The sequence below is a fragment of the Arvicanthis niloticus genome, chromosome 17 (assembly GCF_011762505.2).
Source record: "Arvicanthis niloticus isolate mArvNil1 chromosome 17, mArvNil1.pat.X, whole genome shotgun sequence".
NCBI lineage: Eukaryota > Metazoa > Chordata > Mammalia > Rodentia > Muridae > Arvicanthis > Arvicanthis niloticus.
The window spans coordinates 42,865,578-42,937,666 of record NC_047674.1 but is presented as its reverse complement, the minus strand read 5'-3'; positions in this window follow the sequence as shown (position 1 = coordinate 42,937,666).

Here is a 72,089-nt window from a genome sequence, read left to right as displayed (position 1 = left end):
AAAGGGGTCAGCATAAAAGCCATGCTTTTATCCTGTCCGTGCAATGTATTTGTGAAGTGTTTGCTTGTTGGATCAGGTGCTTTGACACAGTAGAAGAAAAGCAGGCTGATCCCCAACTCACAACCTTTGCATCCTTGAAAAGCAGACACACAGGAAAGCAAATTGGAAGTGACAAGGGCCACGGGAGATTCATAGTTTTCCTGGTGGTTCGCATTGCTTCCCGTGTTTCCTGCAATGAACATGCGTTATATTTATAATAAAAGTGTGTTTTAACATACAGATTTAAGTTTATCAAATTGGTTTGACACAACTGCTTTTCAAGAGAGATGCCTGCAGCAGATGACCTGTCTGGACAATCAGATGAAGTGGTGTCTGAACATCACATAACTGCAGTGAATACACTTTAGAGAGACAGGCACACGCACGCACGAGCACGTCTTGCTAAAGGAATTTTTTTTTTCAGGGAAACTTAAAACCTAAGTCTTCTAAAGTCTCTGAATCTGAGGCCTTTCTACTTCCTGGCAGAATCTGCAAATAACACAGCTCGAAGATCAAGATCAAGGCAAAAACTGCAATATTGTCAGGCGTGTGTGTGTGTGTGTGTGTGTGTGTGTGTGTGTGTGTGTGTGTGCCCTGCCCTCTTTTTTTTAATTCTCAGAGCTCCTCATCTATACATTTTTTACTTTTTATTTTAGTTTTTATTTCTTTTTAAAATAATTTTTACTCTTCTCTTATATACTACATCCCAAACGAAGTTTCCCCTCACTTCTTTTCTCCCAGCCTCCTCCCCTGTCCCACCTCCCTGCCCCCTTGTTCATTTCATGTGGTGGTTTGAATAGGTTTGGACCCCATAGAGTCATGTGTTTGAATGTTTGGCTCACAACCAATGGCATCATTAGGAGGTGTGGCTTTAATGGGGAGGGTGTGGCCTTGTTGTAGTAGATGTGTCATTGTGGGGATGGAGCCAAGATGTAGAACTCTTGACTCCTTCAATACCATGTCTATTTGCATGATGCCATGCTTCCCACCATGATGATAATGGAGTGAACCTTTGAGACTGTAAGCCAGCTCCAAATAAATGTTTGCCTTTATAAATGTTGCCTCGGTCAGGGTGTCTCTTCATAGCAATAAAACCTTAGGACACCTCCCCTCTCCCCCAGATCCATCCCTCTCTGCTTCTCAAAGAACAGGCCCCCCAGGGACATCAAGCAAACACAGCATAACAAGCTACAGCAAGATCAGCCACATACCATCACATCAAGGCTGGACAAGGCAATCCAGTCAGAGGAAAAAGATCCCATAAGTAGGCAAAAGAGTCAGAGACAGCCTTGCTCCCACTGTTAGGATTCCCACAAGAAGATCAAGCTATTTAGCCACAACACATATGCAGAGGACAGACCCCTACAGAGTCCCTGATCTCTGCAAGTGACCAGAGTCCTTCTCAGTTGATTTCATGGGCGCTGATCTTATGGTGTTCCTGACTACTTTGGTTAACTCTGATCCTTCCTCCCCATCCTCCAAAGGATTCTCCAAGGTCCCACTAATGTTTGGCTGTGAGACTCTGTGTCTGCTCCCATCAGTTGCTGGATGAAGTCTCTCTGGTCTCTTTGATGATGATTCGGCTAGGTTCCCATTCCAGAACACTCTCTAGGCAGGACAACCCATCGAAGGTTTTGTGGCTGGGTTGTTGTCCCAATCGCTGCACTTGAGGCCTTGCCTGGTTACAGAAGATGACCCTATGTCCACTAGGAGTACTTACTAGGAGTACTTGCTAGGGTTACTCTAGTAGATTCCATGGAGTTTCCGTTGAATTAGGTTAACCACCCCGCCCACCAAATGGTCCCCAATTCCAGTAATTTCTCCCAGTATTTTCTCCTTTCCTCCCCTCTTCATCTCATCCCTCCTGTTCCCAACTCCACCTGTTCCCATTCCACCTGCAAAATCTATTCTTTCTGATTATCTCACGATTATTTTTTTCTACTTCTATCCATTTGCCTACAAATTTTATGATGCCACTGTAGAGATACTCCGTTGTGGAAATATACCATATTTTCTTTTTCCATTCTTCATTTGAAGGACATCTTAGTTGTTTCCAGCTATTACACATAAAGCTGCTATGAACATAGTTGAGCAAGTATCCTTGTAGTAGGATGGAGCATTTTTTTAGGACTATGTCCATGTGTGGCATAGCTGGGTCTTGAGGTCAATCTATTCCCAACTCTTTGAGAAACTGCCAAATTGATTTCCAGAGTGGTTGGATAAGTTTGAACTCCCACCAGCAGTGAAGGAGTGTCCCTCTATATCCTCAACAGTGTAAGCTGACACTTGAGGTTTGATCTTACCCATTTGACAGGTATAAGATGGAATCTCAGAGTCATTTTTGATTTGCGTTTCCTAATCTGTGGGCTGTCATTTTGTCCTATTGATGGTGTTCCTTGACTTACAGAAGCTTTTGCGTTTTATGAGATCCCATTTATTAATTGTTGGTCTTAGTGCCTGAGCTATTGGTGCTCTGTTTAGGAAGTTGTCTTCTGTACCAATGAGTTCAAGGCTATTCCCCACTTTCTGTGCTATTAGACTTAGTATATCTGGTTTTACATTGAAGTCTTTTATCCACTTGGACTTGAATTTTGTGCATGGTGATAAATACAGATCTATTTGCATTTCTCTACATGCAGGCATCCAATTAGACCAGCACCATTTGTTAAAGATGTTCTCCATTTTTGGCTCCTTTCTCAAAAGTCAAATGTCTGTAGGTATACTTTAAATTTCTTTTCATTGAATTTGATGGTGTTTTAAGGCTTGCTTTAAATTGCCTTTATTTTGTTAAGCATGTCTTAGCATTCCTGTATATCTCCAAGACTTTTATCATGAAGATGTATTGGACCCAAAGGCTTTTGCAGCATCTAATAAGATGATCACATGGGATTTTTTTTTTTCAATTTGTTTATATGGTGGATTACACTGACAGATTTTCATATGTTGAACTACTCCTACATCTCTGGGATGAAGCCTACATGACTATGGTGCATAGTCTTTCTCATGTGTTGGATTTGGATTCTGAGTTTTATTGGGTATATTTGCATCAACGTTCATGATGAAAATTGATCTGTAATTACATTTCTTTGTTGAATCGTTGTGCGGCTTAGGTATCAGGGTGACTGTGCCTCATAAAATGACTTTGAGAATATTCCTTATTTATACTTTGTGGAATAATTTGGGGGTTATTGGTATTTATTAGGTCTCCTGTGAAGGTATAGTAGAATTCTGTACTAAAACCATCCAGTCCTGGGCTTTTGGTGGGGTTGAGAGACTTTAAGAACATATTCTAATTCCTTTGGAGTTATAAATTTATTTAAATTGTTTATTTGATCTTGATTTAACTTTGGTAAGTGGTATCTCTCAAGAAACTTGCCCAATTATTTTAGCTTTTCCAATTTTTTACAGTAGAAGTATTTGAAATGTGACCTAATGGTTCTTTGGATTTCCTTCATGTCTTCATTATGCCCTCATTTCCATTTCCCATTTGGTTAGTTTGGGTATTCTCTCTCTGTCTGCCTTTTAGTTAGTTTGGATAAGGGTTTGCTTACCTTATTGATTTTCTCAAAAAAAAAATTCTATTTTATTGATTTCAACCCTGAGTTTTGTTATTTTCTGCCTTCTACTCTTTTGGGTGTGTTTGCTTTTTGTTCTAGAACTTTCAAATATGCTGTTCAGTCACTAATATGTGATCTCACTAATTTCTCTGTTAAGGTTCCTAGTGCTATGATGTTTATTATTGTCACTGCTTTCATTCTGTCCCATAAGTTTGGGTATGTTGTGCATTCATTTTCATTGAATCCTAGGAAGTCTTTAATTTCTTATTTCTTCCGTGGCCCATTCAGTGGAGAGTTGTTCAGTTTCCATACATTTGTAAGCTTTTTGTTGTTTCTGTTGTTGTTTATATCCAGCTTTAATCCCTGGTGGTTTGATAGGATACAAAAAGTTTATTTCAATTTTCTTGTATCTTTTAGGACTTGCTTTGTGTCCAAGTGTGTGGTCAATTTTTGAGACTGTTCTGTGAGGTGCTTAGAAAAAAGTATATTCTTTTGTGTTTGGGTGAAATGTTCTGTAGGTACCTGTTTGATCCATTTGAGTCATAATGTCTGTTAGCTCCATTATTTCTCTGTTTAGTTTTTGTATGGATGAGTTATACATTAGTGAGAGTAGAATATTAAAGTCGGTTACTATTAATGTGTGACATTAAATGTGTGAGTTAAGCATTAGTAATGTTTAAGATATTGGTGCCTTTGTGTTTAGAGCATAAATGTTAAGAATTGAGATACCATCTTGATGGATTTTTTCTTTGATGAATATAAAATGTCCTTTTCTGTCCCTTTTGATTAATTTTGATTTGAAGCCTGTTTTGTTAGATATTAGAATAGGTACATCAGCTTGTTTCTTAGGTCCATTTGCGTGAAGAACCTTTTTACAACCCTTTACTTTGAGGTAATCTCTATATTTGATGTTTAGGTGTGTTTCTTGTATGCATTAGAAGAATGAATCCTATTTTTGTATCCATTCTGTTATCCTGTGGATTTTTTTCAAGTGAGAAATTGAGTCTATTGATATTGCGAGATATTAATGAACAATGATTGCTAATTCTAATGTTATTTAGTTGTAGCTGGTGGTGGTGGTGGTGTGTGTGTGTGTGTGTGTGTGTGTGTGTGTGTGTGTGTGTATGTGTGCGTGTGCATGTGTGCTTTCCTTCTTTTTGTTTTCCTGATGTGAGATTATTTACTGCCTGTATTTTCATGGATGTAGTTAATGTCCTTGGGTTGAAGTTTTCTTTCTTATACTTTCTGTGGGACTGAATTTGAGGAGAGATATTGTTTAAAGTTGACTTTGTCATGAAATATCTTGTTTTTTCCATCTATGCTGATTGAAAGTTTGGCTGAGTATAGTACATCCATGTTCTCTTAGACTGTAAGACATCTGACCAGGCTCTCTGGCTTTTAGATCTGATAAGAAATCAGGTGTAATTGTAATATGTTGGCCTTTATATTTTACTTGGCCTTTTCCCATTGTATATTTCAATATTCTTTCTTTGTTCCAGGTATATAGTGTTTTGATTATTATTGGAGAAAATTTCTTTCTGATCCAATCTATTTTATGTTTTGTAAGTTTCTTGTACCTTTACAGGTGTATCCTTCTTGTGGTTAGGAAAATTTTTCTTTATGATCTTGTTAAATATATTTTCTGGGTTCTTGAACTGAAATTCTTCTCCTTCTTCTATTCCTATTATTCTTGGGTTTAATCTTTTTATAATGTCTCAAATTTTCTACATGTTCTATCAAGAATTTTTTTTTACATGTAGCGTTTTCTTGGACTGATGAATCTATTTCTTCTATCACATCTTCAACCCTGAGATTCCCTCGTCCATCTCTTGTATCCTGTTGATGATGCTTGTATGTGTAGCTCCTGTTTGCTTACCTAGGTTTCCAGTCTCCAGAGTTACTTCAGGTTGTGTTGTCTTTATTGCTACTATTTCCATTTTCAGGTCTTGAACAGTTTCCTTCAACCGTTTTTGTTTTCTTGACTTTCTTGGCATTCTTTAAGGAACTTATTGACTTTCTCCAATTTTTTATTCTTTTCCCTGATTTCTTTAAAGTACGTTTTCATTTTTTTCTTTTAGGGTCCCTATCATCTTCATAAAGTTGTTTTTTTTTTTTACTTATTCATTCTACATCTGGCTCACTATCCCCCTCCAGGTTATCACCTCACACACACACACACCATCCCTCCTTTCCTCCTCTGAGCAGCTGGGTGCCCCCTGGATATCCTCCCTACACTGGAACATCAAGTCTTTGTAAGGCTAGGTGCTTCCTCTTCTATTGAGCCCAGACAAGGCAGCCCAGCTAGAAAAATATAGCTCATATGTAAGCAACAGCTTTTAGGATAGGCTATGCTCCAGTTGTTCAGAACCTACAATGATGATAACACTGTGCATCTGTTACATATGTGCAGGGAGGCCTAGGTCTAGTCTATGTATGTTCTTTGGTTAGTAATTCAGTCTCTGAGAGTCCCAAAGGTCCAGGTTAGTTGATTCTACTAGTCTTCCTGTGGAGTTCCTATCCCATTGGGGCTGCAATCCTTCTTCCTATTCTTCCATAAGAGTCCCCAAGCTTCATCCACTGTATGACTGTAAGTGTATGTCTTTGTCTGAGTAAGATGGTGTGTGGAAATTCTCAGAAGACAGCCATGCTAGACTACGGTCTGCAAGCATAACAGAGTATCATTAATAGCCTAAGGAATTGATGCTTGAACATGGGATGGATCTCAAGTTATGCCCATTCTGAGTGAGGTACCCCAGTCCCAAAAGGACATACATAGTACATATTCACTTATATGTGGATATCAGCATAAAAATACAGGATGCTCATGCTACACTCAGCAGACCCAAGGAGGCTGGACAGGAAGGAAGGCACAAGCAAGAATGCTTGAACCTCATTTGAAAGGGGGAATGGAATGGTTGTGGAAGACAGATGGAGGGAGGGAACTAGGTGGAAGGAGGGATAGGAAAGGGAGTGAAGGGGGTCAGGGTAAAGTGTAGGGAGGGGCAGGGAGGATGGCTGGATAGCCATGAGAATGAATGGAAATCTGCAATCTGTGATGTGGGGGAGGTAGAGGACATCTTCAGGAAGAGATGTAACCTAAGGTAGGGGAAGTAAGTGCCCAAGAATCAAAGGGGAGGTTCTTAGCTGTGAATCACAGCACTGGGGATATGGAGCCCATGGAGTCTGCCTCCTGTAGCCAGACAGGAACGCTGGTGAAGCAATAGGCACACCAACCCACCTACAAACTTTTGACCCAAAATGTATCCTGTCCTCAAGAAATTCAGGAATTGAGGATGGAGCAGAGACTGAAGGAATGGTCAACCATAAAGTTGGTTTTAAGGTCATTGTCTTGTGCTTTGACTGCTTTGAAATATTCAGGTTTTGTAGTCATAAGATCCCTGGACTCTGGTGGTACCATATTGCTCTGGTTGTTGTTGATTGTGCTTTTCCACTCGTATTTAGCCATCTGTGTTTCAGATGATTATGTAGCTAGGTGCAGATTTCTGAGTTTGTCTTTGTTGTATGGGTGTTTTGTTCCTTGGTTTCTGATTCCTCTTGACTTTGTGGGCTGGATTTTCTGGGGGGCTGCTTGACCTCTGATCTACTAGGGAGTCTCTTGCCAGGTTAGGGGCTTGACTTCTGGCAACTAGCTTGGCCTTTGGTGCAAGCAGGGTGGGGGTGTGGTCTCTGTTCTTCTGACTGCTGTGACTTGCATCTGAGCACATGGAGTCTGCCAGAATTGGTAGTAAGGGCCTCACCCCAAGGGTCAGGTGGTAAGAGAAGAGAAGGAAGCTGTGGAATGTGTTTTTTGGAACCTAGTTTAGGGTACAGAACAGTTTATCTGGCAAGCACGTCGCTTACCTGTTCTGACTGGTGTGGCCTGCAGCTGAGCAATTGAAGTCTGCTGGGATTGGGGCAGGGTCCTGGCCACTGGGTGGCTGGTGAGGTGGGTGGTAGAATGTGTCTTTGTATTTTCTATTTCTAAATAAAGACAAGTTCTTAAATTTTACTTGGAAAGTTTTTAAAATGAGAATATAACACAGATTCTATTATAAATTTCTATTATTAATTTTTAATTATTTTACCTTTTTTCCTTTGGGTTAGAAGCTTTTCTAGAATTATAATTACTCTACATATTCAGTTATAAGTGTTCTGTGGATTTCCATGGTAATTAGTCAAAACCAATATGAGATTTTTGGCTAACAATAAAAAAACAGTTCTAAGCTAAAAGTTTACTGAATAATAAAAGTTCTTAGATCAGCATTTCCTTAAATATCTGTCTATCATGGAACACTAGACTCATAAGATGCTTACTGAGAAAAGCAAGCAGTTGTCTTTAGGGACTATTTCACACTATCATCCTATTGTGGAGATTCTCTGTGGATTTTGCTGAAATTTTGAGAGAATCAGATCAGTGTTTAAGGGAAAACATGTTTAATTCCTTTTTAATCCCAGTATTTTCTCAATTTATTTGACTATAATATTTCTAAATATTTTATGTTTATTAATTATCATGCATAGAAACAAACTTTGGTCTCCATTACATTGAGATCCTTTCCAAAATTCTTGTCTCCTCTATGCTCAGTAGACATTGGGTAGCTATGGATAGAGATACTCATTACCTAGACTCCAGCCTTCAGGAATTGCAGGGTTTTATCAAATATTAGGGGAAGAGGTATTTTTATTAGCTCACAGATACAGGCTACAGTTCATTGTTTTGAAGAAGTCCCAGTGTTGGGAGTGTTACACAGCTGATTACATTGCCTCCATGATCAAAAAGTAAAGATGGATCTAGAGAAATGTCTCAGTACTTGTTATGATGTTCAATCATGTAGACCAGAGCTTGGATTCCCAACATCCAGGAAGGACAGATCACAAATGCCTATATCTCCTGCTTCAAGAGATCTAACTTCCTCTTTGACCTGTGCTTGTGTGTATTAATATACCTAGACACATACACACTTGAACATACACAAATAAAGCCATGTCTTTTTTTTTAATTTTAAAGCAGGAAGAAAGGAATTCCTGTGTTCAGCTTACTTTCTTTCTATCAGTTCAGGACCCAGCCCATGAAATGGTGCTTCCTATAGTCAGGATGGGTCTTTCTACCTCAAATAAGTCAATTAAGAAAATTCTCCACAGGCATGTTTTCTGGCCAGACTGATCTAAAAAATTCCTCATTTAGGTCACCTTTCCAAGTGATTCCAAACTATATTGAGTTGAATTAGCATTCACCATGACAGTGACTGCCAGCAATGAGCTGAGAAGTTCTCACATTTTCTAGGAGATCTCCTTTAGAAGCCAGGGGCTGTGCCCTTCGCCTTTGCTGCCCTTCTAGCATTTCTTTTGTACCTCTTTTAAAGCACATATCCAGATGTGTCTTGAGTTGGAATTATTTATGCATGTGTCTATTTTCTGCCTTGGGATGATGGACCCCTTTTGAGCAAGGCTCATATTTAATTCATTGATTCTCACCCACCTTGGGCAGGGGGCCTTGCACTGAGCACCCCTCCAAGCATAGACTGCTAGCAATTTAATGATTTGCATCCTATTCTCAACTACATTGCAGTCTCTGGGATCAGAAGTCATTGTCGTGCTTTTCCTAGAGAAGCATTTGTGAAGTTAGAAGTTAAATTTCCTTTCCATGATGAGACAATTATAGACAACAGAAATATGGGGTCCATGTGAATCTTCCTATGATTATCCCTGGGACAACACTACTTTCTTAAAGGTGGAATTCTTCTTATCCCTTAGTAGCAGACTAAGCAAATTCAAGTCACCTCTCCTAATGAGACATTTCCTTTCTCATGGTTTCTTACACAAAAACACGAATGCATAGAACGCCCCTTTATCTAAATAACTAGGGAAGGGAAGAAAAGGGGTGTATTGAAGAAAATATATGACAATGACCTCTTTTACAGCATTACTAAGAAGGACAAATGATGCCAGGCTGGCTATTTCTGTGGATGACCTCAGCACTAACTCAGCTCAAAATGATGTTCACACTTGAGGAAAATGAAGTGCAGAGATGTGAAGAAGCCTGTGGTGAGAGGAAACACCTCTGCTCTGAAATGGAATTTAGGTCAACCCAATGTGGAAAGCAGGGGGTCATGTTGAAACACTGCCAGAGCCTTCTAACTTTAGGTGTGGTAACTTTCTAGTCTCAAAGTTTATGTGCCCCTTGCTGTCAATACTTCTATAGAAGAGGCCAAGGTAAACAGAGGTGGAACTCAGCAGTGTTCAGCATTGCTCTTGGTGCCACTGAGGAAGCCAGGAAGACTTAAAACTAGAGACCACTGTGGAGAGGGCTCCACCGTTTTGTTTCATATCAACTTGGCATGAGCTAGAGTCATCTTCGAAGAGGGAACCTCAACGGAGAAAAATGCCTGCATCAGATCGGCCTTCGGGCAAGTCTGTGAGGGTATGATTGGTCTGGGAAGGTACAGCCCACTATGGGTAGTGCTATCAAACTAGGACAGAAGGTCACTGAAACCCAACTTTAAAGAGAATCATGTGTCTCGCTACACCACTGCTGTCTAATGGGACTCAGAACTAGTAATATCAACAGTGAGAAGTCAGCATCCCTGATTGTGCCCAAAGTTAACCTGAGGTGACAGATGCTATGAAATCACTTATTTTCAATGTCATCTTCATCACATGTTGCAACCCATACTCTGCCTCAACACTTTGGGGCTAAGTGCTCTGGTCAAGAGAGAGAGTGGGGCTGCAAGGGAAGAGACTCGAAGAATGGAGACAAGACAGGGTGTGTGGTCAGGTCTCAGGTCTCTAGTCTCAAGTCTCTCTCTGCCCCACTCTCTCTCTCTCTTGAGAGAGACGTGGGGCGCAACATTGTGGCGCCCCACGTTGGGCTCCACAATGTTTCGAACCTGCAGTCTCTTGGGTGCCAAAGTGTTGGGACCCATGCTCTGCCTCAACGCTTTGGGGCTAAGTGCTCTGGTCAAGATAGAGAGCCCTCAAGACATTGATTCCATCATACAGAAGCTCTCCCAATTATCTAATCCAACCTTATTTGTTGAGACCTGTACTCTGCCTCAATGCTTTGGGGCTAAGTGCTCTGGTCAAGAGAGAGAGTGGGGCAATCGACGCAAAGAATGGAGACAAGACAGAGGTTCTGATAAAGTCTCAAGTCTGTAGTCTCAAGTCTCTTTTATTGAAGGGAATTCTGAGGTATTTATATGCTTTTGCCACGTGCCTTGTAGGCGTGTGGATACCACATGCCTTACAGGTGTTGATATGACGTAAGCCTTACAGGCGTCTATAGCGTGGATAGCACATGCACCGCAATGCCTTGCAGGTGTGGATAGCACAAGTGCCTTATAAGCATGTATGGCATAGATAGCATGTGGACAGCACGTGAACTGCATGCCTGCGGCATGGCTACCACATGCGCCTTGCAGCTGGGGGCAGTAAACAGCAACACAAAATATGTGGGATATCAGAGTGTGCTTCAGCTGTTATAGGCTATTGAAAACCAAATCTCTTATCAGGGTATATGGTTCCAGATGGCTGCAAAGTTGATCTAGCCGCTTTCTACTGAAGTCGGCTCCCAACAATCACAGACCCATCCCATTTGATGATCTTGTCTCTCATGCAGACATTGGACCTCCTGAGTCACATTCACTTCTTCACTTCATCAATCCCTGTTCCAGGCTTCTTATTTTTCTTAATAGCTTTACTCTTTTTCCTATACAAATCTGGCCACATCCAAGCTAATTTCAACCAGATTCCCTATGTGCTCCCAAATGCAGAAGTGAATAGCAAAAAAACCAAACAATAACAATCCCCCCACAACTCATGTGTTAAGTAATGTAATATATACATATATATATATATATATATATATATATATATATGTATATAGTGTGTGTTTGTGTCTGCACATGCATGCATGTGTGTACACACACATACATGGTTGCATATGGTACTTTATCAGCAATAGGAAAGTGCTGTGTTTGTTTAAGGAGGCAAAATCTGACAACAGACTACCTGGTATAAATTCTTGCTCTACCACTTCGTGATTTAACTTCTGTGCATCTCTGCTTAAATAGCTTTTAAATGAGAATGAAAATGTTATCAGTAGCACTGGCTCATAGCTTGGATGCATAAAAGAGAAAAGCAAGGAAGAGAAAAGAAAAGGAACAGCAGCCACCAAATGCAATCGTGGTAGGCTTCTCTCTGATGGGAGCAGGGAGGGCTGGTAAGGTGGTGGCATGATTCTGTAGCCTTGGGCTATTTTTGGCTTCCTCTAATCTCTTAAAAAGTAGCTTCTCTTTCAGAAGCAATGAAGTCTATATTCTAGTCAGAAAAGAGTAAGAGAAAGGAGATCATGTTTTCTCTTCTTTTAAAGGTTTGACTCAGAAGTTACACAAACCCCTTCCATTCACATTCCCGTGGCCAGGATCTAGCCATTGACTACATCTGATTTCGCAGGTTGACATGTGATTTGCTAAAGTTTCTGCTGCTGTAGCACGGGGAAAAAATACAAAGTGGTGGAGAAGAAAAAAAACCCAATAACCTCTCTCATACAGAAGATGCAGACTTGTAAAGAGTAAGTCAATCTGTGGCAGCCACTAGATCTCAAGACTATAATATCAGCAATAGTGAGTCAATATGGCCGTATATTCTTCCCATTTTAGGACCACATACCTATAGACAATGAGAATAATGAGAATTTTTTAGACTTCTTAGTTTTAAAAGGCTAATTATTGATGTGTCTGACATTTAATTTTTTGAAATCTAGGTGAAAATAAAATATACAAAATATTTGCCCATCTAACCTTTTAATGATAGAAGACACATAATTATAATAAAACTAGTTCTGGGCAATAGGATCATCTTAGTGATTTTTATTAATACCTTAATACATCAAGCTATTAACTAGGGGAATCATCAGCATTTACTCTGGCATTTGATCCCTCACGTTAGAAAGGAACTGAATTTTGTTAAAGAATTGACAATTACAGAGGCATTTTCTTTGCGAAAGATCAAAGGATTTAATTTGTTTGCTTAGCACCTCTTGTATCCAGAAATATACCTAACAGAGTTCACCCACACCCACGGGCACTTTGGAGAGAATAAGGGAACTCCTTTAACCTAGATATAAAAGTGGAAGTAAAATACATGAAAGTGATCTTGTTAAACCAGCAAGTGGCCAAGCTTTGGCTGGATCAATTGTGCAGAAAGGGTTCTCTTTATGGTTATTATTAGCTCTTCAAAACTGTGTGGAGAACTGGGCTTTCTACCCACTGGATAAATTTACTTTTGTATGTTGTTTGTTACCATGGAAATGTATTTGAGTCTTAAAGACAGCTAACTCTTCCTTATTAGTAATTTTTCATTTGAATTAATTTTGCATTATTTAACCCGTGTATGAATAACGGCTGCATCTAAAACCAGGACTGATAATAGTATATATACCCTATACAGTAATTATGGTGATTAGTTTAAATGCTATGCCTAAAGATTTTAGAATAGAAGCATTCAGATAACACTGAACATATAATGTGATATTATTTGAGTTTATAGTGTTCTGAATGTTAACCTCCACGCTTTACATAGCTTTACCAATTACATAACCTTTTTAAAAAGATTTTATTTACGTGTATTTTTGTGTCCATGTGAGTGTATGCCACGTGTATGTGAGTACCAACAGAAGCCAGAAAGATGGCATCAAATGCCTTGAATCTGAAGTTACAGGTCATTGTGAGCCACCCAACTTGGGAGCTGGGAAATGAACTCTTGTCCCCAGGAAGAGCAGTAAGTGCTCTAACCACTGAACAATCTCTTCCAGCCCCTCAAACCTCTTACAGTTAGTTCTATAGACTCATTTGATCCTTACTGTAGTTCTCAAATCAGAGTCAATATTGCCATTTTCAAAGCAGTGCAAATGGAGGCTTAAAGCTGACAGGTATAGAGAATCAGAGGATTTTTACAAAACATCCATTTGTTTAACCTTTTTTAGGATCCAGAGTTCACTAATACCAACAGGTATTAACAGGTATAGAAGAAGAGACTCCCTTAATCCGTACTAAAAGCAGAAGTAAAATAAATAACAACAAACTTCTTAACAACAGACCTAAGAAGCTCAGTGCAAGGGCTCAATCCCATAGCTGGACATAGTTTGTGTGACATAGTACCCGACCCCCAAGCCCTGCTGTAATCAGAGGAACTGATCGCTCATGGTGGCTATCGGTGACTCAGACAGCTCTTTTGATGACTTCTACCGAGTATTCGAGTCTTTTTGAATACTTCTGATTGATCGAGCAAGGGAAAGCATGAGTGAAGACCAGGACAAGCTCCGCCCTAGCAGGACTCTAAATAGATGGATTCCAGTTTGTACCTGAAAAGAGGCTCTCTGCCCTAACACGTTGATATTCTACTCTATAATTCCCTCAAATGAATTCTATTAGTCACAAAGATACTCTCTTAAGGCCCCTGCTCAGAAGTTAGAGGAGCCCTTGAATCCCACTTACACAAAGTACTAAATGTGCCACTGAAAGGAGATTTGCGCTGTTCTTCCTTCTCCTGTAATAGACACAGAAAAGCAAATGAAAACCAGCATGCGCAGGTGAGGGTGACTGTTAACAATCAGGCACCCCCGTGAGACCTGGTGACAGTAGTACCATCAGGCACCTCTACCGCCCGCCTGAGGGACTCGGCAACAGCAGAAAACAGCATCACTAGCTGCCAAGAGTTGATACATTTCCACTGTTGTCTCAAAGTGCCTTGTCCTTCTCCTGCGCATGCGCTTTATCCTCACTAAGAGGCCGGCTTCTCTTCCCTTCCCCAATTCTTTCCTTCCTCCACCCAGAGAGCTCCTGCTTAGATCCAGCAGTGACCATGATAAAGCCTGCCTGACACTAATGTGTTTGTGGTACTGACAGCTTCAGTTAGAGCAAAGGAAGTTTCTCAACAGCGAGCCAGAATCAATCTTTTCTTCTGTAAATTGCTTTTGTCAAAACACTTTACCACAGCAATGGAGGCAGAAATGATACCCAGTGGAAACATGATAAACTCTTTCTCTTGACTCAGGTTCAAGTAGACTTTTGTAGGCCGTGAAAAAAGCAGACATAATAATACTTATATTTCTTACCTCAGAAGTTTGTACGGAATTCATCTGGCTTATATATCCTTGGCAGGAATGAGAAGTCTAACGGGACATAAACCCACACTGGAAATTCTGAACTTGACCTTAAATTTTTTTTGTTTCTGAAAAGTTAGTCCTGTACTTTCATTGGTAGTCAACTATGGGGCAATGATGTGTAGACTCTGAACACTGTAAATTTTTATAGCAAAGAACATGGGCACCTGGATTAAAATGTCATCAAATAATACTAAAGATAAATACTTTCAGAGGGCTATAGATATGTATCTTTCCAGAACCACTTATTTATGTCCACAGTGAAGAAAGCAATAAGGCATCCACCTGTCCATCTCCCAGAGAGAGTTGTATACGCTTCAGAACAAGATAGACCTATCTCCAAGTATTCTCATTGCCATGCCTACCCTGCAATTTTTATTCTTTGGAAATTTCATACATGTATACAATATATCTTGATCACACTCCCAACCACCGGCACACACAGAGAAACGACGGTAGATAACAGACTGGCTGCCCTTTGCAAGTTTTGAGCTTTCCGGTGTGGCGTTCCTTTCTTACACTTCCTGTGCAGCTCCGCTGCATTCTTACAGAATTCCCACGTGGGAAGTGCTTGGCACAGGAAACTGACTCGAAATACTTTGTGATTAAAATAGGAGACTCATTTCCTGGTCCACCCAGAAGTTTTGTATTTCTGATAATGTGAGTTTCTGTATTTGTATGCACAAATGTATCTGTAAATATATGCACCTGTGTATTTATGGATACAGACATAGTAGATAGCAGGCTACCTTGCCAGTTTATAAGTATAGCTGAACCAAAACCAAAATCTGCCATTTTATTTTGAAGCCAGTCTGGTTTACATACTGAAGTCCAGACTAGGCAGCTCTGCATAATGAGGCCCTATCTCAAAACAAAACAAGAACAAAAGAACCTTTTCTTTAACATTCAATGCCCCATTCACAATTCCCCAAGATAGTAAGTTTACTCTTGCTAGCTAGAATAATTGGTGATCTTCCTTTCACCCTCAGAACATCCCTATTTAGAAAGTAAATTATTCTGTCATCCAAAATGCAAGGCACATAATCTGAAGAAGTGGCTTTGAAAAGGTTTAATATTACCTGAACCTGAGGTTTCTGTGCAGCTTTTAATAGGTAGAGATTAACTCTTTTAATTTGCCACTTCAGCAAATTTGCCACAGAGCAGCACATCCTCTCCTCAGGCTGCCACCCAAACAGCAAAACTGCTTTGGGTTGGTTTGGTTTTTTTGTTTGTTTGTTTTTGAGACTTTCTACTTTTTAGAACTCAGTACCAATGACAAAGCACGGATCACTTTTTCCTTGCTTATATGGTGTCTTTAGGTAATGTTTTCGTCTCCTAGACTTGTCTATGCTATTTTTCATTGCATATGAATTTATTGACATCCCTAGTATGGAGCTAAACAAATAAATGGTCTATCTTTGAATAAAATAAGTGTTTAATCTCAGATATGATACTGAAGGAATCAGGTTGTTTACGGGATCACTAGCTACATGGTTCACCTACTTTAAAGTGCACCAACAACTCACCTTGCGGCTTAAACAAGTTTGGTACTGAGCTCCTTCCACAAGTGCGACATTGAAACACAATATTAAATCATTTACAGTGGCAGAGAGGGAAACCAAACCACAAAATATTACTATTAAAACTCTTGCTCGGCACTCTACCTTGCCGTGACAACATGTTTGCGTTCTTCCTGTGTCCTCTGTACATTTCCAAGTTGCTGTATTTCACTCACTATATGACACACCTTTGCAATATTAACGGCGCCTTCACTCTAAAAACACTGCATTTATTTAAAATCATATTTTATGATTTTCATAGCTTATTTACATGTAAATGAAAGTTCAGAATAAAACCGAAAGAGATAAAGCTAACAATGAATGGAAGAACATGACAGCTGAAGAGCTTGATGAAAAGAAACAAGGGAAGGTTTTTCACCATTGTTGCTAAGCACGCACATGGAGCCATCCCTTGATACTTGTGCACAAGGGTAGGGAACCAGTCTCAGGACCACTGGGTAGATATACATGCCCTGCTCTATAAGAAGGCATACATACAACCTGTGCAAACCTCCCTGAATACTTTATCTCATCTCCAGATTACTGTTAATATCAATTTTAATGTAAATGCAGTTCAAAGCCCTGCCATGCTGAGTGTTTATAAGAAAAGTGTTTTATGGTATGATTAAAATATTTTTATCCGAGATTGGGGTGAATCCTCAGATGCTAGGGATATGGAGACCTACAAGTATATAAATAGACTGATGGATATAATCATGGTAGCTGGATAGATAGGTAAATAGATAGGCAGATAGATAGATAGATAGATAGATAGATAGATAGATGAATAATATATAGAAGATAGATATAGATGATATAGATATATGAAAGTGATGATAAACCTCCAGAATTGTGAAAATTATTTCTATATGAAGGCATATAACTAAATTATAAAAGTTTCACCATTGAAAAGAATATATTAAATGACTAGAAAGATATCTATAGATAAATAGAAAGGCGATAGATAGATAGATAGATAGATAGATAGATAGATATAGATAGATAGATAGACTTCCAGAATTACGTTTTATTCAAATGCAGTATAGAAAAACACTTAATTAAATCATGAAACTCTCACTGCTGGAAGAACGCACAGTCTATCTTCAACTTAAAACACATACATACATTCAAGTGAACTTCATCTACATTCCAGTTTTTGAAACTATTTGAAAGGCTTGATTCAGCCCCAGCCCCAAATGGTGTGATGCACAGTGTCTAACAAAAAAGTGGCAGGAGATTCTGTGAGAGGACAAATGACCAACGTTTACAGATCACTTCCTAGAGCAGAGAAGCAGGCGTCACTAGTTCATTTAAAAAGAAAAAAAAAAAAGTCGAGGAAAACATGCTGAGATTACACCTTATGTAACCCGAGAGAAGCAAACACTTAGTGAACTAAGCCGAAATCCTCTTGTGTCACAGATGCCAGGACTGTGCAGCAGCTTACAAAAGGAGCCAGAAACAGAGATTGAGTGAGCTGATGTTCACTGAAGTCCATGTGATGCAGTGCAGGGGAGAGGAAGAAAGCAGGGGGTAGGGAGGAGAGGGGAGACAAGAGGGGGAAGAGGAAGATCACTTGTATTCCTGGCAGGTCACTCAGTATCCGGTGTCTGTCCTGACACCTAGAATAAAGCTCGGGCAGTCTGAAGCATGGGTTCTTATGCAAAACTTGCCTCCTTCGGCATATTTAATAATGTTAATAACTCATCTATATATTGCTTTTCAGTGTCAAGTTTGAATGATTATGTAATTTGATTTTGATATAGCATATAACCATTAGCCTCTCCGGCTGGAAACACAGCACTTCGGTATTATATCCTACACTGACTGTTATACATTATGTTATATCTCGTATACTGCCTTGCCCCCATGAGCAGTATTGTATTATTACAAATATTCTTAGCTTCTGTTTTAAGACGGACATAAGTTACACATTAACATTTTACTTCAGTCGTTGTTCTTAAGATACACCAGATGGAAAGGAGCCTTGCTCAACCTAAAATGAGTTGTTCCACAAGAGAAGAGTTCACGGTACCTCCTAGTTATGCAGTTTTCTGATATGTCATGTAGAAACTGGCACTATCCATGGCCGGTGTGACTGCTAGTCACTTTCATTTAGTCCTCATGTTCTTTTCTTTAGTAGTTGCTTAGTGGAATACTGAGTACCTACGGAGCTCCTTCTATGCACAGGATTCTCCCAGGCAGCATTCTATCTCACAAACTTAGTAATTTTACTCTATGAACATATGACTCAATCTCCACAACTTACAGTCATCCCTGGACATTGCCCTCATCCATGACTTGGTTTCTTTCTCCCAGAACTGACACAGTGCAGACATGTGACTCGCTGCCCTGGAATCCCTCTCCAGGGGCTGTCAAACTGCAAAACATGTGACACTCCAGGTTCACTCTCTTACTTTTAACAATGTCTCATCCCCAGATGTCCAGTATCTCAAACGACACTGCTTCATATATGTTGTGCTTTTTGTTGTTCAGGCCAGAAAAAGAAATTTTGTCTCTCGTAATTTCCTTTTGGTTGAAAATGTCAGCTTTTCTTGATTTTTTTTTTAATGTTGGAAACATATTTACATTGGACAAGTAGGAATAAGAAGTATAAAGGCAGCCAGGCAGTGGTGGCACCCGTTTAATCCCAGCACTTGGGATGCAGAGGTGGGCGGATTTCTGAGTTTGAGGCCAGCCTGGTCTACAGAGTGAGTTCTAGGACAGCCAGGGCTACACAGAGAAACCATGTCTCAAAAAAAAAAAAAAAAAACAAAAAGAAAAAAAAAATTATAAAGGCAACAAAATAGACATTACTGCAATAACGTGGTGCTTTGGAAAGTCCTAGGGCGGCACAAAGACTGAATTAGGAATTAAGAATTAGGAATCAGGAGGGAATTAGGAATCCAGGAGATGAGACCACATCATGAAAGTGTCTGAGTAAACACAGACAAAGGTTGTTCCTTTGGCAGGACCAACACCACACCACCAGCAGTCTCTAGTGGCCACAGCACATGTTACATAAAGCTGGCCTGCCTTCAAATGCATAAGCCAACCTTTATTTAGAATTAATTTTTGATCCTTTGACCTTTTATGAGCTCTTAGCTTCAAAATGTCAAAATGCCTCAAAAGTTTCTCTAAAATGATGTCATGCTTCATCATTGGGACGTTCTGTACTGTGCCTTTTTTGAGACTGGTAACCACATGTGTTTGACCTCTTTGTAACTTTCATATATTTCTTACGGAGTATTATTTGAGGAGAGTTAACAGTGGTTAAAGTCACAGTTACAACACATCTCAACAAATATTGTCCCACCACACCCAGACCATCCATTCAGCTTTAGAACTGATCTCAGAAAAATATTTACATCTGCAAGAAAGTATTTCATGTTCTTTAACCCTTTGTGTCCTGCTTCCACTCTTCATTCCTGCTCACTTATGCTCTAAGCTTAGCCTTGTGAGACTGAAGCAACAGATGAACTCACAGAATCAGCAGCTGTGTCAATTACTGTTAGTTCTGCCTAGCAGGAGTCAGGTAACAAGGTCTCACTGTACTGGGACACTGAAGTGTCTCAGAGTTAAGACAGGGCCAAAGAGATGGCATGATGAATAGAGACACTGTTACTATGTCTGACAGTCTGAGATTCATACCAGGCCCAGATGGTGGAAGGAAAGAACTAACTGCTGTACTATAGGTTGTTCTCTGACCCTGGCACAGGGACACACGTGTGTGCACACATGCACACACACACACACACACACACAGAGAGAGAGAGAGAGAGAGAGAGAGAGAGAGAGAGAGAGAGAGAAGAGAGAGACATATACATGTAAATAAATATATAATGTAATACAAATTTTAAAATCATTATTTATAAAACGTAAAAACCATTACAGGATGCTAAGATGACTTACATTATGTGCTCTGTGTTGCAGGAACCTTTCCTCTATTGCAATGGAGCTCTGTGATTGGGCAGTAGAAGAAAGAGGTGGAACGAAGAGTTGGGACGGGGAGGGAAGGAGAAGGAGGGGGGAAAGGAGAAGGAGGAGGAGAGGAAAGATGGCAGCAGATGTTACCCTCGTGTCTCTAGCAGTTATTCATATCAAAGTTAGAAAACTGGGTTTAGAGTTCTAATTGTGTGGGCATCTTGTGTGTTGAGCATTTGCTAATATACAAATCCATTGGATAATCTTTAACCATTAAAAGTCTTCATTCTACCGAGTACCACAAACATGGCAGATATTGTCTGGGTTGAGCCGAGCATTATGAGGGTGGTAGAGTTGGCCCAAGGGCCATACTTAGAGCCATAGACTCCACAGAGTTGACTGGCAGAGACAGCAGCCATATAAAGGTCTCGGGGAGCCAGGACCAGTGCTCCTGGGCTGGCGCCTCTGCCTCCCAGGGAGCTAGCCTGAGCAACTCTGCCACTTTTTCAAATACTTCCCTCTACAACTCTGCCTGACTGTTGTACTAACATCAGTGGATGACATACAACCAAATTCCCAAGCACTGAAGATGTGAATCACTGAAGTTACATGGCAAAAAGTGAGGGAATTATCATACACAACAAAATTTAGATCACTGGGGCACTGAAAAGTAAGCACCAGAGATCTTTGCTCAGACCTTACATCTTGTAAAGGCAGCAACTGGGAGGCCTGCCCTTTTCTGAAGTAATATGGAGGAGCAATGGATCTGAGGGAGGAGACAGATGAAGAGCACTGGGGGGACAGGAGGGATGGGAGGTTGAAGTTAGGATGTATTGTATAAATAAAGAAAAAAAGACACCCAATCTACATGACTTGTTAATATATTCTCTTCTGGGCCTTCTCTGAACTAGAGTGAAATAGAACTTTATGATTGGATTTCTCCTTACCATGGATTGACTGTCCCTGGGTGTTTACTAGAAGAATCTGAAAGGATTCTTGATGATCCTGCTCTAGATGCAGGTCACATTAGCTTTTTCTCATCCTCACATAGATCCAGACCCAGCCTACCATATTCACTCAAACTGCCTTTGGAGTACTCCTTCCAGAAGTTTCTGCAAAAGGTAAGCAAACCATAGTTGGGACTCTGGATGTACCCACTGACTCAAACTCTGGTGGAAATATTGTTTTTACACTAAGACCTAAACACAATTATTTTTAGATACAAGAAAAATAATTCATTTTACTTTTTTTTTTTATATAAGAGGAGGGGACCAAAGACTTGCAATGATGTCCAAGCTCTCTGTAGATCAAACCTGAAACCAAAGGTTTCTATCACTCTTGTAATTTTAAAACATAATTTTTCCTCAGACTGAGACATTGGACATGGATTTTGATGAAGATAGATTCTTGTCTTTCTGCTGATGAGGGAAATGGTTTGTGCATGAAATTTACTTCAGGTATATGCACATTGTTTTAAAATATAAAAAGCTGAGTTAATAGAATTTGAGGTAATAGAATTGAATTTTCATTTGTTCCAAGAATCTTATTATCTGTATGTTTGATACTAACCCAGGCATGAAATTTGAGGAAAGCTTTGTTGTATAACCTGCCTTGTTTTGTTTTTTTTTTTTTTTTTTTTTTTGCTTTTGTTGGAAGAGTTCAGAAAGTGAATCTGAGATAGACTACAAATAGTTATAAAGGGATCCTGTTTCCTCACCCTGGATTTCCCTTGGGTGTGCATCTCCCTATTGATTTGCTTCCAAAATACTTTTTGCTCTCCAAACAATGTGATTCTGTAATGCATTAAAAAGAATTGATTCCTAAGTACATAGGAAAACTGTGAATGTAATCAGTCTTCATAGCAACGGATGATGTTCAAGACAGTTGGCAGGCGCAAATGAGGGCCAAGATAGCAATAGAGCATCTTAGGTACCTTAGGTTGTTAGGTTTCTTCTTTCCTTTCTCCTTTTTTTTTTTTTTTTTTTTTTTGTGATAACTCACATTTGTTAGAATAGAGTTACTAATATCCTGAGATTAAGATAGTTAAAATGTATAAAGTTAGCGTTGCTTATGAGAGTGTTGAACTGTTACATAACATCATAAAAAGAAAAAAACATCAGGTTTGTGGTACCTCTTGATTAAGACATCATTCCTGACTGGGAAGCTGGTCTCTCTTCTGTAAGTATATTTTTGAGTAAATTTTTTAAATGGACTAGATTATCATCCCATTTATGTAATATTGATTAACTAATCATTCTAAAATGTACTTACTTAAGTCATGATACTTTGTTATTCCTTAAAACCCTGTGGCTTTGCTGTTTAATAATTCTACTTGCTGAGTCGTGTGTGGCTCTATTCATCTTCCAGGGACCTGGGGCCAGCTCAAGATGGCTGGGGTTGCCAGACCAGAGCTGTCCTGTTGTATAAGCATCACAAAAACCAGGGCATCAAGAGATGAACTTTTAGTAGGCATCTGTTGTAATGGTATTTGCCAATGTACCATTGGCCAGAAATTATACAGCCCATCTCAGAGCCAAATGAGGAAGAAAAATATATGCCTTGAAAATAAGAGGTTTTAGTTTTCTTGGGAAACATTATTATGAATATTGGGATATTATTATATCATCCCAACCCTGGCTTTGTTTGTATAGTTTTTTTTATCTTTTTGAATGTAAAATACATCCTCTCATTACCAAGAACTCCAAAATGTTATCTAGTCACTGCATAAAGTAAATCTGGAACCTAGCGACCTTAGGGGATCCTGGCACAAATGAAGCTTCCATGCAAAGTCTCTCAAGTGCAGCCATTGGACAGCATCTCTTTAAAAGGGTGGCTCATTTATACCCCACAGCTAACACATTCACACTGGGAATGTAGGTAGATGATAATGCCAGTGAGACACAGCCAAAGAGACGAAAAGAACGGTAGAGAGCAGTCACTAGTCCATAACAATAGGACAGTTTGTCCAGGGACATGTCAAAGCACAGGACTCTAGAGACAGGGGAGGTTCATGAAGGAGACCAGTTTTATATCTGCTAATGTTTGCATCCCTCTGCTTCATCTGGAACTGTTTTCATATATTAGACATGATTTTTTTAAAATCACCAATACAGATAACTTCCCACAGGGAACTTACAGTAGTTATTTCTAAAGAGAGACCTTCTGCTTCTCTCTCTTTCTTTCCCCTATGTGAAATTTCAGTTATCTGACACTAAATCTAACAGTAGACATATCTTCACATGTTTCCTAGCAGAGTTGCAGTTTCCACTTAAGATCTGACAGCAGTAGAGTTGAAGCAAATTCCCTGAGTTGAGCTAAGAAGAGAGACTCACGCTCCAGGTAGTCTGTGAATCCCTCAGACTCTTTGGTCTGGGGCATAAGTAATAAAATAAGAGCTAATGGTATTTTCTAGCCAGAAAGTAAAATTGAATAACAAATAAAAATAAAGGTCTTTTACTAAAAAAAATGGGGGACAAAATGTGTTGAGGGTTGTGGTGGTTTGAGTATGCTTGGCTCAGGGAGGGTCACTATTAGGAGGTGTGGTATTGTTAACATAGGTGTGGCCTTGTTGAAGGAAGCATGTCATGATGGGGGTGGGTAATGAGACCCTCCATCTAACTACATGAGAACCAGACTTCTAACTGCCTTCGGAACAAGAGGTAGAACTCTGAGCTCCTGCAGGGCCACGCCTCCCTAGATATTGCCATGTTTCCTGCCATAATTATAATGGACTGAATCTCTAAACCTGTAAGCAAGTCCCAGTTAAATATAAGAGTTTTTTTTATGAGAGTTGTCTTTGTTATGATGCCTCTTCACAGCAATGAAATCCTAACTAAAACAAGAATTATAAGAAATTGGATTATAAAATATTACCAGAGCCAATATTTTCAATCTAACATCACCTGTGAGCAATTCTTCCCAAATGGAACAGTTTAGCATAGCATTCTATTCTCTAGTTTTTAGCAGTACTCAACCAGAGAGGAAAAGAAAAAAAAAAAAACCAGAGAGGTAACACATATATAGAATGGTTTTCTTTCACATGCCTTAACAAGTTTAATAATAATTCAGGATGCCAAAATATCTGTGGGTCTTCCTCATCCACTGCTACTCTAAAATATATATCCTGGGAGTGTGCTGAAGTCATTACACAGTCATGCATCTACTACATGTAACTTGGAGATTTTAGCTGGTAAAAGAGTAAAGGGGCTATTCTATACAATCTACCTACTATAGTTTAGATCTTGAACTCCCCAGAGGCCTGTGTTTTAAGCAATTGATCAAGAGGCTGTAGCCCTTGACCAGATAGATGGTAAAACCTTTAGGAGGTACAGTCTGATGGGAGGATGCTGTGGCACTGGAGGTTTGTACCTGAAGGGACTAGGGAACCCGTGGTTCCTTCTCATCCCCTCTCTTTGCTTCCAGACTGCCACATATGAGTATTTTGCTCTATGACATATTCTTGGCCATGGAGCTCTGCCTCAGCTAGCCAAAAGGTAACTAACTATGGATGGAATGATGACAGATCCCCACAGATCATTTACCTGAGGGATTTTTTTTTCTCTGCCATCACAAAAGCCTACCTAACTCATGAGCTGTTACTAATTCACAAATACATTCTATTTATTAAAAGATAAAGAGGCAATCAGTGTCTTGTAGGAGCCACATCTAGTAGAAAAGTCAATCAGCCTTTCTTCCCTTAAATGAAAACAAAAATGTTCCCACACTCACCAAAACCAAGACTTTGTTAGCCAGATGATGATACTGAAGCTCAAGAATTTAAAACAAATAACACCAAAAAGCAACAACACTAAAAAGGGTAATGAAATTTTGACATGGCAAAGAGAGTACTTCGTGAATTCTCCTTGAGTGTTTCCTTTAGCAGTTTGTGACCTTTGGCAAACCATTTAAGGCACAGAGCTACAAATTTTACAGATTTAAAACAGAAAGAGAGTTGAGCACAAACTACCCGTTGGTTAGTGTTTTATGGAAGGTAGTGTGTAACCCACTATAAAAGCCCACATAAAAGCATTTTATAAAGCCCTACACCTGTGCAAAAGAAGACATTGGGTTTTTTGTTCAAAGATCTAACACGAGAAAGATGAAAGGTTGTTTTAAGGCCAATGTGCATCATTGCAAAAGCCCCCATATTTTAATATATTCCGTTATTTTTTGAGGATCAACACTGCTATGGGCATGAATGTATATCTGTCACTGAGTCACTGAAATAATAAACCAACAAGAAACGCTTGGCCTGAGAAAAACTGATACTGCAATGTTAGGCGATGCTTCCTAAAGCTTCTGATCCCAGCTTCCTCCCATCCTAGCTGGCTGTGTACTTTGCATATTTAGAGTTTTAAGCCACTAGAAAAATTACATGTATCTTGAATGGAAATAATGAAACAATCATATATACTTTTACAAGAGCCGGTAAAAATTTAGCTTCAGGGACCTTTGCAGTCAAATGTGTGGTTACCCCAGGAAAGCTTGGTTTTCTCTGTTGTGAGAAAGGTGTGCAAAACTGAGACTTTCTCTCCAGACTTTAACATGGGTGCTTACACACTTCACTGGTTTTATCTTTTTATCAGGCTTTTTAAAGTCAGAGAGAGAAAACAAGAAGTCATTGGCTTAAGGATAGAAAATACGGAGTGTCCCTTAAAAGAAACTTAATCTTGTTGACTATTCATATTATTGCAAATGTAGGCATGAGACAGAGACACAAATGTTCTTGCTTACTTAGCAATGTCCTATTTTCCTTAGCTATTCTTAAAGACTGAGTAAGAATACCTTTTTATGCCATTCCCCTTCCAGAAGCTAAAAATAGCCAGTGAAAGTAATGTGATAGTGATAATATAAAAATAACTACCATTTGCTGAGCGCCTACTTCCAGAAGAAAAGCAGTGTGTGTGTGTGTGTGTGTGTGTGTGTGTGTGTGTGTGTGTAGACAGTGTGCGCATGTGTATGCATGTGTGTATGTATGTAGATGTCATATGCATGTGTGTATGACTGTATGCAGTATATTTTCATGTGTGCTTATGTCTATAGGTAGTGTGTGTATGTGTGTGGGTAGTATGTGTGCATGTGTGTATGTGTATAGGAAGCATGTATGTATGTGTATGTGAGCACTGTGTGCATGTGTGTAGGAAGCATATGGGTATGTGTGTAGACAATATGTGTGTAAGTAGTGTGTGTTTGTATATGCATATGTGTGTATATGTATAGGTCATGTGTATGCACATGTATGTAATATTCATTTTTACATTGAGATAATAGGAACAAGTTGCCATATAGGCTACAATTTTGTCAGAAGTATAACTTGTAAGTACAAAGTAGGTGAAAAACAAACAAAAACCAAAAAAGCAAAAAAAAACCCACACAAAATGGATTCATCTTCTAGGAAAAAAAATGTGTTAACCAAATAATAGATCATTTGGGGATAGATGCTACTTTATTTAGCTTTTTTAATGACTGAAATATAGTTATAAAATTTGAAGTTGTAACTCTTGACATTGGGTGTCTATTTATAACATTAACCGTCTGATACAGTAGCTACAGCTGGTTACTACTTTTTAGGGGGGGGAAAGATGGTTACAGGGAAGGAAGGAAGAAATGGGAAAGAAGGAAGAGAAGACAGGCAAAGACATGAAGTTAAGCATATTTGAATTCTCTTCATTGTTCGATAGCAGTAGATTTCAGTCTTCCTAACGCTGTTGCCATTATACAGCTCCTCATGCTGTAGTGATCCCCAACCATAAAATTGTTCTCATTGCTATTTCATGACTACAATCTTGCTACTGTCATGAATCATAATGTAAATATCTGATAAGTGATCTCTGTGGGGGTCATGAGCCACAGATTGAGAATCACCATTCTAGAATATCAGGTCATGATTTTAAAGATCGATTTTAGTTGTTAGCAAAGAAGAACTTGAGGAGATGTTGATGTGGACCTTCTGACTCTTTAGTTGGAGTATCAGGTCGTGATTTTAAAAATGAGTTTTAGTTGTTCGCAAATAAGATCTCAGATGGTTGAGGAAATATTAATGTGGAGTTCTGATTCACTTTTGGGCAAAAGAGAAAGAAATCCCAAATTGTACTAGCCATTTAATATAGATGAGAGAAATTCATTTGGCTCATATAATTGAGAAGTCTAGAGAATCAGGCTGACTTTGGCCTTAGCCAGCTCTGAAAAGTCAAATGATAAAAATTTCCTTTGTTCTAGCTTCTTTGTGTACTTTCTTCAGTGAGAGTTTAAGTCTGAGATGTTTCTCTTCATTCATCTGAGAAGAATGTCACCAGTCCCACCAACATCAAGTCTCCCCTCGTATCTAGCATTTCAGAAAGGCACCCCACACCTCATCCCACAGTATCCATATCACTCTGTCAGATGGGCTCTGTGTTTATTTAGATTGTATATTAGCAACAGGACAAATCTGTGTCCAGAAGGAAAGGATACTCTGGTTAGCTAGTTCAAGCAGGTCATTTCCTCTTCAGTGGTAACAAACAACATGGCCAGCATCCTCATGTATTGTCTAAATTAAAGATGTAGGACACAGAAAACAAACAGCAGATATCCACCAAACTTGTGTAGATATTTTCACTGTGTCCTACGGCTTCTTTTGTTATTTGTCTCTTGTCAAAGCAGACTCTGGGAAAAATCAAAACATATTTGAGTTAGAATGGTTCCTGATTCTGTTCAGATTTTGGTTGGTTTTGCCCTTTGTGTCTCCCAAAACAAAGACAACAGGATTGTTAGTTATCTTCAAATTTGAGTACTGTAAGTAGGTGAACTGCCTATCTTATCCTTACTTCTTCACTTTAACTAACTGGTTAAGGTAAACAACCATTTTCTTGTAGTTTGAAGTCTTCAGGAACAAGGCTTTTTCTTATCTGTAAAATATGCAAAGGATTAGACATTAGGAACCACATAGTTAATAGTGTGTATAATAATTCTACTGCCAAATCCAAAATCTGAACAAAAATTTTGACACAAAATATGATGTCTTTGATATTAGGAAGTTTTGACTTGAAGAAGAAGTAAACACCTGGTATATTTTAATGGTTGTAGGAACTGAGATATTGGGTGTTCATGGGATGCCATGAAGAATGCCTTTTCTTTAAAGAAACTGGAGTGTAAGGTAATACTTCATAGAAAATAGTGAAATAAGAAATCACCTGTTTAGAGCTGGCTCCAGGTATATCAGAATTGTCTCTTACATAAAAGACTTTTCTTTATATAAGTGGCAAGCTTATCTAGAAGGTGTTGATAAACCATGGAGTCAAGATTAGCAATGAGAACTCTGGCCTTACCCTATTTATCCAAGAAGACTCTGAAGAAATGAGGTATTTGCACAGACACATCTGATCCCTTGGGTCTTCTATTGCTGAGATGATGGTCATACATCAGAAAGATCGGGGTCTTCCCAGAAACAGACAGTTAACGTGGAAACTCACAACTGTTTCAACTGTAGTCAGCGTGCAAAGAATAAGATATAATGATGTTTTCAGGCCCAAGTGGGAGCATGCGAGGCACTGGGAATATCACAAAAGAAAGTAAAAGAAGCGTTTTCTAGGAGATAGAGATTGGGAAGAACTGTTATGAGGTAGTTTCTTTGGACCAACACAGGACTGTTGTTCTCATGAACTCATAGCAGCTGTAGTAGCTCATGCAAGACCTGCACAAGATGAATCTAATTAGCATTCTAGTGTGGATGGGAGAAGAGCTTTCAAGGTGCAACCCCTAGCTGAGAGCTATCAGCAGTTGATGATTGCTAAGGGAAAGAGTCAGTTTTCTTCAGGTATGTGGCCTCTCATGAGCTGTCCACTTTTGAGTGGATGGCCCCACACTTGTGAGTTTATAGGCAGTACAAATTAGACCTGGTGAGAGATACATACATACATACATACATACATACATACATACATACACACATTCATACATACATTCATACATAAATGCATGCATACATACATACATAAATACATACAAATGGCACTAAGTTGGGAGGGTTGGAGAGGGATGGGTAGATTTGGGAGGAGTTAGGGGAGGAGTGTGGGTAAATGTTATCAAAATATACTGTAGGAAATTCTCAAGAAGGAATACAAATATTATATTAAAAATACTTGAAATGTTTTTGTGGAAGGGTAGTGGATTAGCTCTGGTTCTACTGCTATGATAAAACACCAAGACCAACACAACCTATAGAAAAAAGAGTTTATTGAGTCTTGTGGTTCTAGAGGGTTGGAGTCCCTGATGATGGAGCAATGCTTAGCAATAGGAGCAGAAGCTGAGGGCTCACATCTGAGTTATAAATACAAAGCTGTGCAAGAACAAACTGGGACTGGTGTGAGACTTTTAAACCACAAAGTCTCTCCTTTCCCACCCACCCCAGCCCCTGGACATATTTCCTCCACAAGCCCGTACCTCTTAAATTTATTCAAACACCACCACCACCTAGGGGCCAAATATTCCAACATCAAAGCCTATAGGGACCAGTCTCATTGCAACCACCACAGGCAGGATGTTCTTAACTTGAATATGAGGTTTTTGATGAGCGATGGTGTTTGGGAAGTGACTGAAAGTACTCAGGGAGTTTGCAGGCTTCCATCTGGAGAACAACCATCTCATGGTTGGAGTGACTACCGGAAGATGTGGGGAATTCTATGGAGGCCAAGATGAGAGAAGAATGAAAACTGGGGAAAGAGTCAAGGTCAAAAGCAGAGATCAGCTATGGGGGTTGAAAGGATGACTGTGAAACACAAGGGCAAGATGGTGGCTCCAGGACAAAAGGGAGTGTTGGGATGTATTCTGAATATCTAGAAGATATTTTTTTTTTAAGATTTTGTGAAGGGTGTGTGTAGAAGAAAGCTGTAGCTGCCAAGCAGGACTCTATATGTGTCAACGTGAAAACAACATAGAAAACATGGTCCTGCCTCTTCTTAACCATGTTTCCTTCCATAATCACTTTGTCTTTGAGTTTCCTCCAGGATAAAACTGGCCTCAGATGGATGGAATCTTCGGAGAAGCTATTGAAGGAGATGCTGTTTCCTCAACATCTGGTACCCAGCAATCACCAAACAAGGGGCTACTAAGAACCATTTATCTGTCTGCGGTTCCTACTCAACCAAGAAGCAGAATATGGTTTCATCTGTCATTGGGCTTGCTTCTGAGCAAGGTGGCTCAGAAGCAAACTTCAGGAGCTAGCAATCTCCTCCGCTTGGGCATTACTCTGTTCATTGCAAATCTGCTGGGTTTTGTGTCTTACACTTAAGTCTTCCTCAAAACTTACACTTTCAGCATAGCCCTAAGATATGACCAGTTCTCACCATTCCACACGTGGGCCAGTGGAACCTTTGTTTCTACTGTGGTGTAATTTCTGCAAAGACAACCACTTTTAAGGCCCCTTTAGTGGATGTACCCTGATTTTACCAAGTAGTCAAATATATCTATATAATCAAATAGTAGCCTCTTAAATTGCTCTCATTTAGACATTTGGGAGAGTTTAATCGACTGTATTACTTCCTTTCTAGTAAACTAGACTTTGAGTCACTAGCTGTGCTCCTTAACATAAAAACCTGAAGAAATGTCATTGTCTTGAAGATTATATGAAAAATAACATTTTAGATTAAGTTTATGAAAACTGAAGCAGCTACAATCAGTTTAACAGTTGCTATACCAGGTACCATATTAGTCACTGTACACTATACAGCATTATTTAATCCTCAGCATGACCTTTAAAAGCCCTTTTATATAATCTTGGTAGGAGAGGTTCAAATCCCAGGAACTGCACATGCTTTATTGGTGTTGTGACACTATTTCTTGAGAGATGCAAACAAATATCTCTTCATTGCAGATAGAAAACAGATGACAGACCAAAGGGTACCATAAGAAGCCAACTTGGTGAACCAATGAATTTTGTTGAGTTTATTTACTGGAATATGGGGGAGCCATTGCTTATAGATTTGAGTCATTCTTGTGACTCACATATAGCTGCATCACCAAAACACTGCAGTGTTGATGACAGGTTTTGAATGCTGGAGCCCCACAATGACTTGCACATCTTACAGGCAACTCAGGTGGCCTGAGTCCCTTCCTTCCATGCAGCTTGGCTGGTCAGTCTTCCAGAGTCTGTCTTCCAGGCAGCTTAGTTAATAGTGGTGTTTCCCAGGCAGTACTGCTTCTCTGAGCTTGTCCCTCAGCACTCCTTACTGCTTACTTAAGCTGATCTGACTGGTCCTTTTCAGGGACCTCTTAAGCTTTTGAATTGCTTGCTTCCTGAATCCTAAGAGCATCCCTTTACAACATTCTAAGTCTCAGAGAGCTTCCTTCCAGTATTGAACATTTTATCTCAGAGAAAATTGCTATGCTACAGTTTGTGGAAGAAACAGCAGAGTAAAGATTCTCTCCTCCATTGACCCATGTTGTCCTGACTTCCATTTGTTGGAATATTTGGTGGACAGAAGGCTTGCTTGTTTTCCTTGGCTTTACTTTGTCCAATATTCACCACTGTGTAAACGATGGGGCTTGTTTCACTCCCACTATATTTATTTTTACTTTCTGTTTTCTGACCAGTCTTTTTCCTCTGGTGACTTCAGATTCCTAAGAATGGAAACACTAAAACTCCTAAACATATTTTGCAGTGCATAGGGCTTACAAGTGGCCATTACAAATATATATATATATATATATTTGACCAAATAAAGACAGGAAGAATATATTGACCTTTATTTAACATAATGCCTAACTCTTTGAAACTAGCTCAGATGAGCAAACTGCAGGAATGAAATTGGGGGCATTATGGCCAGGCGGTGGTGGCACACGCCTTTAATCCCAGCACTTGGGAGGCAGAGGCAGGCGGATTTCTGAGTTCGAGGCCAGCCTGGTCTACAGAGTGAGTTCCAGGACAGCCAGGCTTACACAGAGAAACCCTGTCTCGAAAAACCAAAAAAAAAAAAAAAAAAAAAAAAAAAAAAAAAAAAAAAAAGAAAAGAAAAGAGAAGAAATTGGGGGCATTATAAAAGAGAAAATTATTTACTTGCTTTTTTAGAGGGCTCCCCCATAAAAAGGAGAGTTGTTGAGATGAAGAAACAGAAGAAATCTCCTTGTTAATCAGTGCTCAGTGCTGAAAAAAAATCTTTGCATGTCAAGGAAAAGACTTTGGCGGGGAGGAAAGAGGAAAGACGCTGTTGTTTACGATGGTGAATCAAGCTTTGGAATCAGCATGAAGAAGATGCTGTTGCAGAGTAAGGGTGGTTTCTGGTACGTGCGTTCAAGCACAGTTACACAGAGGCTTTTATTAACATGCTGAGCTGCCCATTTCCTTCTTCATTCACACAACTCAAGCTGCAGGTCAGTCCCAGCCCCACAAGAACAACACTGTACATTCAGAGGAAAGAGAATCTGGGAATTAAGATGTGAAAGGCAGGGACCCTCATTTCACTACAGACCCTTTTCCAGTGTTGGAGTTAGTTAGCTGGTTGGTTAGTTGGTTAGTTAGTCAGTCTCCAATCCAGTGATTCTATGAACTTAATTATTTGGTAGGTTAATTAATATCTGGGAAGACTCTTTGCTCTTTTAAAAGAAATACCCACCATAGTGTTGGTTTTATCTAATGTCCAGTGTCTTGAACCTATGCCTGATTACCAAAACTATGCAAAATAAATTCATTAAACAGTTAAACATTGATTGAGGTCTCAAGAGCTCTTAAATTATTTAAACAATAATTAAAAGTCTACTGTGATCACTTCTTTTGAATATTCTTAAACTCCAAAATGAGAAGCAAAATGTAAACAGACACAGTGAAAATAAGATTTATTTCTATATTTATTCTGAATTTGCAAACATTAAGATCTTGGATTTGTTTTACTCTATTTATCTGCATATTTGCTATTTTCCTCATTATTTTTTCTGACACTTTTGACCTAATCTGATGATGATCCAAGATTTGGCAACCAACTTCAGCCTAGGGTGAGAAATGTCACTGCCTCTTCCAAAGTGAAAGGGTTTCAAACTACCATTCAGCTATCTAGCGCTTTTTTTTTTCTCTTTTATTTTATTTTCTTTTTTCAGCCAGACTTCTATTAAGTCACTATGAGATTTAAGTTTCGTGCTTTCTTCTCAGTTTCTTACAACAGGGAATCTTCCCATGTATAGTGTAGTGTTCAAAACTTAGCATGTTCAGTAAGTCAGCTCAGCCTGTTCTATAGACCTGGCCTATTAAGTTTTCAAAAGTTCAAATATGCTTTGGTATAATCATGTTATTAAAAGTACCCCTGAAGTTACCCCTCCTAGAAGACAAGACATAGTTCTTGCTCAGTTGTTGACTCTCATGTGTCTTGTCTTAATCTTATCAGCAATGATGCCTCTCTACTTGGTACTTGTGAGAACCACCTCTTCTGACCCATGGAAGGCAACTATTGGTCTAGCAGTTCAGCAAAGTTAAACCTAACAAAAACCCAGAGCCACTTCTTACATGTCCCAAGTCTATTTGGTTCAGCCACATAAAATAAAGAAGTACATCTTTGATTATATGATTATATGATTATAAATTTCTAACAAAACCATTATACCTACATATATGTAGGTATATGTAAGTATATGTGTATATACAGAAAGAAAGACTCTCTACTAATCAAAACAACAAAACCAAGTGTATACAATATACTTTTCTTTTTTCTGTCCCACTTTTAACCTTTATATTGACATTTCTGAATTTTCATGGATTGATCTCTTCCTTTTATTCTAATCAAATTATCAAGTTAGTCAAAACAAGTCTTAAGTTCTCAGCTACAAGATGCTCTTTGCTCATTTTGAGTTTTTATTTTTTCAAGAATGTTTCTTTTTTTTGATGGCCTCATATTTTTACAGTGAGAGGAATCAGGTTACTTTAGAATTTGCTGCTTAGACGTGGGACAGCTCGTCATTCTTGGTTTTATTAGTCTGATAACCTCTAAGTTCCAAATCACTTTCTCTGGAAATACCACTGAAGACTCTTAAGTGAAGGTAACAACCACCCCCTATAGTTATCTTACTGAGTTTTCTATCATCTAGGGTATGCAATTAACTGCTTCCCTTGGTGCATTGTGAGAACAGAGAAACCCAAATGGGTTCCAGGGATATTCACATTCAGTGCACTACTGCTCATCTCATGACCACTTTTGGAAGTGGAAAACATATCCATTTTTTTAAGATTCTAAATCTTAAAAAAATCTCCTGTTTCCTAGATGATATCACAAGGTTTTTTCCATATTTTTTAAATTTTATTTTTATTAATCATTTTATTCATTTACATTTCAAATGATATCCCCCATCCCAATTACCCCTCCACAAATCCCTCCATCCCATCCCTCCTCTCCTCCCTCCCCTTTGCCTCTATGAGGGTGCTCCTCCACCCATTCAGCCACTTCCACCTCACCCCCCATCCCTCTACTCTAGGGCATCAAGCCTCTCTCCCCTCCCATTGATGTCAGATAAGGCCAGCCTCTGTAACATGTGTAGCTCCTAACTTGAAACATTCAAGAAAGCCAGGACACAATGAAAAGACCAAACCTAAGAATAATAGGTATAGAAGAGAGCAAAGATTTTTTCATATTTCTTAAAGACTAAAGCTTTACTTCAGGAAACCTATCTGAGTCAGCTCACATATCTCCTTCATGTGTGCAGTTGCTGGGGTATCACACTGCCAGCACCCCTCCCTAAACTGTATCCTACAATCTGATTGTTATCCACAGCACATTATCTGTCCAGAGGCTGAAACCTCCAATTTTTTTTTTTTATTGTTTCTTCTGCTTTCTGAGAAAAGAAAATATCTTTGTGATAAGTCAACAATGTTCAGATATCCTACTTTAAGCATAGTTGTACTCCTAATAGATAATTTGCAACTCTCTTCTGCAGATAAAAGTTCCTTATCAAGGAAATGCCCACCAAGAGATAGTCCCATCCCTAACCTACAGGCCTTACGCTGTAGTGGACAGACTCCTGTTGGTACTTCCATTCCTAGAACCATTCTAAAGGATCCCTGACGATGAACAACAAAGCCTCTACAAGCCACTTAATGTGTGCATGTCCCAAAAGTGATAGTTCTCTACATGTTTCCCCCAGAAGACTTAGCATGAAGGCATGGAAAGCATTCCTATCTCCTATCTCCCGTAAATTATTCTCTGTTGTTTAATGGTACTCAAGTATCTCCTGCAAGAAAGAGCCCAAGATATCATCCCTAAGAACTTATCAGAATGATATCACTTTTACTTATCAGTAGGAGGAGAAGACATTGAGAACGGAATGAAGAGTTTAAGAAAGGCAGTTTAACAGCTCAGCTTCACTCTGGAGTCAAATATTCTCAACTGCTGGCTTTACTTCTTCTGCTTCTTCTCTATTTTTTTTTCTTCCTCATTCTTTCTCACGCTCCAATTTCACATTTATAGAACGAGCTTCCTGAATGGAATTTATATTCCATTAACCCAATCAATGCACAATTCTATTTAGATGTAATCCTAGCAACAACAAGTCTCTATTTTTATATTATAATTGATAGTCACCTAGGAACTGCATGCTGCTTCAAAACTATGTCCATTAAGCTTAGACCTCAAACACTCGGCTTCTCCCATTGTTCACCTACAGCTTCCCTTCTGGCCTCTTATCCATGAAATCATTTTGTCAAATCCATTATCACACTACAGGCTTGGACTAATTGTGTGAATTCCACTCCCTGGCATTACATGCTCTGAAAGGTTGCTGAGTTCCTCATCACCTGGCCACCGTCACACACAATCTTCTGAAGATGATGCCTTGGCCTTGTTTTAAATGAACCACTCCTCCTACTCTGTGGGTATGTCTTCTTTCAGCCTCAATGCCCAATCTTTCACCAGTAACACCATGTTTAGATTGTAATTCAGTGTTGATGTGACCAGAGTATGTGGATGGAACACAAAAAACATACACACATATGCAACGTATATAGGTGCATGCACATGCAAACACATATGCATACATATGTGCATGCATGCACAAATCAACTTTTGGAAGATGTATTGATTGTGTTAAAAGGCGGGAAGTAAAAACAGAGGCATAACTGAAGGCAACATAAGAAAGATACATATATGCATGCATGCTTAGCACTACGTATGTGTGCCTGCTTTCTTCTACACAGTAAAAGTTGTCCTAAATATCACATGTTTAGAAGTTTAATTTGAACAAATTACAGTTTTTATGCATTCAGATGTTTACAAGTAACTTTAGCATTTGTGAAAACTTTAAGGTCTGCATAATGGAAATTAACCTCAGACCTTGAAGAAGCCTCGGGCTCCCTTCTCAGAAACATAAATGTATAGTCTCTCAACAGTGTTCAACATTTCTCTGTACAGACACCCAATAGGCTTTCAAAACAGATACCATTTAAGAGTCTTTTGAATCTCATCGTGATGTCTCAATACTTCTTGCTCCTAATATATAACTTTAAGTTTTTGTATATAACAACACCATTGACCTCTATGATTATGAAAAATGGAATGCCAAAGAATGCTTTCTAGATGCCGCATTAACATTTGAATGGCATCATCAGAACATTCTCTGCCCGTGTTACAAAATTCCACTTCAGGTTGTCTTAAATAATGCCTTCATTTTACACCTAAGAAATTTAGATAATTCATCATAGAAAATGCTACACGTAGCTTTCAATAGGTGAAAATACATTCCATTAATAAACTCTAATTCTGGAATCCTTCATCAATCTTAGAATCAAATATAAAACTCCTGGATTAATAGACAATGAAAAAATGTGAAAACTATCAGTATCCTTATTTCTGAAATAATACTGGCTCCATCTGGTGGCCAAAGAAATAATTCCCAATCCAATCTATAAATATGAAAAAAAAAAAAAAAAAACACCTTCTTTAATAGAAAAAAAAAATGCCCAGTTAGGTACAGATATTGAAGAATGTATAGTATGTATTTAGTATATTAACATTTCTACCTATGATGAGTCTTTTTCATGGAGAATATAAATGATAATTATATTTATATTGAAATTTAATGAGGCAAAACTATAGTGTAAAAAAATTTAACATAGTCCTCTATTTTATGAGAATGTATAGTCATCTCAAAACATACTTAATATATCTGTTATTGAAAACAACCAAAAACTCATTACTGTTTTAATCAGTGTATTGTAATTAGAGTCAGCCTGTTGCCAATTAACATGTAAAGTACAACAAAAGCTATTTAGTAATTCAAGAATCCTATGGGATCAATATTTCACTATCATTGCTTCTCTGAAGGGAGGAACAGTGATGCATGAGTGAACTGTTCTTACAGGGAGGAAAGCCCACTTTGCTTTTCTATACAGTAGCTCTTACCCAGGGTTTTGCAGAAACTGAAGTCTCAAGCTCAATCTTTTGTGTCATGTCTGCCTGTCTCCATCTTCCCTCAACCTCAGCACTGGAGTTAATGACACAATGGCCATGTCAGGCATTTAGGTTAGTAAAAGAGATTCACACTCAGGTCTGCATACTTGCCCAGTGAACGATCTCTGCAAACCCCAAGGCAACCTCACAAATGGTACCATGTAAAATAGCTTTCTTGGATTGCTTCTAAAATTACTCTACAAAGTAAAAACTTGAAGCTTGATTCCTGCTTCTGAAATGCACTCTATAATAATAACATAAATGAGAATCATTTACTTTCTTCCCTTATAGATAACTGGTCCAGTGATGTTTATAACAGCAGCACATACCCGACCCCCTAGGAAACAGAGCTATATGTTTATCTCTACCAAAAGAGAAAACTCCAAAAAATAAAACATGTCTATGAACAAGGTTTGTCTATGAACATGCAGCATCAAAATAAACATATGCAATGCTTTTATCTGATCACATATAGAGTGAGTCTCAATTCCAAGTTCACCTTGTCTTTTTTTTTTTTTTTTCCTCTATGAAAACGGACCTGGGACTTTTTAAATATGTTTCTCAGCTCTGAAGCTCTATGGGTACGAGATGTTGGAGACATGTAGCAAGAGTAAAGAATCACGTCTCCTGATCACACGTTCCACATACAGCAGCTTCTTGCTGCATCGCCACATTCTCCAGGACCTGCCTTCTGAAGATCCTGCAGCACTGTGTCTAGTTTCTGCTGTGTATAGTTCTCAGAAGTGCTCAGGCAGTAGCTCCTTCCAGCAGTCCTCCCATCCCTCCAAATTATTCGTAGCAGAATGCCTCTAATTTCTTAAACATTCATGACATCCACCATGACAGTTCCAGAAAGGCTGAGAGGCAGTGATGCTAGAAAGCTCACCTTCCCTAGTCTGTGCTTTTGTCGTGGAGTCCTACCTGTAAGATAGTTGTGTGGCGAAACTTCCTCCGAGGAAATGCAACACACCGGTCTACTCACCCCAAACAGGGAGCTCACAATAGAACGAAGCATAGATACCATCAAAGTCCAGCTTTGGTGAACTGGAGTTTTACTGGGATTGTTTACAGGTGACTGGGTGAGGGGTTACCTACAAGAGCAGGAATGAGTCAAAGACCTCTGTGTTACCAAGGCCCAAGCCAGCATGTATGACATCTCTCAAAAGCTGGGAGACCTGGAGTATAACACACAGCCTACAGGCAGCTAGGCAGGTTAGAAAATATCCATTCCAAGTGCCTTCAGTTAGCCTAGTCTGTCCCAGGCTGTTTTCTGCTTCTTTCAGGTAGTTTGTCTGGTTTCAGAGTCTTTTTTTCAACTTTTTCTGAGAAAGACTCTCAGCTTTTATTACTTATTGGAATAGGGTGAATCTTGTCAGTTTCAGGGACTTCCTGGAGCTATTTTGAGTACTTTCCTGTTTAAGGAGGATGGAATATTTCAATCTCAGGAAACTATTACACAAGAGAGACTTCTATGAACAACTCCCCTTGGCTCTCTATAAAAGGTGTGTCACCAGCAATTTCAGTTGTGGGACAACATGGTGACTTCCTGCTATCCAATGAGCCATGACAAGAAGCCTTTCTAAAGAAGCGTGGGGAGCACATTCCTGTGTGCTTTCTAGCCAAGTCCTAGTGTAGTGACTGCTCCTTATACTGTGCTTCCTACCTTTAGACTTTCTAATTTTTACTGGCCATCCCTTGAATATTAATATCTGTCACACTTCAGATTTCTTTATATTAAATGTTTCCCATTCAATATATTGTGTGGTTGGCTGTCTTAACTGGGCAAACACCTACAGATCCTGCTACTTCTCAGTTAATATGTTGTACAAATCTATTGCCTCTATCTGGACATTCACCATAATGTACTGATTCTGTGGCCCAGATGGTCTGGTCAGAAAGTACTGTGTTCTCTTAACTTTTCTAAACAAAAAGTTTTTAAATTTGAACAATAGAAACTAGCCATTAATTGATATCACTTGTGCCAACAGTGTGGGTTTCTATATGTGTGTTGTGTATATATACTTTCAGAGAATCTTTTAAATGAGATATTCCTCAAGCTTTCTAACTTCATTCAGATTAAACTATTTATATGCTGGTATTTTCCCTTATAAGTCTGGAGACATCTTGATAATAAAAAGTGTGGGGTACAGGAGATGGTAAGGCTGGATGGTTATGGGGACATACTAAGTTCTTCACACTTGGTCTGTTGTTTCTGTGGATTTGATATAGGTGTGTATCTTGCCCGGGACAAACTTCATTCCTGAATTATACCTGGACACAGCCTGACAGGTCAGTCTTCCCACCCTCTGAACTGTAATGATTGGATTAAGAAAGATAAACAAAACATTTTGCAGAGGTCTTTAGAGAGAGACTCTTAAAGCTGGCGTTAAGCTGTTAAGATGTAATCCTGAACTGCTAACCACTGCTTTTGTCAATATGTAGGAGAAACATATAAACAGAGAAGCAAGGAGAGAGAGAGAGAGAGAGAGAGAGAGAGAGAGAGAGAGAGAGAGAGAGATCTAATGACATCATTATTTGGCAACCTGTCTGCCTCTGGCTTCAGATACCTAAAGTTTTTAAGGTGATTCTGTTGCTTGTGACCATTATAGTCCTGTACTATTATCATGAGTGCTGTGTCTTGCTGAAACTAATAGGTCGCATGCCTAAGTGATTCACTGATAACTTGAATCAAAGTCCAGGAGGGGAAGGAACTTTATTCAGATATGTTCTTGGCCCCAGGCTTTCCTGTGTAAGCCAAGCTCCTTGTTGAGCAATGGGTCTTGAAGTAATCAAACCCAAAAAGCACTTCAGTGAAGATGGGAGTCCTTCTATGGTCAATAACACAGCTACCCCACTCTGACAGTTCTTCAAACACCGTTAACAAACACAGGATTAAAAATAACCAAACAGATTTCTGGTCTGGGCCGGAGCACTGAGCAGATCCTGGGTGAGTAGCTCTGCTTCCAATCTCACAGAACCCAGAGGAAGCGGGCCTTCCAGGAGCTCTAACCCAGGCAGTATCTTAGGTAAGGAGATAGCAACACCCGCCCCAAACAAGAAGTAACTAGGACCCAGGACGTCACTCCTGGCCAGAAGCACCAGTTCCTTCCTGTCTCCGCTTGAGCACTGAGCAGATCTTGGGCCCCAGCTCTAACGCCAGTAGTAACACCTACCCAACACAGTTCTGATACAACCAAGATAATAGGAAAGACAGGCTCCAGTAAGAGACAGGGCAGGTAGCACTAAGGAGATCCAGATGGCAAAAGGCAAGCACAAGAACATAAGCATCAGCAACCCAGGGTACTTGGTATCTTTAGAACCTAGTTCTTGAACCTAGTTCTTGTGTAGTTCTCCCACACAAGAAAGTCCTAAATTCCACATATCACTAGGAAAGCAAGATTCAGATTTAAAATCATTTCTAATGATGATGATAGAGGACTTTAAGAAGGACATAAATAACACCCTCAAAGAATTTGAGGAGAACACAGGTAAATAGGTAGAAGCCCTTAAAGAGAAAGCACAAAATTCCCTTAAAGAATTACAAGAGAACACAACCCAACAGGTGAAGGAATTGAAAAAAACCATCCAGGACATAAAAATGGAAGTAGAAACAATAAAGAACTCTCAAAGGGAGACTACCCTGGAGCTAGAAAACCTAGGAAAGAAATCAGGAGTCATAGACACAAGTATCACCAACAGAATACAAGAGATAGAAGAGAGAATCTCATGTGCAGAAGATACCATGGAAAATATTGACACAACTGTCAAAGAAAACACAAATGCAAAAAGCTCTTAACCCAAAAAATCCAGGAAATCCAGGACTCAATGTAAAGACCAAACCTAAAGATAATAGGTATAGATGAGAGTGAAGATTCCCAACTTAAAGGGCCAATAAATATCTTCAACAAAATTATAGAAGAAAACTTCCCTAATCTCGTTCCCTAAGAACGAGATACCCATAAACATACAAGAAGCCTATAGAATGCCAAATAGACTAGAACAGAAAAGGAAATATGTCCCGTCATATAATAATCAAAACATCAAGTGCACAAAGTAAAGAAAGAATATTAAATGCAGTGAAGAAAAAAGGCCAAGTAACATATAAAGGCAGACCTATCAGAATCACACCAGACTTCTCACCAGATACTATAAAAGCTAGAAGATACTGGACAGATGTCATACAGACCCTAAGAGAACACAAATGCCAGCCCAGGCTACTATACCTAGCAAAACTCTCAATTGCCATAGATGGAGAAACCAAGATATTCCACGACAAGACCAAACTTACACAATATCTTTCCACAAACCCAGCATTACAAAGGATAATAGCAGGAAAGCTCCAATACAAGGAGGGAAATTATGCCTTAGAAAGAGCAAGAAGGTAATCCTCTTCCAACAAATCCAAAAGAAGATAGTCACACAAAGATAATTCCTCCTCTAATAACAAAAATAACAGAAAGCAACAACCACTGTTCCTTAATATCTCCCTAACATCAATGGGCTCAATTCCCCAATTAAAAGACATAGGCTAATGGACTGGATACATAAACGGGACCCAGCATTTTGCTGCATACAGGAAACCCACCTCAGTGGAAAAGACAGACTCTATCTTAGAATAAAAGGCTGGAAAACATTTTTTTTCAAGCAAATGGTCCTAAGAAACAAGCTGGAGTAGCCATTCTAAAATCTCCAGCCTGAGAACACAAAGGGAGGGACTCATGGCTCCACCTGTATAGGTAGTTGAAAGTGGCCTTGCCAGGCATCAGTGAAAGTGGACGGCCTTGGTGCCTGAAAGTTGGTATTCCCTAGTGTTGGGGAATTTAAGAGCAGGGAGGTAGAAATGGGGGGATGGTGGGAACACACCCTCATAGTAATTGGAGGAGGAGGATAGGGTAAGGGATTAGGCATCAGTGGAAGTGGAGGGCCTTGGTGCCTGAAAGTTTGGATTCCCTAGTGTTGGGGAATTCGAGAGCAGGGAGGCTAAAATGGGAGGATGGTGGGAGCACACCCTCATAGAAACTCCCAGAATTATATTAAATAGACATGACAGAGGCAAGCCGCCAGAAGACTAGATTCCAGAATTCAAACAAAAAATTATCTTGATACTTAAATTTGTTCTGAGAATTGTATATTGCAGAATACACAGCCTAGGTGTATCTACTCATCAAGCAAGCTGAGCAGACCTGCTCGAAACTCTAATGTCCTGGAATTGCGGCTAGGCAGTGAAGACACAGCACAGAGGCTTATCAATTTACTCTTCCCTCCATCCCTCTTCTAATAGCTCAATGTCCATAATCAGCTTGAAGAAGTTAATGAAGAGTCAGCACCCCTATTCCCTGTGCTTGGGGACTGAGGTGGTTAATATTGGGCTGTCTTTCTAGGGAAAAGTAGTGGTTTTGTTGGAACAGGGAGGAATAGCTAAGAGTTATTGCATAGCCATAACCTATTGGTAGAAATATGTATAATTGTTATTAAGATGAAGTTATAATTTCTTAAATAGTACAAAATTTACTTTGATTTCAAATTTGAGGTTTTCATTGGTACGAGCTTCTTATTGATATAAAAGTGAGATTAATATTGCTACTCTCGTAGTCATTGTGCCTATATAATACATTTAAGAATACAAGGCTTAGACTCAGTCCTTCTTTAACTTTTTTAATTGATTTGAGATAGTTACCCTGTGATTTAAGGGCCTATAGCAAATTCATGGCTCTGAGTTTATTGATAGGGTATTTTCTATAATGTATTTAGAAATAGCTTAGAGGAGTTAACAGACAACAGTCCAGATTGCCTTACATGGATAGTTGGTTTTTAAAGCATCAGAAGACCACAGAATTGACATTACAAAGATTTCTGTATTAATGTTCATTTTGATTAGAGACCTGTCTGCTCCTGACAGCTTCCTGTATTGGATTCTAAGAAGAAATTGAGCATCTTTGGAGTTACTCCAGTTGTGGTGAGACAGCCACTAGGCAAGAATTGCCTCTTTTCATCTACAGACAAATTACTGTCCAGAAAAGGACACACTTGCAGAATAGTCGACTGATTATATCTGCCAAGACAGAGTAATCAGCCCTTAATAATTCTACATCACTAGGTCTGTCAGATGATCCTGGGCCAGAAGGCTGAAGATCGGATGCTCCAACATTTTGTAGTATAGGGACTGTCCAAGTGTTCAGCAGTCTTTATAAATTGGCTAAATTTTAGAAGCTATGCTTTGTGCTTCCCATAATTTCAGTTAACTCAGTCATTCTGGATTTCTTACTGGGTTGAAGACTTATAGTCTCAAAGCCAACCTAGCTATTTACTTTGAGAGAAAATATTTGAAAGGATGTTTTTCAGCTGACGTTCATTCTAAAGCCAAGAAAAAAGCCAGGTTCAGAACTAAGTTTTTTAGTTAAGAGAAATTGCAGAGGTTCTGTTTAGTCAACAAAATGATGGACTGGGTATTAGTTCTATCTTGTACCTTACTAACACAAATTTGTATAGTCATGCTCTAATTGTATTTTGAGAGAAAACTTTTATTTTAACAGGAAAGGTGATATGTAGGAGGAGCTAAGGTGGGAGGAGTAAGGAGAGGAAGAGGAGGAGTAGGTAAAGGAGGAGGAGAAGGAGAGGAGGAGCTAGGGGATGAGAGAGAGAAAGAGATTGATGGGGGAACTTGGAGGCAGATGTTCTAGTGTCTCCACCAGTCAAAGATAGTTGGTATATCTAGGTTGGGTATTGGGTTACACTTCTGATTGTATGGGCATCTTATTATTGAGCATTACCAAACTTATAAAGCCTTTGATCAACATTTTAAAAAAATGTATAAAAGCAAAAAGGAGGAGGGGGAATGGGATAGGGTTTTCTAGGGAGGGGAAATGAGGAAAGGGGGTGGCATCTGAAATGTAAATAAAATATCTAATAAAAAATAAATAAATAAAATTTTAAAAAATTAAAAGGGGGAAAAAAGAGAAAAAAAAAAAACAACAGTGAATTTTGTACTACTTGCTACTGGCTTTTCTGCTCCAATCTCTCACCTCCTGTCTCTTATTCTTTCACCAGCCACAAATGGTTCTGAAATAGGAAGCAGTGGCACAAATCTAGCTTTGGTTTTCACCAGATCAAAGCCCAAGAGTTGCCGACTAAGAGCTGGGATTTTCTACTCCCTTCATGGCTCTCAAACAACATTAGCATTCCGCCCTCACTGACAGGTCTCATGCCACATAATGTGATTGATTAAGTGATATGTTTTAAAATTTTCATTACTGTCTTTATTTTTATTTTATTTTTTATTTTCTAGTCTGCTTGTCACCTGTCCCGGGGTCTGTGAGAGGTTTGTACAAAACAGTAAAAAAAAAAATGCCTTTCTTAAAAAAAACACAATGCGTGACATCATGACAAAAGCCAGAAAATTGTGTGTTCCCATGAACATGCCACTCTTCCCTTGGGTGGGTCCCTGCTTTGCTTTGGAGAGTGACAGAAGGGCCTGGCATTTGTCAGTTTATGTCACAACCATGGCATTTAAACATAGACCTCTTTGTAGGTTTTGTTTCTAGCCAAAATTTTTCAGGCATTGTGCCAAATATATATCGACTCAAAGACTAAGCCCAAAAGATCCATCCCTGCTGTCTCACTTGAAGTCAGATATTGTTTAATTGTAACACATTAAATTGCTTCTGTTGATTTTATAGATGTTTTAGATGTTAAATTAGTTTCTTCTATATGCCTACTTCTATTTATCATAATAGTATTTTGTTCCCTTGTACATAAAATGGAAAACTCAATGCCAGTGTATTTAAAAATTCTATAATAATACACTTTTTCTTATGCTTTCTTTTTATTCTTTTCATTCCTTTTTCTCCCATATAATACATCCCACCCCCAGCCCCTCCTCCTTCCACTTCCTGCCCCCCAACCTCCTCTCTTCCCCCAGATCCACTGCTTCTTCATTCTCTTTCAGAAAAGAGAAGGCTTCCCAGTGATGTCCACTGAACATGGCTTGACAAGATGCAATATGACTAGGCACATGCCCTTGTATCAAGACTAGATGAGGCCAGTCAGAGAATAAAGCAATCCCAAGGGCAGGTTAAAGAGTCAGAGATACCTCCACTCCCACTGCTAAGAATCCCACAAACACCCCAAGTTAAACAACCACAGTATGTATGCAGATGGTCTAGCTCAGACCCATGAGGGTCTGTGATTGCCTCTATATGCCCTGCTTAGTTGATTCTGTGAGCCATGTTTTCCCGGTATCTTCTACTGCTCTGGCTCCTACAATCCTTCCTCTCTTCCACGGAGTTCTTCACTCTCTGCCTAATGTTTGAGTGTGGATCTCTGTATCTGCTCCCATCAGTAGCTGGAGGAAGCCTTTCTGATGATGGTTGGGTTAGGCTCTGATCTATGAGTATAGCAGATATCAATAGGAATCAATCAATCCACAGACTTTTTTTTTTGTCAGTTGTGTTAGGTTCTACCCTTAGTCTCAGGATGAAACAACACACACACACAGCTGTGAAGCGCAGCCACTCTAGAGTCTGAGGCAGGAAGACCATGAATTCAAAGCCAGCCTATAGAGGTTCCAGGCCTGTCTGATTTACATGGCAAAATCCTGTCTCCAGATTTAAAAAACAAAACAAAACAAAAACTAAGAATGTATGGAAAAGTAGAAAGAAAAGAAGCCAACTAAAGAGATTCCAAGATAATTGTATTTTTTCAATGTTTTTATTCATACATTACATTCCACCTGCAGCCTCTTCTCCCTCATTCCCAACACACATCCCCTCTCCCCCCAGACTCACTGTTGCACTGTTTCCCTTCAGAAAAGAGCAGGCTTCCCAGTCACATCAAATAAACACATCATAATAAGATGCAATAAGTCTAATTGCATCTTAGATCTTATTATGCATTTAGATACATAATAAGATGCACAAAACCTCATATCAAGGCTAGCATACCAAGCAACGCAGTAGGAGGAAAAGAGCCCCAAGAGCAAGTAAAAGAGGTAGAGACACCTTCTCTTTTACTGTTAGGATTCTCTCAAGAACATCAAACTGTGCAGATATAATGTATATGCAGAGGCCATAACCCAGATCCATGCAGGATCTGAGCCTGTTGATTTAGTCCCTGTGATCTCTTATGAGCACTGTTTAATTGATTCTGTAGGCCATGTTTTTGTGGTATTCCCCAAAGGGTTAAATATAGGCTAAGTACAGTTCCATCAGAATTATAAGTAGAAGGGAGGGCTAGAAGCTGCCTCTGTATGTCCCACTGAAGGATAATAACCAGAATAAAAGAAAGCAAACAGAGTAAACAATAGCAACTGAGAAGAGCTCTGGCATTTGATCCTCCTGAGCTTGATGTCAGTGAATACAGTAAATGCCTGTCTGCTGTAGAAGCTCAGAGCTCTAAAAATTCCAGCTGTTGACTTAACATATACAGTTTCATCTTTCAAGCAGAGTGATGAATACTTAGGAGGTCTTGAAAGATCCTCCACTTCTGACGATCTTGATGCTGTGTTTCCCTCCCAGATTCCCAATATATTTGGAAGGCAACACCTAGGTTGAGCATTAGATGTCTCAAAGGGTATAATCTGAAAAGTGTCAGGAGGGTGAAAGTATCTGCCCAGCCCACAAACTATTTTATAACTTAGAAAGGTTAATCCCAGCACTTGGGAGGCAGAGGCAGGTGGAATTCTGAGTTCGAGGCCAGCCTGGTCTACAGAGTGAGTCCAGGACAGCCAGGACTACACAGAGAAACTGTCTCGAAAAACAACAACAACAACAAAAACAACAACAACAACATAATAATAATAATAATAATAATAATAATAATAACTTAGAAAGGAAAGAAACACTACCAAACTCATTCTCCAAAGCTTTCGTTACCACACATCAAAATATAATAGGAATGCAAAGGAGGAGGGGGGAGGAGGAGGAGGAAAAGGAGGAAGAGGAGGAGGAGGAGACTATATAAGGGAAAGACCATAAGATCTCAACCCCACATAATGAACTATAGGCAACTAAGAAATAATAATGGGAGAAATAGTGTTCCCCAGGGAAGTACACACTAAATTGGGTATCCAATACCAAATGGTCATTCCTGAAAATATACATACAATTAATATCAATCAGACTGAGAATTTTATATTTATGAGGATAGATAGATAGATAATACATTAACAACAACTAATGGAAAACGAGGCCATGGATTTTAAAGAGAACAAAGAGAAGCATATGGGATGGTTTACAAAGAGAAGACAAAGAAAAGAAGAAAATGATATAGTAATCTCCAAAAAAAAGAAATATTTTTTAAAAAAGGAAAACTATAGCCCAATTTCTATGATGAACATAGACATTCTTTTCAACAAAATTCTTGAAAACTAAATTTAAGAGCACATTAAGATAATCATATACTGTGACCAAATTGGTTTAATTCTAAAAATGCTAGGATTATACAACATATATACATGTAAAACATGCAATACAGCACATAGACCTAAAAAAAGAAATTGCATGATCATTGTCTTAGTTACACTTTTATTGCTATGATAAAATACCATACCTTGTAAAAGTCAGTGTTTAATTTGGCCCATGGTTTTAGAGGGTTAGAGTACACTGGAGCAGAGTGAAGAAACACCTGAGAAATCTATAACCACAAGATAAGAGAACACTGGGAGTCTTTTGAAACCTTAAGGTCTGCCCCTAGTGACATACCAATTCCATGCCTCCTGATCCTTCCAGAGAAGTTCAACTGGGAACCAAGTATTCAGTATGAGCCTATGGGGGCCATTCTCATTCAAAGCACGACAGGCCTGTTATTTTTGGTGATGAGATCTGTTTCGTGGAAGCAACAAAAAAGAAAGACCCTGGATTCCAATCCAAATTGTGTTTGTATTTTTTGATAGAGCAACCAAGACAACTAGCATTCAGAATTACTTCTGAAAGGTATAAATTGACCCCTGCCATTTTGTTTATTTTATTTTGTTTGGTAATTTCTTAGACTTCCTTTGCTTAATCAATGTCTTAGCATTATTTTTTTTTCTTGCCGAAGCATTGTGGATGTGTTTACTTTTCTCTTCAGGCCAAAGTGTTCCCTCTAGCATTTTCATTAGGGCCTCTTTGGTGGCCACATTTCCCTTATCTTGTTTTTATCACGGAAAGTTTTTGCTTCTCTGAAAACACAAACAAACAAACCCAGAGTTTTTTCAGATATCTTAAGCTGGGTTGGCAGTGATATACGTCAAAGTCTGAAATTCATCATTCTAAGCCATTTTAAGGTTTCAGTTGAAAAGTCAGTTGCTATTCTGATGGCTCTGCTCTTTCTCTCTTCCGGCTTTTAAATATTTTCTTTGTTCTGTACTTTCAGGGTTGTGACAATTATATGCCACAGAGAGCTCCTTTCTGACTGGTCTGGTTTGTGTTCTACGTATGTGAATAAAATCTCTTTCCTAAGAATTGGGGAATTTTCTCTTATGATTTTATTATAAATAATGTGTCTGCTTTGGGCATGAAATTTTTCTCTTCCTTGTGCATAATTCATGGAATCCCAAAGTTCCTGTACGTTTCATTCACATACTTAAAAGTTTAATCTCGATTGAATGTTCCTGTTCCTCTACCTTGACAGCAAGCAACCATGATATTCTATCTTCCACATGATCCATTCTACTATTGAGGGTTTCTACTGAACTTTTTGTAGCTTGGTGTGCCTGAAGAATCATGTTCCCACGGGCAGTGGTGGCACACGCCTTTAATCCCAGCACTTGGGAGGCAGAGACAGGCACATTTCTGAGTTCAAGGCCAGCCTGGTTTACAGAGTGAGTTCCAGGATAGCCAGGGCTATACTGAGAAACCCTGTCTCAAAAAACAAAAACAAACAAAACAACAACAAAAAATTATGTTCCACATTGTATTCAACACAATAAGAACATTTAATACAGATAATTAGTATTTTAAAAATATCATCTTCTGCTTTTTGAGATTATAATATAATTGCATCATTTTTCTTCCCCCCTCCAGTTCCTTCCTTGCAACCATCTCACTCTTTCTCAAATTCATGTTCTAATTATTGTTATATATATGTTCATAGATACATGTATATACCTGAATACAACCTGCTCAGTATGTATAATTCTAATTGCTACTTGAACTATTATAGTTTTATCTCTATCATAATTTCTATTTAGTTCCTCACCAACGTTACACCAGACTTCTCACCGGAGACTATAAAAGCCAGAAGATCCTGGACTGATATCATACAGACCCTAAGAAAACACAAATGCCAGCCCAGACTACTATGCCAGCAAAACTCTCAATCAATATTGATGGAAAAACCAAAATATTCCATGACAAAATTAAATTTACACAATATCTTACCACAAATCCAGCAATTCAAAGGATAATTGATGGAAAACTCCAACACAAGGAGGGAAACTATAACCTAGGAAAAGCAGAAAAGTAATCTTCCAACAACCCTAAAAGAAGATAGCTACACAAACATAACTCCACCACCAATAACAAAAATAACAGGAAACAACATTCATTTTTCCTTAATATCTCTTAATATCAATGGACTCAATTCTCCAATAAAAAGAAGTAGACTATCAGACTGGATATATAAACACGACCCAGAATTTTGCTGCATACAAGAAACACACCTCTGTGAAAAAGACAAACACCACCTCAGAGTAAAAGGATGGAAAACAATCTTCCAAGCAAATGGCTCCAAGAAACAAGCTGGAGTAGTGATTCTAATATCAAATAAAATCTTTTTTCAACCAGAAGTAATCATAAAAGATAAAGAAGGACACTTCATATTCATCAAAGGAAAAATGTACCAAGAGGAACTCACAATTCTGAACATCTATGCCCCAAATGTAAGGGCACCCACATACATAAAAGAAACTTTACTAAAGCTTAAAGCATACATTGCACCTCACAAAATAATAGTGGGAGATTTCAACACCCCACTCTCAGCAATGGACAGATCATGGAAACAAAAACTAAACCGAGACACAATGAAACTAACAGAAGTTATGAACCAATTGGACTTAACTGACATCTGTAGAACATTTCATCCTAAAACAAAAGAATATACCTTTTTCTCAGCACCTCTTGGTACCTTCTCCAAAATAGACCATATAATTGGTCACAAAACAGGCCTCAACAGATACAAAAAGATTGAAATAATCCCTTGTACCCTATCAGATCACCATGGACTAAGACTTGTCTTTGAGTTTGACAAAAACAACAGAAAGCCCACATACACGTGGAAACTGAACAATGCTCTACTCAATGATGACTTGGTCAAGGAAGGAATAAAGAAAGAAATTAAAGACTTTTTAGAATTTAATGAAAATTAGGATACCTCATATCAAAACTTGTGGGACTCCATGAAAGCAGTACTAAGAGGAAAACTCATAGCTCTAAATGCTCACAAAAAGAAACTGGAAAGAGCAGACACTAACAATTTAACAGCACACCTGAAAGCGTTAGAACAAAAAGAAGCTAATATACCTAAGAGGAGTAGACGGCAGGAAATAATCAAACTCAGAGCTGAAATCAACCAAGTAGAAACAAAAAGAACTATACAAAATATCAACAAAACCAGGAGCTGGTTCTTTGAGAAAATCAACAAGATAAACAAACCCTTAGCCAGACTAACCAAACGGCACAGAGACAGTACTCAAATTAATAAAATCAGAACTAAAAAGGGAGACTTAACAACAGAAACTGAGGAAATTTTTTTTAAAAATCACCACATCCTTCTACAAAGGCCTATACTCAACAAAATTGGAAAATCTGGATGAAATGGAGAATTTTCTAGACAGATGCCAAGTATCAAAATTAAATCAGGAGCAGATAAACCATCTAAATATTCCCATAACTCCTAAAAAAATAGCAGCAGTCATTAAAAGCTTCCCCACCAAAAGAAGTCCAGGGCCAGGTGGTTTTAATACAGAATTAGTGCAGAGCAATTAAACAACAAAGGGAAGTCAAAGGGATACAAATAGGAAAGGAAGAAGTTAAAATTTCACTACTTGCAGATGATATGATAGTATACTTAAGTGACCCTAAAACTTCAACCAGAGAACTCCTAAACCTGATAAACAACTTCAGCAAAGTGGCTGGATATAAAATCAACTCAAATAAATTAGTAGCCTTCCTCTATTCAAAGGATAAACAGGCTGAGAAAGAAATTAGGGAAATGACACCCTTCACAATAGTTACAAACAATATAAAATACCTTGGAGTGAATCTAACCAAGCAAGTAAAAGATCTGTATGACAAGAACTTCAAGTTTCTGAAGAAAGAAATAGAAAAATATCTCAGAAGATGGAAAGATCTCCCATGCTCCTGGATCGGCAGGATTAATTTAGTAAAAATGGTCATCTTGCCAAAAGCAATCTACAGATTCAATGCAATCCCCATCAAAATTCCAAATCAATTCTTCATAGAGATAGAAAGAGCAATTTCCAAATTCATTTGGAATAACAAAAAAACCCAGAATAGTGAGAACTATTCTCAACAATAAAAGAACTTCTGGGGGAATCACCATCCCTGACCTCAAACTGTACTACAGGGCAATAGTAATAAAAACTGCATGGTATTGGTACAGTGACAGGCAGGAAGATCAATGGAATAGAATTGAAGATCCAGAAATGAACCCACACACCTATGGTTACTTGATCTTTGACAAAGGAGCTAAAACCATCCAGTGGAAAAAGGACAGCATTTTCAACAAATGGTGCTGGTTCAACTGGAGGTCAACATGTAGAAGGATGCAAATCAACCCATTCTTATCTCCTTGTACAAAGCTCAAATCCAAGTGGATAAAAGATCTTCACATAAAACCAGACACACTGAAACTAATAGAAGAGAAGGTGGGGAAGACACTCAAATACCTAGGCACAGGGGAAAAGTTCCTGAACAGAACACCAATGACTTATGCTCTAAGATCAAGAATTAACAAATGGGACCTCATAAAATTGCAAAGCTTCTGTAAGGCAAAGGACATTGTCAATAAGACAAAACAGCCATCAACAGATTGGGAAAAGATCTTTACCAATCCTACATCCGATAGAGGGCTAATATCCAATATATACAAAGAACTCAAGAAATTATACTCCAGACAACCAAATAACCCTATTAAAAATGGGGTACAGAGCTAAACAAAGAACTCTCAACAGAGGAAACTTGAATGGCCGAGAATTACCTTAAGAAATGCTCAACATCCTTAGTCATAAGGGAAATGCAAATCAAAACAACCCTGAGATACCACCTCACACCAGTCAGAATGGCTAAGATCAAAAACTCAGGTGATAGTAAATGCTGGCAAGGATTTGGAGAAAGAGGAACACTACTCAATTGTTGGTGGGATTGCAAGCTGGTACAAGCACTCTGGAAATCAGTCTGGCGGTTCCTCAGAAAACTGGACATAGCATTACCTGAGGATCCAGCTATACCACTCCTGGGCATATACCCAGAAGATGCTCCAACGTATAACAAGGACATATGCTCCACGATGTTCATAGCAGCCTTATTTATAATAGCCAGAAGCTGGAAACAACTCATATGTCCCTCAACAGAGGAATGGATACAAAAAATGTGGTACATTTACACAATGGAGTATTATTCAGCTATTTAAAATAATGAATTCGAGAAATTCTTAGGTAAATGGATGGAACTAGAAATTATCATCCTGAGTGAGTTAACCCAATCACAAAAGAACACACATGGTATTTACTCACTGATAAGCGGATGTTAGCCCAAAAGCTTGGAATAGCAAAGACTCAACTCACAGTCAACATTAAGCTCATGAAGAAGGAAGACCAAGAGGGGATGCCCCAGTCCTACTTAGAAGGAGTAACAAAAATACTCAAGGGAGCAAATATGGAAACAAAACGTGGGACAGAAACTGAAGGAAGGGCCATCTGGAGACCATTCCACCTGGGTATCCATCCCATGCACAGCCACCTAAGCTAGACACTGATGTGGATGGCTGGAAGTGCATGCTGACAAGAACATGATATAGCTGCCTCCTTAGATGTCTGCCAGAAACTGACACATTCAGAGGACGATGCTCACAGTTAACCACTGATCTGATCAAGGGTTTCCCAATGGAGAAGTTAGAGAGAAGACTGAAGGAGCAGAAAGGGTTTATGACCCCATGAGGAGAACAAAAATACCAACCAACCAGAGCTCTCCAGGGTCTAAACCACCAGCCTGGGAGCACATAGGGAGGAACCCGTGGCTCCAGCTATATATGTAGGGAAGGATGGCCTTTTTCAGGCATAGGTGGCAGAGGAGATTCTTGGTCCCATGAAGGATGAACACAGAGTGGGGGGAGGGGGATGTGGGGGTGGGGAGTAGGTGGAGGCACAGCCTCATAGAAGCATGAGGAGGGGGGAGGGGATAGGAGGTTTCTGGGTGGTGGGGAGAAGTGGGGTAAGGGGATAAAATCTGAAATGTAAATATAATACCCAATAAAAACAAAAAAACAAAAAAAATTCCCACAGTAGAGTATACTTAAGTCAATATCTCAAATATAAACATTTGTACTGAAAAAAAAAAAAAAAAAAAAAGGCCCCCAACATCCAAGAACCCAGAGGAAGCAGGGATCCCAGGCACTCGAACTCAGGCAGTATCTTAGGTAAGCAGACAGCAGGGCCCGCCCTAAACAGGGAGTAACTGGGAACCAATAGGACCTAGGAAGTCACTCCCGGCCTGGAACACTGGTTCCTTCCTGTCTGGGCCAGAGCACTAAGCAGATCTTGTGTGGCAGCTCTGTCCCCAACCTCCAAGAACCCAGAGGAAGCAGGGATCCCAGGCGCTCTAACTTGGACAGTGTCTTAGAAACTAGTTCTCAGATCTGAGGCCTAGATCAGACCTCTGCCAGGTCTGCTGTTGTGTGGACCCCGGATTCCACCTGAGACATACTGGAAGGTCCACTCAATCCAGATCCACAGAGGAACAAATGAACTCAGAGCTTCAGACAACATATCCTGAGATATTCTAGAGGAGACACTGCACCCAGAACAGCAGACACCTAGCTGGACTACTAGCTTGGAGGCACCATATCCTGAGGCATCCTAGAGGTACCACTGTAATCAGTGCAGCTGGAAAAGATCACAGAGACATCTGGACCCCTAGGAGATCAGACACAAGCTAGATAACTAGAAAGACAGGCTTCAGTCAGAGACAGCAAGTACAGGCAGCACTAGAGTTAACCAGATGGCAAAAGGCAAGAGCAAGAATGTAAGCAACAGAAACCAAAGTTACATGGCATCATCAGAACCCAGCTCCCCCATCAGAGCAAGCCCTGAACACCCCATCACACCAGAAAAGCAGGAATCAGAATTAAAATCACTTCTCATGATGATGATAGAGGGCTTTAAGAAAGACATAAATAACACTCTCAAAGAACTTAAGGAGAGCACTGGTAGAGAGATAGAAACCCTTAAAGAGGAAACACAAAAATCCCTTAAGGAATTTCAAGAAAATGCAACCAAACGGGAAAAGGAATTAAACAGAACCATGCAGGATCTAAAAATGGAAGTAGAAACAGTAAAGAAATCACAAAGGGACAATACCCTGGAGATAGAAAACCTAAAAAAAAGATCAGGAGTCATAGACACAAGTATCACCAACAGAATACAAGAGATGGAAGAGAGAATCTCATGTGCAGAAGATACCATGGAAAACATTGACACAACTGTCAAAGAAAATGCAAAATACAAAAAGCTACTAACCCAAAATATACAAGAAATCCAAGACACAATGAGAAGGCCAAACCTAAGGATAATAGGTATAGATGAGGGGGAAGACTCCCAACTAAAAGGACCAGTAAATATCCTCAACAAAATTATAGAGGAAAACTTCCCTAACCTAAAGAAAGAGATGTCCATAAATATACAAGAAGCTTACAGAACTCCAAATAGTTTAGACCAGAAAAGAAATACTTCCCGCCATATAATAGTCAAAACATCAAATGTACAAAACAAAGAAAAAATACGAAAAGCAGTAAGGGAAAAAGGCTAAGTAACATATAAAGGCAGACCTATAAGAATTACACCAGACTTCTCACCAGAGACCATAAAAGCCAGAAGATCCTGGACCGATATCATACAGACCCTAAGAGAACACAAATGCCAGCCCAGACTACTATACCCAGCAAAACTGTCAATCATTATTGATGGAGAAACCAAAATATTCCATGACAAATCCAAATTTACACAGTATCTCAACACAAATCCAGCACTTCAAAGAATAATTGGTGGAAAACTCCAACACAAGGAGGGAAACTACAACCTAGAAAAAGCAAGAAAGTAATCTTCCAAAAACCCCAAAAGAAGATAGTTACACAAACATATCTCCACGGATGTTAGTCCAAAAGCTTGGATTAGTGAAGACTCAACCCACAGACCACATGAAGCTCATGAAGAAGGAAGACCAAGAGGGGATGCCTCAGTTCTACTTAGAACGAGAAATAAAAATGCTCAAGGGAGCAAATAGGGAAACAAAAACATGGAACAGAAACTGAAGGAGGGGCCATCAGGAGACCTTTCCACCTGGGTATTCACCCCATGTACAACCACCTAATCTAAACACTGTTGTGGATGGCTGGAAGTGCATAATGTGAGGAACATGATATAGCTGTCTCCTTAGAGGTCAGCCAAAGACTAAAACACTCAGAGGACAATGTTCACAATTAACCACTGATATGATCAGGGGTTTCCCAATGGAGAACTTAGTGAGAGGACTGAAGGAGCAGAAAGGGTTATTGACCCCAGGTGGAAAGCAACAATACCAAACAACCAGAGCCCCCCCCCCCCCAGGGTCTAAACCACCAGCCTGGGAACACATAGGGAGGGACCCAAGACTCCAGAGGTATATGTAGGGGAGGATGGCCCCGTCAGTCAGACATAGGTGGGAGAGGAGTTTCTTGGTCCCATAAAAAAAAAAAAAAAAAAAAAAAAAAAAAAGAATGAAAAATGAATGAATGAACACACAGTGGGGGGGGGATGTGAGGGCGGGGAGGGGATAGTGAGGGGGGTAGGTGTGGTCACTGCCTCATAGAAGCATGAGGAGGGGGATGGGATAGGTTTCTGGGTGGTGGGAGGAAGTAGGCTAAGGAGATAAAATCTGAAATGTAAATACTACAACCAATTTTAAGAAGCGGGGGAAAAAAAAAGTCTTCAGAACCAACATCTTTAAAAAAAAATGTCAGGCCCCTGGGGGTGGGAATTTTTTTTTTCTTGATACTAAAACTTGTTCTGAGAATTGTATATTGCAGAATACACAGCCTTGGTGTATCTACTCATCAAGCATACTGAGCAGACCTGCCCAAACCTCTGATGTCCTGGAATTCCATCTGGATTCAGTGAAGACACAGCATCAGAGGCTTATCAACTTACTCTCCCCCCCACTCCTCTTCTAAAATCTCAACGCCCTTAATCAGCTTGAAGAAGTTAAAGAAGAGTCAGCGCCCCTATTCCCTGAGCTTGGGGACTAATGTGGTTAATAATGGTCTGTCTTTCTAGGGACAAGTAGTGGTTTTGTTGGAACAGGGGGGATTAGCTAGGACTTACTGCATAGCCATAACCTACTGGTAGAAATCTGTATAATTATTATCAAGATGAAGTTATAAATTCTTAAATGGTACAAAATTTACTTTGATCTCAAATTTAAGGTTTTCATTGGTACGAGCCTCTTATTAATATAAAAATGAGATGAATATTGATACACTCATGGGCATTGTGCCTGTATAACACATTTAGGAGTACAATGCCTAGACCCAGCCCTTTTTTAACTTTTTTAACTGATTTGGGACGGTTAACCTATGAGTTAAGGGACTATAGCAAATTCATATTTTTGAGTTTATTGTTAGGGTGCTTTCCATATTTTACTTAGAAATAGCTGAGAGGAGTTAACAGAAAACAGTCCAGGTTACCTTACACGGATAGTTGGTTTTCAAAACATCAGAAGTCCATAGAACTGATGCTCAAATATTTATATATTAATGTTCATATTGATTAGAGACCTGTCTGCTCCTGACAGCTTCCTGTCGTGGATTCTAAGAAGAAATTGAGCATCCTTGGAGTTACTCCAGTTGTGTGGTAACAGCCACTAGGCAAGAATTGCCTCTCTCCATCTACAGACAAATTACTGTCCAGAAAAGGACACACATGCAGAATAGTCGACTGATTATATCTGCCTAGACAGAGTAATCAGTCCTTAATAATCCTGCATCACCAAGGTCTGTCAGATGATTCTGGGCCAGAAGGCTGAAGATTTGATGCTCCAACGTTCGGTAGTATAGGGGCTTTTCAGGTGTTCAGAGGTCTCTATAAATTGGCTAAGTTTTAGAAGCTATGTTTTGTGCTTCCCACAATTATAGTTAACTCAGTCATTCTGGATTTCTGACGGGGTTGAAAACTTATAGCTATTTACCGTAAGAGAAAAGATTTGAGTGGATGGTCGTCAGCTGACATTCATCCTAAAGCCAGGTTCAGAACTAAATGTTTTAGTTAGGATAGATGACAGAGGTGCTGGTTAGTCAACAAAATGATGGACTGGGTATTAAGACTATCTTGTACCTCACTGGTACAAATTGGCATAATTATGCTCTAATTGTATTTTGAGAGAAAAGTTTTATTTTAACAGGAAGGGTGATGTGTAGGAGGAGCTAAGGTAGGAGGAGTACTGAGAGGAAGAAAAGGAGTAAGAAGAGGAGGAGAAGAAGGATAGGAGAAGCTAGGTGATGAAAGAGAGAAAGAGGGGGGAGACAGGGAGGCAGATATTCATGTATCTCCACCAGTCAAAGATAGTTGTTATATCTAGGTTGGTCAGTGGGTTACACCTCTGATTGAACAATTCCAAACTTATAACGCTTATGACTAACATTATTTAAAAAAAATGTATAAATGCAAAAAGGAAAAGGGGGCATGGGATAGGGGTTTTCGGGGGGGGGGAATGGGGAAGGGCATGGCATCTGAAGTGTAAATAAAATATCTAATAAAAAAAAAAGAAAAAAAAACTGAAATAAAATGCTGTGTTAAAAGGCATGAACAGTAGCAGTCAGTGCTACCTGGCTACATTGACCCCGAGCATGATATAGGTAAGGAATAGCTGAGGAGGACTGAGAGCTAGGGGCAGTATATGAAGATGAAATCACTAGCCCAAGTGTTGGTTTGCTTCTCCAAGATGCTATAGTTGAGTTGTGTTGTCTTCCCAAACTTGTTCCATGTTGGGTTTTATCAGTTCTGTTTTTCCCAGGAATTCCCAGCTTCACTTTTGTGTGAACATTTTTACAAGGTGAGGTGGAGGTTGACTCTGTTCAGTAAGTCCAGATAACCGTGGTGAATTCTGTTATAAGGACATATAGCAGCGATAGATGGGTGGATAAATAGATGATTGTCAGATGATGGATAGATGATAGATGACAGATAGATGACAGATAGATGATAGATAGATAATAGATAGATAATAGATAGATAGATAGATAGATAGATAGATAGATATCCATCTTTATTGTTTGAGATGGGTTTTCTCTTTGAACTTAAAGATTATCAGAATGGCTGGCCAACGATCTTTAGGCACCCTCCCATCTCCACACCAGCATAGGGTCACAGTGTACTCAGCTTACCTGGCTCTTTGATTCTGAGGATCTATACTCAGGTCTCCATATGCAGCAGGTGCTTTACCTCGGAAGCCATCTCCACATTTCCAGTGGTTTTCTAACTCTTCTGGCTCCTGCTGAAAACATCCTATCCTGGGGCTTCCAGGCTTCCCTTCTCTTATTCCAGAGATTTCCCCGTCCTCACCACCTTTCTATATCTTAACAAAAGCAGCTCCACATTTGCATATTTTAAAAGCCCACTCTGTGAGATTTTATTTAAGGCACAGTTTTCAATTTTAAAATGCTAAGTTATTCCAATGCACCTCGGGTAGCCTTTATGCAGCATGCATTTTGAACATCACTTAATAATTCCCCCCAAAATCCTAGGTTGAATTCATTGTGTCTATTTTACCAAAATGAGGGAAATAGATTTTAAAAGGGATTTTGTGGGAGGAAAGGAGTGGGGAGAGCTGGGTTTTGAAGTCGTTAAGCAGCATGCTTCCTTCCAGCAAGTTCTGAGGACGGCAGTGATCCAGGAGTGCAGTGACAATTTTGGAAATTTTGTTTCCTTAAAAAACAGAGAAATAATATAAGAAAGTGTGTTCATTGTAAGCCCAGGCGTGGTGATACAGGGCCACTTTGACCTGTCCATAGCAGCTAACTATGGTTTGCCCCATGCTCCAAAGAGGTGTCGTTTTGCCAGCCTGCTACAGATAATTTCTGCAATTGTGTGACATTTGGAATTCCAAGAACATTTTAGAACGTATATAAAAACCAGGACCTGTGGAGTTGTTGATTGTTGACCGTTCAGGTATTGGCTGTGGTTTGTTAACTGCACTCAAATAAGAAACAAAAAAAAGTTACATTCGGGGATCTCTCTCTCTCTCTCTCTCTCTCTCTCTCTCTCTCTCTCTCTCTCTGTCTTCTATCCTTCTTTCTCTCCTATCTAGTGATAGGGGTGAAACTGGGGAAATAAAAGGGTGGAAAAAAGAAAAAACCCACACAGCAGCAAAGGCCAGAAACACAAGAGTCTCAGAAGAAGGGAGGCTGAAGAGATTTGATAGGAAAGCAAGCTCTAGAAATTTCTGAGAGTGCTCCAAAGCTCTGGACACAGCAAAGAGGAGGAAGAAAGATGTCTGCTTCCCTCCAAGAAGGAGGACGTGGGAGAAAATGTGACTTGTGGAAAAAAAACTATACTAGTCTGATACAATTAGGGAATTCTCAGAAAAGTGGAAACAATATGGAGTTTTGCTGATGGCTGTCCAAGCATTCCAGATGGTGGGAAAATTTTAGAAACTGAGAGAAGGTAAGGAATGAGGTCAGAAAAAGATGAAGAACCGTGGGGTTCTAGTGGTGGCTGGATGAACAAAAACATGGGGGTTGATTCTACTAAGCTATAGGTACCAAGAGAGGAATAGAGGGCTTTGGAAAACCCAGACAATTAGGATTGCCACTTGACACTTAGTGACTGGATAGTTGAGTCTATAGAGTGTGCATCTGCCTGCATCATCTCCTGGTGCAAACAAAAGTTGAACTTAGAAAATATTGATCCAATTGTAAAAGAACTACCTCTCAATCCCCTTTCAAATCTTCCATGGTAAGAGTTTATGTCTGAGTCTAATTATCTGTGACCAGAGCCTGTAGGCTCTGTTGTATAAAATAATACCAAAAGGTTTTACAGTAATGGAGGGAGAGAAAAGAGGAGTCTGTCCACTGGCAGACACTCTAACAGGTAAGCCCCAGGGGTTTGATCAAAAGAGCTTAAAAGGATGACAGTAAAACTTATATCAGTCACTGTAAGGTGACACGCATAGCAACATTGATGAGAAATGCTACACAGGACTGTCCAACATTTTTGCCAGCTCCTACTTGGTGAAAAGTTTGACAGCATTGGACCTTCAAAGTCTTTCCCTTCGCTGACCCCAAAGAATGAATGTTTTATTACTAAAGAGGACTTAAGACATTTTGTGATGTAGGATTATAAGAGGAAAGGAAGGTGGCCTGAAAATGCTAGAGCTGTCAAAGAAAATAAATACTTGAACATAGCTGCATGGTAAACAGGAAAAGTAGATAAGCTGAAAATGTAGATTTAAGGTGTGCCTGCGTGTAGTCCTTATTATTCCCTGATGTGCAATAACTACAAGAAAATGATGTCAACCATTTTGAAGCATTTCTGGCCACTGGTGGACATTCTTCTACTGAGACACAAAGCTCAGGCCAGGCCACATGGATTGTGGCTTTACTGAATGCCTGTGTCTTGGGAGGAAGCTATGTTTCTTAAAGCAGGAGGACAACTGGGTGCCCAAGTACAGACATCTCATGCATCTGGAGCTGCACACTTGGATTTCGGGTGGTCAGGGTCAAACAGGAACTTATTATACAAAAACAACTAACAACAACAAAGCAGTGGAGTAAATTCGTCACATGCACACCAAAGAAAAAGCAGATGTGGTAGACTGGGCCCTGTAGGAGCCCTCACCACTGAAACGCACAGAAAGAAGGAAGACATTGTGAGTAGAGCTAGCAAAAAAACAGAGAAGGCTATTCTAGCAACAGAAGAAAAGTAAAATACTTTGAGTCTTAAGGAACTCAAGCTACATAATTTCCTTCCTACACGGGATTAGCATGCATGACTATTCTTTTGGTGGGTGTCTGGGGGAGCGTTCCCTGGGAAACTCATGTTGAAGACAGCTGGTTCTGTTTAGAAACTATTTCTTTGCTATAGGTGGTCTTGAGTTCTCAGTAGGTACAGGAAAGATATCGTCTGCAAAGGAGAAAATGGGTGTAAGAAGTTTTCAAAAATGTCCTATTTTGTTAAATGCAAAGATTATATATATATATATATATATATATATATATATATATATTATACTATATATATAATATATATAGTATATTATAGTATACTATAATATATAGTATATTATATATATAGTATCATATGTGTGTGTATATATACACATATATACATATATACATATATACATATATACATATATACATATATACATATATACATATATACATATATATACACATATATATACACATATATACACACATATACATATATGTGTGTATATATGTATATATATTTGCAGACATACACATAAGCAGTATACAGAATAATTAAAACCTTATTTTGAAGAGATGGTATACAATGATTAAGGAAAGTTTCCTCAATTAAAAATAAAATATTGAAAACAATAGTATATGTTCATCTGCCGTTAGCAATTAATTTTCTATGTAGGACTTCAGAATAAAATAGTAGAAAAAAACTGCCTCTGTGCAACCCAGTGAAAGAAAAGATAGAACAGAAACCAAGATCTTATTCCTATGAAAAGGAGCTGAGGAAAAAAAAGCAATAAGCCTAGGTGAGATATTCCACAGAAAAGCATCCGGAAGCCATCTGCCTCCCTGCCACACAAGCTCCATATGCAGAGGAGATATTACTGGTGGTTTCTGAGGAAGCTTTGTTTCTCCTGGATTAGGACCCTGCTTATACAGCTCTCTGGAGAGAGCCTGACCAGACCTGGATGCACCATAAGTAAAGAGATGCATAGAACAGTGAGACAAGACAGCCTGAGTCTGAGTTTCTCCACCAGCACCCTAGAGCAAACAACAGAGAAAGGAACTGCCAGGACCATTGCCTGGACCCATGACAGCACAAGAAAGAGGCAGGGGGTGGGGAGTATCAGTCTGTTCAAGCAGTGCTAATAAATATGGTGTGGTCCAGGAAAGGAATGCTCAGCTAAGGTAGATTCTCCTCACAGTCTCAGTCACAGGATGCTCCACATGGAAAGCATGAACCCCGCAAACAACAGAAAGAAGGTTGTAACTGACAATTGGGGGGAGGGGATGTCTGAGACCAGGAAATTCCAGCAGAAAAGGAGTCCCATATAGAATCTTCTCTAAACAAAAGGGACCCACCCACTTACCTACTGCGAGTTACCGACTCTAGGCCCTCACCCCACCTGCAAACATCACTACAAAAGATGAGAGAGCAGGGAGAAACTCTGTTCATCCCAACTAGAAAGCAATCCCGACTGAGGGTGCTGCTCATGTTTCCTCCTTCCTTCTGTGATTTATTTGTGTTTGTACTTTAGCAGCTGGTTTCCTTGCTCTGTGTCAGCTTGTAGCTCTTCTGAGTAGGCCGTTAGGACTGACTTTTCTTCTCTGTATCTACTCGGTAATAATAGTTCCTGTGGAATTTATCCAACATCTTACCAATACACTCCCTCTTTTCTTTTTACTTCTCCTCTCTCTTTTTCTCCAGTCTGTCCTCTCCTGGTACTGCAGGCGTCTGATCCACAGATATACACGCAGGCAAAAGGCCCAATTTTAAAATTTGGTAGGGCATAGCTGCATGTGTCTTTAATCTCAGTAGTTTGGAGGCAAAAGCACATGGCTCTCTATGAATTCTGGGCTAGCCAGGGCTGCATAGTGAGACCGTCTCAAAATAAATAAATAAAAAAATAAATTGTTTTCATCATCCATGATATGGAAAATCACACATTTATCAAACCATCTGTCCTCAGGATTCTCTTTATTTGTCAATGAGTTGTTTGAAAGGCATCCAATAGGAGCCAGTCCTTGGTGGGTATACATAGGCAGTAAGCAGAGAGGTAAATTAAGAAAACTGATGAGTTCAGTTACTGAGGACCAGAGAAAAACCTGACATTCCCAGCTCTTGTAGTTCAAAGAAGCTTGTAGAACTATAAATGCTTACGATTCTAGGTCAGGATAGATTGATGAGTTTCTACACAGTTCTTGTAGAATATCAAATGTTTTAGGATTATTTTCCCAAGGGTCTGAAAATGAATTCTTTAATACAGTCTAAATTTTTTTTCATAGTTTGTCACACCCTCTTAAGTTCTGATTCTAAGCTGAGGTAAGCTGAGACCTTGACCTACTTTTAAGCCTTTGACACCGGGGTGGGGTGGGGGGTGGGGGAAGGAACTGTGTTTTATGAAGGACTAGAAACTGACAGATGAAATTTGCCATTGTGCTATCTATGAGATGCACTTCCAATAGTAAGCTGTCTTCCTTGTTCACTCTTCTCTTGTTTAAGGAAGTTGAAAGTAAGAATAACAAAAGCAATGGCCACTTAAAATGAATTACGATTCAAAAAAAAAAAAAAAAAAAAAAAACAAATCAGTTGCATAAGACCTAAGCTGTGTCTTTGGTGTTGTGTTGTCTTTTAAGTAACTGTTCCTTCATAGAGCTAGTGAGTCTTGTCCCAAGCACAATAGCTAATCAAGTGGCTGGATTTTAATCACTTTTATTCTCAAGTTTCCTATTGCTTTCAAGTACAATTATGAATTTACTTCCTGTCTCTTTTTATGCCCCTTTCCTGAATCAAAATTTACTTTCTCGCTCTGATATGCAAAGCACTTTTTAACTATGAATGATAAATTTCACAAAGTTTTTTCCTCATGTGATGAGTGAGAAGGAAGGGGGAGAGAAAAAGATGAAGGGGGAGGGAGGAGAGGAGGAATCACAGAGCCTTGCAAAGACAACAGAGAAATGTACATTCACCGTTGCTTATGGAAATAGGGAACTCCCAACTCTGTCTACAAGGAAAGGTATTATTTGGAAATGTTTGCACACTGGGAAAGGGCATTTCGCATCATGTAGAATACTATGAAGATGTGGTGAGAAAGTCATCCAACTAAAGGGAGAGTGAATGCAGAGACATCACCTGAACCCCAGGGCTCCTGCTGTGAATAGCAGCATAAATGGGCAGAAATATTTAAGTCCTTATTACTGTGGAAGCAGAGTTTGATCTTGGCACTGGAGAGTTACTAAACACTCCTAAGTGTTTAGTGGGAGGACCAAGGCCAGTTTCTAGAACAAGTATTAAAACGGTAGCTCCTAAGATGAATTTGGGTAATGTCAATAGAAAAACAGAATGAGAAAAAAAAATTTACCGATATATTATGATACAGAAAAGAACCTAAACAGGTTGGAGGTCATGGATTAGAGAGACAGGAATGACAATGGTGTTTAAAAAATGCAAGAAAATTCAAAGCTTATAGCAGGATTCCTTGGACCCGCTGACCGAATAATAACACAGAGACTTACTAATTTTATTATAGCGTAGGCCTTAGCTTAGGCTACCTCCCAGCTAGCTCATCTAACTTAGTTAACCTGACTATTCTAGTCCACCTCCCTCCACATTGGACCCCTCCATGTCTGCTGGTGAATCTCCCTGCTTGATTATCCTAGAGACCCTCTCGAAGACCAGAAGTCCCATCTTCCCTCATCTGCCCAGCTATTGGTTGTCAGTTCTTTATTAAACCAATCAGCAAGTGAGGAAAGTGTTCGTATATAAAATTCTGAGGCAAGTATTATAAGAATAACAATACCAAAGAATGGATACAGAAAATGTGAGGCATTTACACAGTGGGATACTATTCAACTATTGTAAACAAGAACATCATGAATTTTTAGGCAAATAGATGGAATTAGAAAATATCGTCCTGAATGAGGTAACCCAGACACACAAAAAAAATCATGCATGGTATGTACCCATTTACAGGAAGAAATTAGCTATAAAGAACAGAATACACACGATATATTCCACAGACCCAAAGAAGCTAAACAAGAACAAAGGCCCAAGCAAGGATGCTTGAATCTCACTTAGAAGGGGGAATAATTGTTGATCTTAGAGCCTGAGCCATTGGTGTTCTGTTCGTGAAACCCCCCCCCCCCCAAACCCCTGTGCCAATGAGTTCAAGGCTCTTACCAACCCACAGTCAGAATTTCTGACACAGAATTGTTCCTGTCTAAAAGAAATGCAGGGACAAAAATAGAGAAGAGACTGAAGGAAAGGCTGCCCAGTGACCAGCCCAACTTGGGATCCATCTCATGGGGGATGGTGGGGTGTCCAAGGCCTGACAGTATTACTGATGCTATGATGTGCTTTCAGATAGCCTATCATGGCTGTCCTCTGAGAGATCCTACCAGCAGCTGACTGAGAGACACAGATACTTAACACCCAACCATTGTACTGACGTCTGGACCCCTATGGAGGAATTAGGGGAAGGATTGAAAGAACTGAAGGGGAGGATGACCCATAGAAAGACCAATGGTCTCAACTAACCTGGACCCCTGGGAGCTTCCAGAGATTGAGCCAGGTAGCATACAAACTGGTCCAAGGTCCCCAGACCCCTGGGACATATATAGCAGAAAACTGCCTGGTCTGGCCTCAGTGGGAGAAGATGTGCCTAACCCTTGAAAGACTTGAGGCCTCTGGGAAGGGAGATGCCTGGGGTAGGGTTAAGGGATGGCCTCTTGGAGTGAAGAGGAAAGGGGAATTGGATAAGGTATTGCGCGCGCCTCCCGTGTCCCCCCACGCCCGTGGAAGAGAAACACGAGAGGCAGAATTTGGGTAGTTACTGCAAAACGAGGCTTTACTCTGTAACACAGACGAGGAAAACGCGGAAGGGCTGAAGGCAGGAAGAGGCCTTGCTTAAATACACCCTAGGGTGATGTATTCACTTCTGATTGGCTGTTCGCTCACCACCCAATATTAAGCCTCGGGATTGGCAGTGACTTTGGCGCACTTTCTACCTTTGCAGCTGCGCAGTTAATTGTTTACTTCTGGAGAAGACACGAGACCAGCGCCATCTCGGAATGGTGGATTATACCACTGCTAACCACGGCTTCCTACATCTCTCCCTGTTTAAATTATTAATATGAAACAGCCTTTTGCCTATCAAACGCAGTACCAATCAAGATTCGAACTCAAACCCGATCAAGCAAACTCCATCTTGGGGGTTATAAGCGATCAAGAGCTTATAGCCCGAAGATTCTCCCTTACCCTTCCAGGTGCGATGGAAACAAGTCCTCTGGGTGCAAGGGCTAAGGGGATGTAAAGAGGAATTGACACCCGTCCCTGTGCAATGGAGTATAGTTCCCAGGAGTGCAAGGGCTGTCAACCTACTATTCAGGTACCACAGCTATTTAGGCAAGGGCTGGCTGGACTTAGACCTCTCATCGACCCAGTGCAATGGGCTGAACCCTTGGGGTGCATCGACTGAGGGTCTCAGTCATCGGCTACTTTCTTAGCCTAGATAGTCAAATTTCAGCAAGAGATGCTTGCTCCAAGGCTGCGAGTACTTGGGCTAAAATGGCCTTGTCACGTTTTTGCTGGGCTTTGAGATTACAGACCAACCATACATGAACACTAATCCACAACATAGGGCTGCATCAAACAGACCTATCCCCACTCTTAAGAAAGAAAGAAAGAAAGAAAGAAAGAAAGAAAGAAAGAAAGAAAGAAAGAAAAAGGCAGAAGAAATTCAAGAAGTAAAATCGCCAGGGGTAACGGGGTCCATCCGCACTCCATCAAGGCCCAAGATCCGGATCTGCAATTGTTGTTGCACCTGGTCCAGCTCCCCAGTCCACTTTCCTTTTAAATAAGCAGAAAGATTATGGCTTTGAATAAATGTATCATTTACAAATCTCAGAGGTGTAATACCTGGATGTGGGGTTGCTGACAGGCAGCTCATTTGAACCACATCCGTGAGCTGCTCCACATGGGCTTGGAGCAAATCAACTCTCTGATTGACCAACAAAATGTCTGATGCCAATTATGTATCCACTTTCTGTAGAAGGGTCAAAGCCACAGAAGTCTTTTCTGAGTTTTGATTAACAACAGTAGCTGCTGTAACTTGATTAACCATAGCTAGGTCTAGAGATCCATTCCAGCATTGTGCTAAAAAGCATGTAACATTTTTATAATCTAAGATATCAGAATTATTCTAAAAGTTGGATAACATAAAGAAAAATGGAGGGTCTATACACACCAACACCGGTTGTGTTGTATTCTTAAACACCTTATTAATTTTAATGTTATTCAATTGGCTAGAGATATTAGATCTTGTAGCCGAAACATTCTGCACTTCATGAAATATATCATTCAACAAGACAAAGGCAGATACACCCTTTTTTAACATTCTAAACAGTGGCTACAACACATAATTTAATTGTGTTGAAGCAGGATAAACTCAAGAAAATACACATATGATTTAATTTAGGACTTGTATCCCTTTGAAAACATTAAACAGAGGTTTAAATCCTCCTATGGTAAGCATAAGATGAGGTTTTAGCCAAATAATATCTCTTAACAACTTTTAAAAATCACTAAGAGCAAATCAAGATTAAAAGTAAACTATTTTCTTTTGCATGTACACTCACAAGTCAGAAGATGGCGTTAGATCCCCACCACAAATGGTTGTGAGCCACCATGTGGTTGCTGGGAGTTCAGCTTTTATAATTTAAAAGTTTAGCCTTTAATGGCTGAGCCCTTTCTCTAGCCCCAACCTGTCTCAAATATTGAAAGACACTGTCTTTGAATCCTTTTTGAAGTAACAAGTACCCTAAAAATTTTTAAAGCTCGTTATATTGGAGCAATGGCTTGCAGAAAAAAACTTCTTTAAAGAAATCCACTAATAAAGTATCACACAATGAATAATACACACCAAAAGATTTAACCTCTTACTTTTTTGTATTAAAGCAATAACAATATTTATATATATAAAATGTAAAACAATTAACCATTTTCTGAAGCAATTATCTTTAACAAATATCGCTTCATGGGCTCTTAGAAATTATGAATAAATTTACTAACTGTAAATTTTTCACCTTTACCAGAAATGTAAAGAGAAGGTATAAAACATCTTTTATATCTATAAAATTCTATAAGCATTTATTAAAATGGCAGCTGAAGTAGACAAGTTAGGCTGTATAAATCTTAAATTTGAACTTTATTGTGGATTAATTTAATAACCAATCTTTTTTGTCCCATGAGAATATTGGATAAAAGCCAATCTTATTCTCTAATAATTGTTACACACATTAAAGGAATTTAAAGCATCTCATCTTCAACAACTCTACGTACAGAGGAATTAAAACAACCTGAACCATACTCTATCAGCAGGCACAGCTATACTCATGGAGGGAAGTAGGCATAATTTTCATAAACATAACTTTTAGCCCACAGACTGTTGTAAAGTCTTTGGTTCTAGGTTTACCCCTCCTCTCACAAGAAACAATGAGGACAAAAGACGAATTCCCTTAAGCACATTTCTAGGGCCTGGTCTAAAGACCCAGAACAAAAGGAAATGCTTAACACCTGAGCTTCTACAGGCAGTCTGCATTGTCTTAATTCAAATGTAAATGCACTTAACCTCCCTCAGCCTGCTCTCTGAGGCTTGGCTATGCCGAATTGTGTGGTTTTGATTTTAGCTTTGAACCTTAAATTTAAACTGTAAACCTTAAAAGACACATGTTGTATCTTTTCTCTATAAACATAGGCAAATCAAAAATTTCCAAACTCTCGGCTGAGCTACCAACTGTAGCCAATGGAATATTGGCAGTTTAACTATGTTTTAAAGCCTCTTTTGTAAGTAACACTCAAATAGCTGTAATCAAAAGGTAGTACTTCAGCATTTGAATGCACTGGCAAGAGAACAGTTCAAGATCTGACTATGGCCCACAGCGGTATACTTATCGCCAAATGGAACTTCAGTATCAGGAGAATCAGAACCGTAATCTTGTAATCCAGCTTCGTTCTTCACAATCTGCACCAGCCGCGTAGGGACCCAAATTGAATTGTTTTCACCTGTGGAATAAGCACAACCAGCCTCCTTTCCTGGGCCACAGCAAGCCCTTAGCCAATCTTGTAGCCTCTTGTTCTTACGAGGGACAATGGCTATACGGCATTTAGCTGTGGCATTTTCAAAAATCATCTGTTCTATCAATGGCATTGCTTGCTCTGAGCTCGCGAGGCACTCCCCGTGTGCCTGCCGCCCCGCACCCTTGCTCTGGCTCTGTCTTGTTGCAAGCCGCCACAGGTAGCAGAGTGCAGACGCTTCCCCAAAGATTCTGTCATAAAGGAGGATCTTTTTTTCCTCCTACCTCTCTCCACCCGCTGATGGAGGTTTCTCAAGCTTAATGGACTCTGCAGTAGTCCTTGTTCCTCTTGAGTACTCTATATCTCCAGGCTCTCTGGCCTGACCTCCAGACCCCTTGGCCTGATGCCGGTTATCACACCCTGGTTCTGGTATGCTAGAGTGGCCCCCTTTCTCACAACACACATAAGTTAAAAACAAATGCAATGCAAGCAAGAGGCTAGCTAGTGGAGCAGCAGCGGTGAGTTTAAATCCGCTTGCCACAAACGCCACCCCAGGCATATCTTCCAAAGGTGTACCTTGAAACCTGCAGTCTTTTAACCCTCCTCGAGTCTCGGGGGCCTTCCTCAATGCCTTGAAATTCCCGGGTTCTCGGCACCAGATATAACGCGCGCCTCCCGTGTCCCCCCACGCCCGTGGAAGAGAAACACGAGAGGCAGAATTTGGGTAGTTACTGCAAAACGAGGCTTTACTCTGTAACACAGACGAGGAAAACGCGGAAGGGCTGAAGGCAGGAAGAGGCCTTGCTTAAATACACCCTAGGGTGATGTATTCACTTCTGATTGGCTGTTCGCTCACCACCCAATATTATGCCTCGGGATTGGCAGTGACTTTGGCGCACTTTCTGCCTTTGCAGCTGCGCAGTTAATTGTTTACTTCTGGAGAAGACACGAGGTAGGTCAGCGCCATCTTGGAATGGTGGATTATACCACCGCTAACCACGGCTTCCTACAATAAGGAACTGTGGGGGGGGGGGACAGAAAAGGAGTCAATGGCTGGAATGTAAATAAATAAAATAATTAATAAAGAAGGGGATATAAAATAGTCATAGGAGACAGATGTAGGGAGGAAAGTAGGTGGGAGAGGAGATGGGAAGGGGAAATGGGGGTAAAGAAGTTTAGTATTAGGTGTGGGGAGAGAGAGGGAGAGAGGGCCAGAGGGCCAGGATATTGAATAGAAATCAATGGCTTGTGGGAGTAGGTTATCTCTTAGGACATGCCAGAGATCTGAGATAGGGGAGTGTCCCAGGAGTCTATGGGGGGTGAACTTAGCTGAGGCACATAGCAGTGTAACAGTGGGGATATGGAACCTGAAGAAACCACCTCCTATAGGTAGGCAGGGCCTCCAGTAGAAGGATAAGGACACCAAAATTTGTCCTGTCTAAAGAAATGCAAGGACAAACACGGAGCAGAGACTGGGGGAATAACCAACCAATAACTGGCCCAATTTGAGACCCATCCCACAGGCAAGCACCAATCCCTAAAACTATTAACGATACTCAGTTATGCTTGCAGACAGGAGCCTTGAGGAATTGTCCTCTGAGTGGCTCCACTCAGCAGCTGACTGAGACAGATGCAGAGACCCACAGCCAAACATTGGATGGAGCTTAGGGACTCTTATGAAAGAGTTGTGGGGAATGATTGGGGACCCCAAAGGAGATAGGAACTCTGCAGGAAGACCAACAGAGTCAATTAACAGACCCTTGGGGGCTCTCAAACACTGAGCCACGAACCAAAGAGCATACATGGGCTAGACTGATGCCCCCCCAGCACATCTGTAGCAGATGTGCAACTCAGTCTTCATGTGGGTGTGCCAACAACTGGAGTGGGAGCTGTTGTCTGTCTGTGGAAACAGTTCCCCTGACTGTGCTGCCTTGTCTGGCTTCAGTGGAAGATGTGCCTGACCCTGCAGAAACTTGATGCTCCAGGTGGAAGAAATATCTAGAGAAACCCCCATCCTCTCAGAGGAGAAGTAAAGGAAGGGAAAGGGACTGTGTGAGGGGGGAGAATAGAAGAGGGGCAGCGATCAGGATATAAAATGAATAAATTAGTTAATAGAAGAAAAAAGAGTAACAATACCAATATCTGTCCAGTACTTAGGTCTCTGCTGGTACAGAATCAACAACTGAATAATACAAAGACAACCTTCACACACAC